The following is a 72089-nucleotide window of genomic DNA, read 5'->3' on the forward strand; positions in this document are numbered from 1 at the left end:
AATGCTTAACTGAGTTGGATGCTAATCTCAAGGTGTTCGCACGTGTCTACGTCCTTGCAGACATGGGCGCATTCCCTAAGGAGCAGCTTGGAGAATACTTGCCATTTTCCCTACCTTGGGAAGAGCAAGAACATCTTAACAAGCACTATGACAAGCTCTTGCATGAACGCATGCGACTCATCTCTAACAAGGAAGCCGACGAACTACACTTAACTGTAACATTCAATGATGTGCTCTACCAACCAAATCTCTTAGAGAGATAGAGCAACTAAAGCGACAATCAGAGGGTCGAAGTCAATTTGAAAAAGGTTGATTTGAAAATCGCATTGCAATGGCCGAACTAGGAGCCCAAATTATGACAGTCTCAGAGGAGTGATTGGCCAAATGGCGGTATCAAAGAGACCCAACCTATGTGGCACCAATGTCCTTTCGAGTGCTAACTGCAATTCGAGGTACGGACTTAGCTGGAACTAGCCAAGAGAACTCTCTGGCTGATAAGGTTCTCACTGAGGAGGAGCTACATGTTGCAAGTAGACTCGGACAAGGTTCCATGCTACTCAATGTTGCAAAATATCTATCGGTATTGAGTAAGCTGCCACAAGTACTAGATGCGTGTGCCACACTTCAGTACAATCCGAAGTTCTACAATTGGCTTTTATCCTTGTGAAGTGACATGAATTCATAAATATGTATATAAATAAACAATGATTTTCGTGTGACCCTGTATAGATAATATCAACACACACAAGCAATGATAGTCAAGTGCAGGGAGAAGAGTTGGGTTTGATAAGCTAAGCTCCTCAGGTCCTCTCACCACACATTGAGAAGTCGTGTGACCATTCCCGCCTCCAGGAGGAGGGCATGCAACCCTCATTATCGCCATAGGAAGCCTTGACCAACATCTTTGATGGTGTAGATGGGGCACCGTCCCTTTCTATATACCTTTTCCCTTTTTCGGTCTATCCTTCCAGGGATGAGCCCTGCTCCACTCCATGAAAACCACTCTGTGCAACTTAGCATAAGCCAAATCTGCTAATAGATGGAGGTAAAACAAACATCATCATGGGGGCCATTCCTCTACAACAAACACTGCATGCCTCACCTCTCCCCTCCTCATCATATGCACTTGATAACCCACTATATAATCCCTTCCATGCAAATAGTTTTATCCTGCCTCAAGGCCTAATCCTTGGTTCGCATTTTGCAGGTCCCCCTATGGTAGCTGACATGGAGCACCCAGTGCAGTTGTCTTGCAAGGACACTATCCGCCGACGAAGGGAGCATGTAGCACAAGCTCCTGCACCAGGACGCTATGTACCTACCCTTAAAAGGTAGGCAAAGAAACGAGGCCCTAAACCACACCACCTAGGACGTTGTCGAAGGGTTTTCGAAAGCAAAGTCGCAACCACAGAGGTTCTTGAGAAATTCCAAGACGGAAGATCAAGCGAAACAAATAATCAAGACGAATATGATGCCATGGTTTAAATGTATTACAATTTTTGGTTCAAGTACAAGTGGCAAGACGGATCAACCAAAAGAATCAATCCTCGCAAGAAAACCACATGAAGTTATAAATTAGAATACAAGAGCATCAGATATGTCATCCAGTCTTCAAGAGAATATCTTCAAAATAGACTCTTCTTCAGCTGAAAGGTCAGCTAGTATGTGTCTTAAGTGTATTACTAAAGTCAGTGCCATTAGAACTCAAAAGTGCATTTGTGATCTGCTCTATGATCACTAAATCCTCGCAAGAAAACCACATGAAGTTATAAATTAGAATACAAGAGCATCAGATATGTCATCCAGTCTTCAAGAGAATATCTTCAAAATAGACTCTTCTTCAGCTGAAAGGTCAGCTAGTATGTGTCTTAAGTGTATTACTAAAGTCAGTGCCATTAGAACTCAAAAGTGCATTTGTGATCTGCTCTATGATCACTAAAGCTTCTTCAAATGGCCTGCCAGGACCATAGAACTGTTTTCATAGATGTCAGTAAGAGGATAACATATATAGCCACCCTGTTTTTTAGATTAATGAAGCACCAGTTTGACCTTGAATCAGTCCATTACGTCCTTTGCTATAATGCCAGGCACGTTTTCAGAGAAGGCAAGAACATTTTCTTTTAAGCCATCGACAATAGCTTGACGCTGTCGAGCAATACCAAGACCAGATAGGTATCTATGTTCTTCCATCACCAACAATAACAAGCTTGAAGCTGGGACAATCAGCCTGTTGACCACAGTTCATAAAGAAATCAAGAGGATGAACCTCCACTCCAATAGTGGGTTCGTATCTCTTTTCAAATTCACCAGTTAGATGCCGTTTTACAAAGGTAGTTTTTCCTTCTTATTTTCATCTTGGATTCTTGTCCGTTGCCTTCGCTCTGTGAATTCGCCCTTTTAAGCACGTTCATGGATGCTTCAGGTGTCCTCCTCCTCGTCACTCTGAACGCAGAGCTCGCCCCCTCCAAGACCAGATGACGATCCTCTCCTTCCCACTAGAATTTTCCTCTTCCGCCTACCTTGCACATCGTATTTGCAAGTCTTCACTCCCTCATAAACCATGTTGATCATCTCGGACTATAGTATCGCTCCTCCCCAGCATTCGATCTTCCTCTCATCAACAAATGTGATCTTCCTCTCATCAACAGATTCGATCTTCCTCTCATCAACAAATGCGATCTTCCTCTCATCAACATATGCGATCTTCCTCTCATCAACAGATTCGATCTTCCTCTCATCAACAGGAATCTAAGCAGGTCCAAAAAAGCCACCTTATGCTTCTCCCCTCTTCTCCTTTTCTTCTTGAGGCTTTGCGAGGCCTTTTTCCACATCATCGTCTCCTCCCAACATAGTTTTCTTGTCTGCTAATTTTGTCAAAGATAAATGCTTTTTCAAATAGTCGGCTAATTTCCCTCTGAATGACCCAATTATGCTTTCCGGAAGACCCTTGAAAAGAAAAGTGGTCAGGTCCACGAGCAGGGGCAGAATTGATCTGAACTGTTTGGGTCTCCATTGTCTCGCTAATCGTGATTGCTTTGTTAATATCTCTTGTGAAAACACAACCCTGCAAAGCAAAATTGTTTGCATTACAGTGGTGGATTCCTTCCTCCACATTGCTGATTCTAATGACTGGAAGCACAGGCTCAAAAGGTTCTTCCCATGCAATCCTCACGTCAGGGCGAACTTTATCAATAAGCAAAGGCCATATCAGGTTTCCATCTCTTTTGTACTCCTAGCAGAATGTAGCACCTTTTTCCTTGGCATCCAAAACCAAACCTTCTATATACTTTGCAGATGACTCACTGACAACTGCAGTCATGTCAGAATCTTCTTCTTTGCACCTACAGTTAGCTTACTCATCTTTGAAACTACCTTCTGAACTAGCACTTCTAAGTTCTGCTACTGGTTCCATAATCAAAACAACTTTCACAGCAGTATAGCGCTGGCCACTGTATGAGAAACCACCCTTTACGATATTTTCTGTTGCAAGATCAAGGTCGGCATCAAACATATCAACATTGTTGAGTTGGGTATAGATTCTTTTTACTGTTTCAAGTGCTGACTTGATATGGCAGGCTCTCAGAACATTCCAAAAGGTAGTACTATCTGGCATATTCCCTTGGCACAGCATCTAGGCATAAAGCAGGATGGCCTCCTCACTTTCCTCTTGCACAGCACAGCCCAATATGAGAGTATTCCATGTAACTACATTTGGATACACTCTCTCCATTTGCATTTGTTCAAAACAGTTCAAAGCTTCAACAGCAAGCCCATACTCAGCATATCGTGAGATCATTGCATTCCACAAGACTATATCCCTTACCCGTTGTCAAACACACAACTTTTTGGTGGATTTCACACCTCGAATGCGTAGCAATACGACATGTAGGCCAAAAACCCCCCAAGCCAAGAGAATGAGAGCTCAAGGGAGCACACAGGGCATGGCAACACCGATCGTGCGGGCCCCCAACAGACACTCGGGCACCAGGTGCTCGAAAGAGGAGAGGGCAGCTTGGGACAAGCAGGAATTTGACACATTTTTTAAAAGCATTCTGGAAATAGTTGCGGCCAGGGACTACACCATCCGGGTCCCAGCCGACATCTTCCCTACCCAACCTCATAGGAGCCCCGCACCACCAGAACCTCAGTCGCCCGACCACCCAGACTCGCCCCGCCTTATACAAATAGAGCAGCCTCATGTTGTATAAAAGGCTTATCAAATGCTACCTGGCCATGAATTTTTGTCTTTAAAGGGTTAAGTGCTAACATGTTTCCCAATTGTACAAACTTTTCATATTTATGTTTAATATATTTCACGTCTTTAGCAAAAGAAAAAGCTAATCAAGAGCAGGTGATAAGTATCTAAATCAACACCATGGAATTCAAATAAGCGATGTCTCCTTGCGTTGCACTAGTTTATTATAGTTGCGGCATGTGCCGTGCATGTACTCTCATGAAGTGACAAGTGGATGCAGGATGACGCATGTCTTTGTGTGAAAGTATTAAATACCCAAGATACCACAAGACCACCAATCCTACGAAGAGCTGCGACAAAGCCACGCTGCCCAAAGTAAAAATCACCCTGCTCGATCACCCACATCGCATGGCCCAAAGCATAGTCATGGGCTACACTCTCTTTCTGGGTCAAGCCCTACATTTGGTTCATGGCATTTGTTACCTCAATTGTACCGACATCGCGTGTCGCAAAGAGGTTTGCAAAATCTCAAGTGTATCTCTCCATCTCAACAACTATTTCTCTAACAATGAGGCTAGGGCACAATCATCATTGTAATATCCATTTCCTAAGCCTTCGAAGCTTGACATTTCCCAACCCATTGAAAGGCTGATAGGCTCAACATATTGCAATGGTTGTACTCACACAAGTCAAAAGAAAAGAAAGAAAGAAAGAAAGAAAGAAAGAAAGAAAGAAAGAAAGTAAAAAGAACAAGAAAAAGAAACAAAAAAGAAAGTGGAAAAGGAAAAAAGAAAAGAAAAGAACAAAAAAGATACGAAGCACCCCACCCACGATCACAGCACAACACCTAGGGGTCCTCAAATTAGGTACGTCCAGTGACCTTGGTCAGTTGGCTCCATCCCTAGTCCCCTAGCCCTTTAGCATCACCCACAAGTGTTCAGGGCACATCAAGGGCAAGACATACCTAGGGAGCTTGTCTCGCCTATGGTTAGACCTGACACCTTGACCCATTTGCATGATTCCCTCTTGCAATCTGCCTTAATACCATTGCAATCAATTGTGGTAAGCACCGCATGAATGGCCATGAAAAGTACACCATCCTCATCAAGCAATTTCAATAGCTCCCAGCTATCGAAAGTGCGGCGTCCCTGTGTTCAATTATGCTACGTTGTGCAGTCACAACGCAAAGGATGTCTCATACACCTTCACGTGTACTTCTTCTCAACATGGACAACTTTGCTTCATCCACACATTGTTGCGAGAAACCAGCCCGCGGTCTTCTAACTACGTAATATCTAAGTATGCACGAGCACTCACATAATATCTGCACCGAAATATATACACATTTTGGGTCCTCAAGTGCAGAACAATACTCTCAGCTTGCTTAGAGTTCGACCTGTCTCCCAAACTAATTGAACTATATCTTGTGCACAATAGAGAAGAGTAGCACTGCCCCTAGGGAGAGACCACCTATGAGAGGTTTTCAATTGCAGGTATTGAAGACTCCAACGAAAGTGTAGCTCGCACTTTATCGACACCCAACTCTGAATTCTTATCCTTTATCATCCTGCAAGCCCACAAAGAATCGTCATGTGCAGAATCCCCAACAAACCAACACTTGTGTTGGTCATCAGTGCAATCCTCAACAAAGAATAGCCCAACCACCAACTCCAACAACCCTTCCACCAGCCACCTAGGCCACCAACGTGCCACCAAGGACCTTCCTCCACACCACCACCAACACTCTCCACGGCAACCACATGGAGTGGAAAAGTTGGGATGGTTTTTTGATTTGGAAGCATGCTTGATTGAAGAGTATGTTATAGACCGAGAGGTTATGAAATGTTATTCCTCATAGATAACCCCTCTTTGGAGGTTGTGATTCAAGAGTATGGCCCAGTCGTTCTCCGGAAGGATCTGGCTCTCCTGATGACCCATTTTGCTACTAGTTTGGATGCTATACAGTTTATGTCGGGAAGCCCCAAACCACCCTTTTTTTTTTTCCAAAGTACAAATATTCCAAGGCTACTTTAGGCATTTTATAACCATGAAAGTTACCTCCCCATAAAATTTTTCTACACAAGGTATCTAACTGTTTTACCCAAGTTACTCGGTTTCCAACACGCAAGGATGTAGATACATGTAGAGTATACAAAGTGATGCAAGACCAACTTCCTCACGGCCATCCCGTTTTGAAAACCCTTCCAACGATCAATCTTGTCACTAAGCTTGTCCATTACCCATTTCCATCTTTGTTTTAAGGTGACCCTAGGAGTTCGAATATTTTACCTTCTTGGATGACTTGGCATCCTTCATGCAATAACCATTGGGGGGGGGGGGGGGGGCAGCTAACATGGACCGAATGCCTATCTTGGCATGATTAATTTTTGAACCTGAGGCCAAAAAAAATTTGTGGAGGCACATCCAAAAGGTTTTAAGTGAGTGCTCTTCATTCTTGACGGTTGCATTTGTGTCGTCAGCAAACAAGTTGAGTAGCATTTGCCTATCTAAGTGTGGGAGTTGGATACCCTAGACATTACCCTAGTTAAGTTGGTCTTCTAGTAGCCATCCAAGTGCATCCGTGGCTATGGCGAATAATGGGGGAGAAAGAGGACATCCTTGTATGATGGACTTTCTTAGGATGTAGGGATTGGTAAGCACTCCAGCATTGCCAAAAAGCACGCTAACATACCTGATGAATCTCCTCCCTATACCCATATTGTGGAGGGACTAGAGGATAAATTGCCACTCAATCCTATCATATGATTTGTCGAAATATAACTTAAGGAAGACGATATCTTGATTGGTACGTTGAGCATGTTCCATGCCCTCCCATAGTCCTATTATTGCATCCAAAATATACCTACCCTTGATGAAACCTTTCTAATCCCATCTGATCCACTGGTCTAAGTGGGTACTTAGCCTTCTAGCTAGCATTTTGGCAAAGATTTTATAGGCCAATGATGACAGATAGGTAATTGGTCTCCAATTAGCTAGATCTTCCTTGGAGTCCTTGTGAATCAGTTTGACTACCCCTTCATTGATGCATATTGGTAGGGAACCTTTAGACATAACCTCCTTCCAAACCCTGATAAGTGGGGAGAGGAGGAACCATTTGAATTCTTGGAAAATTCATTGGGGAGCCCATCAAGGCCTAGATATTTTCCTTTTATGAAAGAGTCTATGGTGTCGCTTAGTTCTATCTCCTTTAGGTCTTCTTCCAACAACCTTGCTATGGCTTCTAGGACTATTGAGTGTCGACATCTAGCTATTTTAGCCCTTGTAGCTATCTTGACCGGATGAGATTGAGAGGGTTGGCTGAATATTCTTGAGAAATAGTCGTAGGTGATCTCAAGATTTTCCTCTAATGAGGTAGCCTTGGATCCATCTTCCTTAATGAGTAGAGGAATTTTGTCTCTCTCCTTCTTGAGTTTGAGAATTTTGAATTGTTCTTTCATGGGGCGATCAATTTTATCCACCCACCAGCCTCGAAAGTACACATGGAGGGATTCGGATTCAACGAGCTCTTCCTGTCAAAGACATCTTTTGGATTCCAACAATTTATCTTGTGCTTCCATCTAACTGTCATCCACTGCTTTTTCTAGCATGATAACCTCTTGGTAGATAAGGTTTCTTTTTTCTTTCCTCTGTTTGATAACTTGGAGTTTGGCATCTCTTAGGCATCTTTGGGTGTCCCTGACCACTGCCTCCCAAGCCATAGTCAGGGCTCGAGGAAGAGTGAAAGTCCCCTTTCATATGGATTCCAAGGTTTTTTAGACTCCAAAACAAGGACTGATCAGCATGGAACCAACTTGCTCGAACGGTGTGCCCCGCTATTGAAAGAGTGAGTTGAACTAGTTTATGGTCTGAGAGGAAGATGATGTGCCATGGCTTAGTATTGGCATCAATAAAGGTCGCCAGTAGTCCTATCGTGACATAGAATCTATCTAATCTGGCTTTCTTGAGATGGGACCCCCATTGATTGTTCGACCAAGTGAATCCATTCTCTGGGTTGGGTTCGATGAGGCTCTGGTATCCTTTGAGGTTGAGCCAGGAGTCTCTCTCCTTGCCTGAGACGATGATTCCCTTACCTTCAAATTGATCCTCTATTTTTTCTACAAAGTTGAAATCTCCTACAAGGGTAATAGGGTAGTCAAGGAGTTTTATCGAGTCCCATATTCTAGGCTTATCCCTATTAATTCCCCATGCATAAACTGAGATGATCGCAAATTCCTCTAAGTCCTTGAGCCTAACACCAACCCAATAGTCCCTTGGATCCAAGAGAATTTCTTGTATGTAAGGTTTTAGTTTAGGACCCACACCAATTACAACTCCTCTTGCCCCCCCTTATGCTTAGTTGAGTGCCATGTAAATTCTTTTTTAATGGTTAGGAGGTTTTGCTCCAACCGTTCTCCAGCTGTTTCGACTTCTTGGAGGCAGATGACGTCTGGGTTGATAGCATTTAGCTGAAGCCAGTTGCGGATTACTGTTGCTTTGGAATTTTTTGAAAGTCCTTCGGAGTTATAAGATATAATCTTAAGGTTATTCATTTCTTACCTCCTTTATTTGGTTTTTTACCTTTGTCTTTTCCTTGAGTGTTCGTAGGGCTACTTGACTCGACTCCTACTTTAGAATGCCGCCGATTTACTACTATTGTTGTTTGCCTCCATCGGAGTGGGTCCCTCTTGCCTATATTGGTATTCTGGGTCCCCTCCTAAGTTTTATCTAACTTGGGGAGTGGCCTCATGCAGTCCTTCCCCACGGTTGGAGGAGGGGAGACTCTCTTCCTCCTCTTCTAAATCTTCTCCTTCCTGCGAGGGCCCACCCTATGGAGGGGGATTTATTTTCGACCCCTTCTTTAAACCATCGACAAAGTTGGCCGTTTCCTTAAAAAATTTTCGTCCATCAATAAACTCCCCATTGTCCAAATCTATTGTCTTAGATACCAGGGGGTTCGTTATGCAATTAGGGTTGCGCTTTGCTCCTGAGTCTTCGAGACTCATAAGAAGTGGGGAATACTTATTGTTAGAGGTAGAAATGGAGGTTTGCTTAACCTTGCCCTTTAATTTGGGGCATTTCAATCTCTTTCTGTACTATCTGATAGCTATCCATTGTGTCCTTATTGCCCCCAGGGACTACTTTCAACTCTATTTTCAAGTTTTTAGCATCATCTTCTTTTGCCCATTCGGGGCAGTCCTCCCTAATGAAATGCCCTTGTTTATGACATTTAAAGTAAGAATTGGGTAGGTTCTTGTATGTAATTTCTTGCTTTCTTATTATCACTCCACTATCATTTTGAATTAGGATGGAGCTACACAATTTTTTGCTTAGGTCTATTTCGACCAACACCTAGGGGTGCCATCTCGGGTTAATGTCAGAATAGGGTTGCTGCCCTAAGATTTTGCCTATGGGGGTGGATATGGACTGGAGAAAAGGGTAGAGATGGTCTAAGAGGTTGGGGAATTTGACCCAAACAGGGACTCGAGGGAGAGAAAAAGGGTTAAACGGGGAGTTCTTAAGCATCCATTATCCAAAGGACATGACGTGGATGGCCATTTGCTGTGTTTCAAAGAGGAAAACAATGTAATTGTTGGGTAGATACCTAGCATGCATCACTCTTATACTAGGGAATGCTAGAGGACTTTTGCTGGTAGACATGGCCCATGACAAATACCATAGATTGCTTTGGCTTGGTATTCTTTAATCCAGTGAGAAATGTTGTTATCAAGAATTTAAACAGAGAATGTACCTTCTTGGCCTGCTTCTTCTTCAAAGTCAATTGGGGAGCGAGGAGGGGGGGAGTCGAGAACACCGGCACAGTGGTAGAAGGTCTAGGTTTTCCCTGAGACTATTTGCTAGAGCTTCCCACAGTGCTACTGTTGACCATTTCGTCTGGAAACTTGTCGACATCGTTGGGGGCTTCCTGCTTGAAGGGATGTAGATGGGCCAAGACCTCTCTTATGGGGCTTTCCCCTTTCGTAGCATGCTGGGGAGATTGCAAACATAACAGAGAGGGATGTGACCTCTATCCACCGGTATTGCTAAATACCTCTGCCATGGTTCCCCCCAATCTCTGATCATTGCTAGGGGTTCTGCCATGGACATCAATAGATGGATAGGGGTTTTCCAATGTCCTGATCATAATGGATGAAATTGGATGTCGCAAATGTGCTGATTGGGAGTAAGGAGGGGGATGTAGATGCTTCAGGATGGGAGGAAATACTGCCTCCATGATGCAGAGGAGATATCCCTAATTAAGGGGGGTGGGGGGGGGGGAAGACCTTGAAGGATGACGAGACTATTAGCATGTGCACTTGTTGCGGCATGATGACTTCCCCCTGAGCCAAGTGTCTCATCCACCAAGAACATGGCGGAGGAGAGTCTCGAGGCCTCCACGTGTCCCTCCAAGAGTGGTAACGGTACCGTTGATGCCAAAACTGGCCTTAACAATTGGTTTGGCACCATGTAATCCAAATTACGTAGGTGGCACTCCACCTCACTTCGAGCTATCTTTCCGCTTCACCTCAATTCAAGCTATAAGCCTTCCTATCGGTATTAGGTGTTGGTGGCTCGTCAATGTATGTTTTCTTAAGACTTAGGAAGTTGCTCTTTATGAGAATGGTCATTACTCTTATCATGATCATTAGGGCCAAAAACGCTTCAAAAAATGCTCTTTTGTTAATCACAGGATTAAGGAAAGGTCCAAAGAGAGTTCGCCACATGTGCAAGAATATGGTATTATTGTCTCCTCTTTTTTAGAGATAGTGGAGTCCATTTTGTGATTCTCTCTTCTTTTTTGGCTAAAATCCCTAAAGTCTGATGTGTTTTGGAGTCCCAAAGACGTTATTTACTTACAAATTTGACAAAATACGTGACAGAGATGTGATGAAATTAATAATGAGTTTTTTGAAAGTCGGGAGATCTTTCAATATTCTTTTTGGCGCCCAATACATACTCATTTGTGTTCTTGGCGCTACTTTTTAGTTCATTCACCCCTCTTTGAGCTTCTTTCTCTGCGCTTTCATTCTTTTCATGGCTTTCTCTAGGCGCCCTTCTTGTTTAATACACTCTTGCACAGTCTATAGCCAAGGAGCAGATGGAAATTGGGAGCCCAAAACCTTTACTGTAAACGATTGGGTTACCATGCTGCCATCTTGCAAGGGCTCTCATAAGGTGAAAAGAAGAAAACTAGATGATATAAAACATCACTGGAAGGGGCGTATCATTGCCTTCAAAATTATGCCCGAAGGGTGGTTTGTCAAGGTGCAACATGTTTACATAGCCAAGGATATGCACTTGCCTCCAAACGAACGTGTTCCCCAACAAACACATTGTAAGTTATTAGTTGAATAACGTATACAATTCTTTTCCATTTAGGCAAGTTCTAACAAACGGTTCGTCATTGCAGATATCTTTCCGTCAGCAAGTATTGAATGGCAACCTATGGAAAGCCTAAGTGGGACTTTCCATGCCATTCATAAGGTATTGGCAGACATTATTTATGCGGATCAAATTGTGTTTTTTTTTAGTGAACGCAAGGTTTTTATGTCAAGAATCGCGTGGTGGAGGGGGTTGCTCAAGATGCTGCGCCGAACACACACAGAATGCACAAGGAGAAGCTCACTCAAGAGACAAGAAGAGAGATGGAGGTATAGTGTTGTCCAAATCCTCTTTCGAAAAGTTTCTACTTAGCCAGGATACCTTCATTCTTTGTAAATTTGCTGTTTTGAAGCAAGCCACGAAGATATGGAGGGGTACAAACCATGATAAACGTATTCTTCTTGAGATCCTTCCAGCTGTCATGGACTTTTGAATATCCTGAGATATTTTGAATTTGAAACTCTGCACCATTACCTTGTCAGGAATCTCCTAGTTTAGAGATGAAAGGCTTGGCAATGGCAAATCTTCGATATTCCCATACCTATCCGCTTTAGAGGGAACCATATACTGTGCATAATATATAAAATGTTGAGATGACAAGCTCAACACATGCGGACATTGATGATGGACCGCCTGGTTAGATGGGTCCACATGTCTACACTTAGTACGTCGGTGGTCATTATGCATCTCACATGGCCACTGACTCATTACTTATTATATTCAAGTCGTTACACCTATTTACAACTGGCATAGTTATAGCGCCAGTCGACTAGTGTGGTCGGTTATGCATTGTTTGACTTAGTAGGTCACTTTCCTTTTATGTTGTATCTTATCTATACTTTGTGTACATTGTAAAGTGTGTGGAAGAAGAAGAAAAAATCAGCAAGAAAACGTTTTGGCCTCCATCTCTCTTCTTGTCTCTTGAGTGAGCTTCTCCTTGTGCATTCTGTGTGTGTTCGGCGTAGCATCTTGAGCAACCCCCTCCACCACGCGATTCTTGACATGGTATCAGAGCCGCGCCATTGAGAGAGGCTGATTTTGAAGGTTGAAGCAAAGGAGAAGAAGCAAGGTTCGAGCAAGCAAGCCACGGGTAAGAAGCTCTCCCATCCTTCAACTCTCTCTTGGATAGTGCCTGTGGAGGCACCGGAAGCAGGGCAGAGCAAAAATCTCAGATTGCAGTGAGATTTGGTGTGCGCGAAGAGCGCTGTGTATTGTGTAGATAAGCCCTTTAGGGCTTACCCGCAGTTATTTTGGGCATTTGAGGCCGTTTCAGGGCCCGTTTTAGAGCCGCAAGGTTGCGGACAACAATTTCAAGGTACGCTATGACTTCGACTGTATTGACCGAATGTGGGTGCGCAGGTTACAGATTTTAGATCTGTAAGTTCAAAGGTGTTAACCAGTGAGTAAACACAAGGTTTATCTGCAAACAGGTAGCAGATTGCATGTACTATTGAGCAGACAGTGAAAAAGACTGTCTGGTGTATTGCTGTGCACTACAGGTCGAGGGTTGCAGAAGATTTGCTTGCTGTTGGTATTAATTTTGTGATAATGGCAGAGAACAGTGGAAGCCCCATCATTGAGAAGCTCGACAAGAACAACTACCCTTCATGGAAGTTCCGTGTCACGAACTTCCTTATTGGAAAAGGCCTCTACGAGTTCGTTTTAGGTGAAGAAAAGGAGCCGGAGATGAGTGATCCTCCAACTGCAGAAGAGAGAAAGGCACGGAAAGAATGGAATGCAAAGGATAAAAAGGTCATGTATTGGTTGTCTGCAGTAATTGACAATAATATGCTGGGACACATTAGAAATGCAGAGAATTCATATGCAGTTTGGACCATACTTGAAAGTATGTTTTCTGTAAATACAAAGGCACGAAAGATTCAACTCAAGCAAGAGTTGAATACATTAAAGAAAGGGAAGATGTCTATCAATGAGTATGCACTGAAGGTAAGAAGCATTGCAGATGCATTGGCAGCGATTGATGCAATGCCCGATGATGATGATTTGGTGTCGTCTACCTTGGGTGGACTTAACAATGAAAAGGCTTGGAAGTCTTTTGTAACTTCCGTATATGTCAGAAAGCCATATCCAGATTTCGATGAATTGGTCTCCCTTATTATCACTGAAGAGATCAACATGCAGAGTGAGACATTTGAAAGAAGTGGTGAACAGGTCCAAGCTTTCTACTCCAGTTCTGGAAGGGGACGTGGCAGGTTCTCTTCAAGAGGCCGTGGTACAGGACGTGGTAGTGACAACCAGCAAAACAGATTGAATCAACAATTTGGCGATATGCAGATTTCAGGAGGTCGTGGTAACTTTAGAGGCAGGGGGAGCTTTAGAGGAAGAGGTGGATGGCAGAACAGAGGTTCTAACAACTCTGGTATTGTGTGCCACTACTGTGGCAAAACAGGTCATATTGCAGCCCAATGTTATGCTAAGAAGGATGATATCCGCAGTGGTAAGTTGCAGCAAGGAAACTATGTATCGTCTTCACGACAGAATGAAGACAAAAATGAACGTTTGTTCGTTATGCAGCATATGCTGAATGCTGTTACAGGAAAGGGAACACATGAAGATGTTTGGTATGTTGATTCAGGTGCATCCAATCATATGACCAGCCATGCAGAATGGTTTGGAGAGATGCAGGATTTGCAGAATGCAGGTTATGTGCAGACGGGTGATGACTCATGCCACCCAATTTCACACATTGGAAAAGTTCCCTTGTCCTTGCATGATGGTAAGACAAAGAGTCTTTCAGATGTATTACATGTGCCATCTATTACAAAGAACTTGGTGTCAGTCGGTCAAATGGTAGAGCAAGGGCTGCAAGTCAGATTTAATGCAAAGGGCTGCTTTGTAGAAGACTTCAATGACAAGTGCAGATTGGTAGCAAAGGGAAGTAGAGTTGGACGTATGTTCACTCTAGATGCTGGAATTCCTACTATGAATGCTGCTATGTATGCCAAAGGAAAAGGTGTTGTTGCAGACATTGAAATTTGGCACAAACGCATTGGATATGCAAATGTACAAAGGCTGAAATTAATGCAGTCCAAAGGGTTGGTTACAGGTTTGCCTACATTTAAAGTTGCAGAATTTCAGAAGGTATGTGAAGCATGTCAGTTTGGTAAGCATGCAAGACAACCCTTTTCACATGACAGAGATGTAAGCAGAAATATCCTTGATGTTGTGCATACAGACATTTGGGGGCCTACACAAAATGTATCTCTTGGAGGTAGTTCATACTTCGTCACATTCATTGATGATTGTTCTAGAAAGTTGTGGGTATATTTTATGAAGGAAAAGAGTGAAGCTTTTGAGCACTTTAGAACTTTCAAGGCTACAATTGAAAGAGAAACAGGCTTGAAAGTAAAGTGCTTGAGGTCAGATGGAGGGGGAGAGTACCTCTCCAATGAGTTCAGTGATTTTCTGAGGTCTCATGGGATAAAGAGACAGTTCACATGCAGGTATACCCCACAGCAAAATGGGGTTGCAGAAAGGAAAAACAGGCATATTGCAGAAGTTGCACGTGCCTTGATGGCTGAAAAGAATATGCCTAAGCATTTTTGGTCTAAGGCTGTTCATACTGCTGTTTATATTATGAACAGAACTCCCACAGCTGCAGTTCATGGTATGACCCCCGAAGAATGTTTTACAGGTAAGAAGCCCGATGTTTCACACTTGAAAGTATTTGGCTGCATTGCATATGTTTATGTGCCAGATGAGTTGCGGAAGAAACTGGATCCAAAGGCTGAAAAGTGTGTCTTTATTGGATACTCTTTAGAGCAGAAAGGGTATCACTGTTACAACCCTGTCACATGTAAGTTCAGAGTGAGTAGGGATGTCATCTTTGATGAAATGAGCAGTTGGTATGCATCTAGTGGTGATGCATTGGATGATGATGATGATCATGACACTCATGTGCAGGCTGAAAAGCAAGAATCACGAAGTCTTAGTGGACCAGAGACATCATCTGGTAGTCCTTGGTCTGGGAGACTAAGGAGTACCTCTACATCTTCAGGTGCATCTAGTAGCACTACAGGTAAAGACAAAGGAAAGAATAAAGTGTCAGAAGGCATTGATGCAGTTCTTGATGGAGACTCCAGTGGCTCAGAGAGCTTGGATGATGAGCTTGGCATTCCTTCAGTGAGGACTCCAGGTGTGCAGAGAGCACGCATTAATGTAAAGACTCCATTGAGTGATCCAGTGGTACGCAGGTCTAGCAGGGTGAGATACTTGTTAAAAGATTTGGTTTTGAAGGTTATGCAGCTCACCATTATGCTTATATGGTGAAACTAGTTGAGGATGTTGAGCCCACATGTTTTGAGGAGGCTGTTGGTCATGCTCATTGGGATGCAGCAATGGATGAGGAGATGGCTGCATTAGAGGCCAATAAGACTTGGGATCTATTATCATTGCCGAAGGGAAAGAAAGCTATTGGATGTAAGTGGGTTTATAAGATTAAGCACAATGCAGATGGTTCTATTAGCAGGTACAAAGCTAGGCTGGTTGCAAAAGGCTATGCCCAGACATATGGCATAGATTATGATGAAACCTTCAGTCCAGTTGCTAGGATGGCAACTGTCAGATGTGTGATTGCTTTGGCAGCAGCCAAAGGTTGGAGGTTGCAGCAAATGGATGTAAAGAATGCCTTCTTGCATGGTGATTTGCAAGAAGAAGTGTATATGGATCAGCCAGCAGGTTATGAAGATTTAGAGCATCCCACGTATGTGTGCAGGTTGAAGAAGGCACTCTATGGGCTCAAGCAAGCACCTAGAGCATGGTCTAACAATATTAGAGAGTATCTTGTCAATATTGGCTTTTATGTTTCTGATGCTGATCACTCACTTTATGTGAGAAAGGGAGATGCAGGTTTGGTCATCATAGTCATCTATGTGGATGACTTGATTATTACAGGTGATAGTGATAGTGGGATTGCTGAAGTCAAGGGCTGTTTGAAGATAAAGTTTGAGATGAAGGATTTAGGTGAGCTAAGGTACTTCCTTGGCATTGAGGTGATCAGATGTGATGATGGTATATGGCTGTCCCAAAGACAGTATGGCTTGGATATGTTATCCAAGTATGGTATGACTGCATGCAAACCACTTTTAGTCCCGTTGGAGCAGAATGTAAAGCTAAGTGCTGATGTTGGGGATGAGATAGAAGACCCTACTATGTTCAGGAGGATAGTGGGGAGTTTGATCTACATGACCATTACAAGGCCAGACTTGAGCTACGTTGTTGGTCTTGTGAGTCAGTTTATGCAAGTACCTAGAAAGCCACATTTGGATGTAGTCAGACGCATATTGAGATATGTCCACATTACATTATGGACTTTTCTATGAGGCAGGTACAGATGTACAGGTATTTGGATACACAGATGCAGATTGGGCTGGTAGTATGTCTGATAGAAGATCTACTAGCGGATACATGTTCTCTCTTGGTAGTGCAGCAGTTGCATGGAGCAGCAAAAAGCAATCTACAGTTGCTTTGTTGAGTACAGAGGCTAAGTATAGAGGTGTTGCTGTTGCAGCATGTGAGGTAGTATGGCTGCAAAAGCTATTGGCTGATTTGGATGTCCAGGTGGAAGGTCCAGTTGTCATTTATTGTGACAACATGAGCAGTATACAGTTGGCTAGGAACCCTGTGTTCCATGCTAGGACAAAACATATTGAGGTACACTACCACTTTGTGAGAGAGAAGGTACTAGCAGGTGAGATTGACTTGGTGTATGTCAGCACACAGGATCAGATAGCTGACATCTTCACGAAGGCATTGGGTACAGAGAAGCTTCAAAAGTTTCGAAGCTTACTTGGAGTTGCAGAGATGCAGTTGAGCTTCAGGGGGAGTGTTGAGATGACAAGCTCAACACATGCGGACATTGATGATGGACCGCCTGGTTAGATGGGTCCACACGTCTACACTTAGCACGTCGGTGGTCATTATGCATCTCACATGGCCACTGACTCATTACTTATTATATTCAGGTCGTTACACCTATTTACAGCTGGCATAGTTATAGCGCCAGTCGACTAGTGTGGTCGGTTATGCATTGTTTGACTTAGTAGGTCACTTTCCTTTTATGTTGTATCTTATCTATACTTTTTGGAAATCTAGAGAGTGCGACCATAAGGGTGATATCTTGAGGTGTAGTGCATGCCCTCAATCCTTGGCTTTGGCTTACAGTATCCCTCACCAAACTCTTGCTTTGGGCTTTGATTACATGAGATACAAACTAAGATTGGGTATTTGGGTTCCCTTGGATTCCGATACAAATTGCACACCATATAAACTTGCGGTGCACGTTTTGCCGCATGAAGAAGTAAAGAAGGTGAATGTTACTTCCAATTGGAGTCTGAAAGATATGAGGGATACCTTGGAATTGCTAGACAATACATCCCCTAGATATAAGTTCAAAGTGGATGGCGTAACAATTGGTAAAAGAGCCGAGCACTCTTTCTCTTGTACGAGTTGTTTGTCTCCCACAATTGTGAGTTTTGAGCCTTGAGAATGAAAACTTTGTAGGAATTTATCTTAATAGACTGTCCATAAGATATTTTTTACTGGGAACTCATAAGTTATCATGAAGCAAGTTGCCTTTCGAATGTATATAAATAAATGTACATTACATTCGATTTATAAGTGAAAAATTTCATTACATCATGAGGTACAAAAATGCCATATAAATGTACAAATCCAAAATAATAAGGCTTGTGTATGCTTATGTTTGCTCTTTTGATTCTTTATCTGCTGCCTTCTTCTTTGTTGGCTTTATGGATTCTTTATCGATTTCTTCAAAGATGTTTTTTCTCACAGGGCCTTTCCATTGTTGAAAGAATTTCACCTTTACAGGTAGTCTCTTTTCTTGGGGTTTAAGAGGGGATGGATCAAATTTCAGAGGAGAAAGTATTGGCATTCCTTTTTTTTAGACTCTGCAGTAGTGGTTCCATTGCCATTGCCTTTGCCCTTGCCCTTGCCCTTGCCATTGCCATTGCCCTTACCAATGCCTTTACCCTTGCAATTGCCCTTTCCCTTGCTTGTGCCCTTGGCCATTGAAGTTTTGGGAGGAAGAGGGGAGTCAGGATCATATGGTGTTTGCTTCTTCAACATCAGGAGAAGAAACATTCACTGCACTGAAATGATTTAACTCCATGGAAGATGTTAGGCCAACACCTGGTGTAGGGGGGATTTCTGTGGCAAAATGCTCCGGGGCCTCTAATGGCTTAGCTTCAGCAATATTTGAAGAGGGCTCCTCCTCAGATTCATCAAATTGTAACTTTCTTCTACCCCCACTGTCCTTCCTATCCACATACACTCTTCTTGCAGTTTGCTTTGTCCTTGCCATACAGAGAAGAAAATAGAAGAGCTGGAAAGACAAAAAGTGATATAGGAAATTTCTCAAAAATATGAACAATGCAACATGCCCAATGCGGCGCGAGAAGGAACAAACAAAACAAACAAATCGTCACATTCGCACCGTATAGAAGACGAGAACAAAAATGCCGATATGGCACGAGATGGAAATTTCGAAGACTATGAAAGGACGCCCTTGCTCCGTGTCAGAGACAAGGACAAGAAGGCCGATATGGTGCGAGATGGAGGTTACGATGACTACGGAAGGTCGTATTCGCTCCGTATCGGAGATGAGGACAAGAAGGCCAATATGGCGCGAGATGGAGGTTACGATGACTACGGAAGGACGTATTCGCTCCGTATCGGTGCACCGACTGAAGACCACTGAAGTAAGGAAATCAGCAAAGAGACGGTAACCGATACGACGCGAGAGAACAGAAACGTAGTAGACGCAACACTTGGATTGCACCGTATTGGCAAGCAAGGTGCGAGAGCTCGAGAAATGTAAAGTGTACACGTAAGCAAAATAACCCCTTATATACCCTCGTCAATCATGACACGTGTCAGACACATGTCTCGCACTGATTGTGCCACGTGTCTGCCTATCGTCCATATGCTACATGTCAACTAACGATCGGTCCACGTATTTGCCACGTGTTTGTTGGCCACGTGTTGGCCAACGGCTAGTGCCACGTCGTGTCGAAGCCCAATGGCTACTGCCACGTGTCGAAGCCCAACGGGTAGTGCCAGGTGGCATTATTATGCACCTACATAAGGGGGTGTCCCTCATCCGCATGGCTTTTTTCACTTTCTTTGTGGATCTCTGTTTCTTCTCCTGATAGGGCGTGAGAGCGAGTGTTTCTCTTTTGGTGCTTTCGTCTGTTCGCGTCGTTTTGGGATTTCTTGTTCTCCAGAGTCTTCCTTCGGCATGCCTCCTAAGCTGATAATGCTTGAGGTCGTGTGATCACTGATTTTGGCTCTGCCTTCTCGCGTCGTTATGGTTGCGGCCCTTTGCTTAAAGTCGCTGGTTTGAATTACTGATATGGCGCGAGTACAAACATCCGTGTTTAGCGTTTGAGTCTTGTCGCGCCGTATCAAGCACAAGTTGGAAACATGTCTGAACCCACAGATTTTCTAGGCTCCAAGGTTTTGCCAGGAATTGGTAAAAGAAGAAGGCTTTCAAAAGGCTCAAGGGCTTCAACATGTGATGAGCCTGTGCATTCTGTTTCTTCTCCATGCTCTGCCACCAGTGTCAGAATGCCAAACACATCTCCAGGGAAGCGAAAGTCGGCAATGAGAGGTCTTGGAGTATCAGAGCTAACTGATGTCACTCCATCAGAGAGGCTTCTTGATTTTATCCTTCAGAATGACATGGATCTCTCTTTCTATGGAGTTATGAAGAATGTCTTTAATCCTGATTGGGACCTTGACAGTGTTTTGAAATCTTGTAAAAAATATATTTTGGAGGACTTTTTGGAGTTTGAAAATCTAGCAGGTCCTTCTATTGAAGTTGGTACAAATGAATATGTCCATGTTCCCATTGGGTCAACAGGAAATGAAAAGTCAGTGTTTACTAAGAAGTGTGGTGCCCACTCTCTGGACAGGTTTTATGCAAGAGACATATTGTGCTCCACTCATTCCAAAAACTGCAAGATGATGACAAAATCTGCTGCTTTTATTGTTTTCACCCTTGTCAAATATCCTCTGAAAGCTAATGAGCAACAGTTGGAAGGAGCAAAGTCTGCTAGCTTTTGCATGTTAGATGATCTAGCAGATGAAAAGGAAATAGAGGAGGTTGTAGATGCAGATTTTGAGGCTTCTATTGCTGAGAATTTGGATGTTGCTCACTTCAAAGCTGAGACTATCATTGAGGAGAGCCAAGGAGATACAAACCCTCCAACTGATGAGAGTTCTCACCATACTGTTCCTTCTCTACCATCTATACCTTTCAAGGAGAAGGAGTATATTTTACTGTCAGATATTCAAAAACTTTTCAATCTCAGGGAAGATTATTGTCTAGCAATTATTGCAGAGGCTTCTGATGCTGCAAATGGGATAATTGACACAGAGAATGAATCAAAGGAAGAGATACTCAAACTTGATAAAGAAACTCTAGACGATAAGTTTATTGATGCTGGTGAGGCCCTCTCTCTTTGTTTTGAAAAGGCCAAAGAAGCTGAGAAAGAGTTGAGTATTACTGATGAGGACTTCGATCGCATTCAAAGCCAACTTGGGATTTCCAATTTTGGAAGAGAGGAGTCTGAATATGTTAAAGAATTGATTAACACCAATGAGACATCATCATCAATAAATTTATGGAATCCAGTTAAATTGGAGTACGATGAAAACCAAGTAGTAAGATAATTTTGAATTTGCTTTTACACATTGGTAGGTTTGCATTTCACGCTCATTCAGTATGGATTTTATTTGCAGTTGGAGATTGCTGATACATATAACTTCTTGGGACGTGGCAAAGGATCGAGAGCTGGTGGTAGTACATTGAAAGACATTGCACTCGGCCACTACTTGGCTAGGACTGACCCTAATTCCTTTTTAGTACTTCATAGTAGTTTCTCAGAGGATGTAGCATGGCCCATACTTTGTATTAAAGCTCTTACAAGGCTTCTAGGTTTCTCAGGATTACAATATAATGCCCACAAAGCAATGTTTTTGGAAAAGACTACAGCAATTAGGATTTTTGGCTATGGTCGAGGTTACTCTGCTTCTAGAGCAGGATACTTTTTGGCGTTCACATCCTATGCCTTGGCTGCAAACCGAACTGATGTAAAATCTATAGCTGGCTACAAGAGAAAAAAATTTCTACGTTATAGAGGAAAGATTCCTGAGGAGGAAGAGAATGTGAGAGTTTTGGAAAGCTAGCTTTGTATATATTCTTTCTTATATATAAAAGTGCGACTGCTCATGTGTCATTGCCGTCTTTTATCTGCATTCTTTGAAGTTGTCATCGAAAAAACCAATTGAATAGCTCCTCCAAAGCATTGCTTTTTGTAATTCCTCCCCCATGCCTTGTGCTTCGAAAATAACTTGTGCGTGCTTGATAGTGGGATTTTTCCATGCCTTGGTTACTATAAGTTGCTAAGGGGCCATGCTCCTCCACAAAGTAAGGCCCATGAATATGAAGAATATGCTGCAATACAAAGTAACACTAATTTTATACCAATTGAAAAACCTGTCAAAATAAATCCATATTAAATAATTATTACTTTACCATATAAAAAGTGATATCTTTTTCTCCCCATGTCTCTTTTATCGCCTGAACAAGATTTGTGATTGATCTTTTGAACTCTTCCGCATATGTATATGTTGTTTTATGTTGCTTGAGGAGTTTCAGAAAAACATCAAGGTATATTCAGACCTCCATTCTAAGAAACGCAAGCCTCGGCGTGCTTGCAACATTTGTTGTAATCTCACATAGCTCTCTCCAACACTCCCAAGCCGCATTCACCTACTTTCCTGAATGGTTTCCTAAGAATAGTCTAGCTTTTGAGCCTCCCATAGAGACATCGGCCAAGATATCTCTTGTTTTTCCTGAAATTATTGGATCCTTTCTCAAGTGAACTTGGCCCCCATGAAATCCCATTTTCGATAGTAATGCCTCGCATTTATCAATACACTCATCTGATAAAGATAATGGCTTAATGGATTATGCGTAGTCAAGATGCAACCTAAGAAGCTTATCGATTATTCTAATCTCTGCATGTAAAGTACAAATATAAATATTCTTAAGAGAGATTGAAAGAATGGGATCCCAGATGTCTTCTATGTTTTTAAATTTACTCAAATCTATAGAGTCTCTATTTGGGGCTCTTCTTACTGCTCGCAAACTACTCCAATCTTTGGATCCAATACTTTCCATGCAATAAATGTAAGGATATTTTGCATTTTCACCATTACATATTCAAAGCATACATTTGATAGTTTTTAAATCAGCACTCATATGCCATTCCACATTAAAATTACCAACCCCATCAACTACCAACATTTCGCCTTCACTTTAAGACTTAATGATATTTGGAATACCTGTACGGTTGAACAACCATTTCAACGTTTGATGATTTTCAATTGGTACCTGGGCTGCACCAATCCACCAAATCTCCATCTCGGATTGGATCTTATGCAATGCAGCTTGGCCCTCACCATTGCCATGGTCCAATGCCATGTTCATGAGGCAAATGCTAATTCTTTCCATCTTTTGTCCCTTTTGAATCTGTGCTTCATCCAACTTCAAGGCAAACTTTAGAACACCATAACTTTCTTCTACTGTGATTTTATACATGTGAACCATTGCAATTTGCACCTTTTTTAGATCAACCCATATATTGTTAAATGCATTGTAATAAAAAATTGCATTTTTTTTGTTTTTCATAGAACATAGACCTTTCGATGTGAATGTAATCTCCAAAAACATGTGGAATCTTGCGATTCATGGCAATTCGTGCAGTCGAAACTGCAAGGGCTCGGGGCAATCCAAATATAGTTACCCTATTGCATTTAAGATTTTTAAACCATAATCCAGAGATAGCACGATAACCATTTCGACTTATACCCACAGTATCACATGTCTCTACAATCTCATTTGCTTTCACCGTGCCTTTTAAGTCCTTCACTAACTCTTTGAGAGTTGGACCTCTCAAATCTACATTTTCGGGTAACTTAAGAATCCTCAAAATATCTTTCTTATTCATGGTTTCCTTCAAAAGTTTGATTCTTTCCTTATTCTCTCGGATATTGATGCCTAATATGTTAGAGACATATTTCTTTGTAAGATTTAGTCTCATTTTCTTTGCTCTCTCACACAAGTTGGTTATATTTTTTAATGGTCTCTTCCTCTCTCTAAATCCTACTGGAGTTTCTCTCAAGCGTGTTAGCTTATCCTGCAATGACTTATTAACATTTTTCAAAATATCAATCTGACTTGTCAACTCTAAAATATTTATTTGTGTAGTTTCTAGTGATTTTTTCATTTCGTGCATTTGAGCTATATATGTGTAAGATCCAGAGTATAACCTCATATAGTAGCCAAGCATCCCATTGTAGCCTTCTCCAACATATCTTATATAGTCATGGACATTGAAAAAAGGAGGTGGTTTACCTGTAGAAGGATCCTTGGGATAAACAAATCTATATGCTTCATTCCTTGTGTTCGCGACCTGTTGGCTTCGATCTCATCTATCAATACTCGATGATGTATACTTCTCCAAGATGTGTAAATCGGATCTAGCTGAACAATTAGCTTGTATTTACGTGTGCTTGCGCTTGTGTTATTTGAAGAGGTATTGCTAGACATTCTAGCAAATGAACTGAGCAAGAATCTCACAGTGATAGGAAGCAAGTGCAACAAAAAGAATGGCAAAAGAGAATAGTGTGTAAAAGGAAAACGCGGGAGTAAACAAATGCGAATTTCGTACAAAAATCTCGAAAATACAAAATCTCTCGAGTTCCAAGACAAAAACGGCCGAAAAGGTGACCCTTGACCTGGATTAAAAGATGAGGGCAATTAATGGCCGACCTCTTCAATGAATCAAATATTCTCTCATTAATCACATCTGGACAACAAAATTTAGAGGTTTTATTCTTCCTAAACCTCAACTAATTAGCAACTTAATCACTTTCTTACAAGGGCCATTTTTGAAGCGTTTTTGGCCCTAATGCCACTCAATTTTGTAGTGATGAATTTTTGTTACATGCATGCATGCATACATGATACAACCATATCATGAATATAATTATTCACGACATCCATGTATTATGTCAAAATATAGAAAGAATCACCTTGAATGATTTACTTTGTATAAACAATGAATAAAATGAATGTTTTATATTTGACTAGTGGATACACGAATGAATGTATATGTTTTTACTACAAGATGAAGCTTGGGTTTAGATTTCCAAGGCACACATCCCAGAGCAAAGGTAGAGACTTCCAGGAAGGTTGATTTTGGACCATGCCACTTGTGAGGAGATGTGATCAATTTGACCTCGCCAAAGGGAGAGGAATTGTGTGTCCCCTTTGCAAAGGGTGACATAGACAAGGTTGTGGTTGGGGCTTGAGACAAGGTCATGGGCACAAGTGGAGATGGCAAGTAGGAGCCGATAGCCAGCACCAGGCCTCTTTAGGTGTGTGGCTCTTGTTGGTATGACCTCCAATTGAGTGGGGATCTTCTCATTAGAAGTGGTGTGGATGAGAAGGGAGCACGCATCATCATCATCATTCAGGTCAAAGTGGTCCTCATCATTATCATAATGATCATCAAGGTCAAAGTGGTCATCATCATCATTATCCCCATCATCACCAAGGTCAAAGTGATCCCTCTCATCATCATCATCATCATTAAGGTCAAGGTGATGCTCACCATTATTATAATGGTAATCACCCTCATCATTGTCAAAATGATCATCATTTGCTTCATCTAATTCTAGATGAACCTGCACGGATTCATAGACCCGGCTGCCCACCATGGCCTGCCATCTCCGAGTCCTGGCCTGATACTCGAGAAGAACCCCGTCTATGAGGTCGTAGTGGCCGTCGCCCACATCGCTACAATTATAGGCGCCGACCCATCGAGAGGCCGCCATGATATCTGCGCTGCAGCCGGAGACCCTATCGCCGTAGCTCCTCATGATGTCGATCCACCTCCTCTCTTTGGGGTCGTAGCGGCTGCAGAACCTGGCCCAGCTGCCCGCCTGCGTCCCCCAATAACCGCGCACCACGACGCAATCGGATCCACCAATCGCAGCCAGCCTCGTGTACCTGCGCAGCCCGGACCATGCCAGCTGGCGTTCACCGTCCACCACCCTCGGCAGAGCCTCCCATTGGCCTTCCTCGATGTCGTAAACCTCCGGCTCCGCCTCATCTGACTCGGCCATGGATGCCGTCGACATATCACTGACAGAGGCCCGACGGCCGCCCACCACGTATATCTTGCTCCCGACGGCCCTGCAGTGGAAGTCATATCTGGCATGCTTCATGGACTTGCATTTCTTCCACTGCCAGTCTCCCCGCCTCAGGTCGAGCATGAATACATCCGCGCGGGCCGATAACCTGCCGCCGGCCTGTATAACGTCTACTGTACTACTACTACTACTGTCGAGGCCGCCGCCATAGCCGCCTATGACAAACACTTTCCCTTGCGTCGCGGCCAGGCCGCAACCCTGCGGGACCGGCAGGGGAGGCAGGCGCCTCCATCGCCGGGTCGTCTCGTCGAAGAAAGAGAGGACACGAGGCGCAGTTCGAGTATAATATTGACGATCTGTATTTTGGTGAATCAAGAGCAGGCAGCTGCCATTGCTGTTGCTGCAGCTTGTGTGGGTCCTTGTCGAAGCAGGATGAGGAGGGCTGTCCAGAGCTTTCTTCCATGGCCTTGAAACTGCTCTCATGATCGGCCTTGCATACCATGGAATGCGAGGCAGCACGTTGCAGAAGACGAGGGCATTGGGCAGGCCTGGCAGAAGCTCATCTTCTGTGCTTATTAATGGCCCAGTACTGATTAGGGTATATTCAAGATCGACCATCAGTCATTTGGAATCTTTCTGGTTATAAAGCTTTTGCTGATTGCCGATGACGATAATTATAAAGGTTTTGCTGCAAAATGATCAAAGAAAGTTAAAGAATCGATGATGAATTTACTGATTGATTGATGATCGGGATTCTAAAGCTTTTGGTTGATCGACGCGGATGAAGGGTGCTGATTGAAGATGCAGAAAATTAGAGGAAATGGCTGATTTGATGGTGAAGATTATAAGGCTTTTGCTGCAAGATGATCAAAAGAAAGGTAACGAATTGATGATGGATTTAATGGATTTGGATGATCAAGAAAGATCATTAATCTCCTTTCTGAGAACCACAGTTGATGGAACTTCGATATTCGATCGTTATGCTGCAGAGCAGAATCACAATGGATGAAATCGATTACAGAGAAATAGAACACTCGGCTTTTATAGCGTGAATTGTCGTGGACTGTATACACTATTGTCTCTGAGCTGGTAACGTTGCCGTGGCTTGATAGATAAGGGTTGGATCAAAGGAAAACATGTCTAAGAGAGGTGAAGGATTAGTGTAATGTCGAAGGCTAGATCGTCATGAATTGTATCACGAATGCGGCAAGGAAAGGCTGTGAGAATATGGGGCACGCAAGCTGAGAATATGCCGCCGCAAGGAAGCCAGAGAGAGAGAGAGAGAGAGAGAGAGAGAGAGAGAGAGAGATTCACAGTGCGGTGATAAGCAGTGATGAAAGAGAGTTATAATCGCTACGTTCTCTGTCAATTTACTTGGGCTTACCCAAAATTGCAAGCTCAGTCAAAGTCCCCCGCGCCCCCAGTAAATGGCCGCTTACCTCGAAATGCAAAAGGCGTCCGATCATCGCCTTAACCTGCATGTGATCACCAGGACTTTTCTCAAGAGTCAATCAATCTCTTCACGGGAGAAATGCTTGGCAAAGTTTTAGCCGCCCCTCGACCCCATACGTCTCGTTATCTTCCCTTCCAAGCAATCTTCAAAGGTCGTGCATTAGAAAGTAAAAGGTTAGAGTTTTGCACAAACCAAACCAACTAGAGCTTAGTAGGTATAGTACCCAAAATCACGTTTATTAAAAGAGAGTCTACGCGCAAAGGTCGAATTATATTAACGTTTGTGGTTGCAAAATCTATGGCTCTAGCCATTGTCTCTAACCATCACCTCCTTGGTTTTGTTTTTTCCCCCTTTCTTGCATGGTTGTTGGATATCCACCCATATGTTTGCAACCAACAACTCCTGTTTTTTTTTTGGACCATTTCTTACATGCTTGTTGGGCATCTTATAAACAAACTGAAGTTACATGTCATTTAAAAAAACACACAATAACATAGTTTGATACATTAAAATATTGAACAGTAATATGAGACAAGAATAAGAGTGACCAAGTTTGGCTTATATTTTTATAAGTATACAAAAAATATAAGAAAATATTAACATCAATTTGAAGCCACCTATCATGCATGTTAGTATGAAATAACCTATGTATTATACTATGTACATGAGTTATATATCTCGTGGGAGGAGATATCATCTCATCTCCCCCCTTCTCATCACCCTCTTCATCATCTTCCTAGTCATGCTTTGCATTACTTCTTACTTGGCTCCCTTCCTCTTTTTTCAATTCATTGTAGGGGAGATGTTGAAAATAAAAACTTAGAACTTACTAAAGTATGTTATTTTGAATACTTACTAAAGTATGTTATTTTGAATGTTTAAAATTTTACTTAGCACACTCTACTAATCGTAATTTCTTGCCATCGCTGCTATGTGATGATGCCCTTCTTATACAAGTGCATCCATATGTTGAGCGTGATAGTGCTTATAAGCCATCTTGTGAAAAGTGGGATTTCGACCCACAGTGTTAAACTGCAAAATAAAAATGCAATCACTAACAACAAAACCAATCACAAATTGAAGTATTAGAAAAAAAAACTAAACTTGAAATTTAGATACTTACAAACTCTAGCTTCCATGCACCGACACCTCCCAATTCAAAATGCGACAATCCAAATCACTCCATTTGGATTCATTACACCTCCCTCTATTGTGGCTTGAAGATCCCATGCTCCACCTTGCTTTGTGCTGCAACCGACTCCTCTTGACCATGTGCAAAAATCAACATAGGTATAGGAACCAAGTGTCCCCTTGTTGCTTTCCACTACTTTAGCTTTAACTAAGGCCCTCTTGTTAGCAAGAATTTTTTTAACCTTTTCTTGGTGCCTAATGGTCCATGAACCTCAAATGCATGGGGTTACAAAACTTCTCATACACAATAGGAATCGCAATCTAAAGCTTATCTGAGACTTGGTTAGAGGAGTGCCTAGAGCAATCTCTATAACATCTATTATCAAAAGCAGAGAGAGCAAGTGATCTAGCAAAGGATGATAATTAGGTCTCTGCAAATAAGGAATGCAAAGCACATGTGAAGGTAGACTCTCCATTTGAACTGGAATGATACTTGACTATAAAGAAACCAAGGATAGGTTGATCCTAATATACTCAGCATCACCCATCTTTGCCTTTATACTTCGATAGCAACAACCAATTTTTGTGAGTGCATAAACATGAAAGTATTGTTTCACATATGTACACCCATATATTGTGAGGGGGGTCACTAAAAGAAAAAGGATTTTTAAATTACGACTTTGACACATTTTTTACATACAGAAGGGTCTCATCTAAAGGGGTTATTCATGGATTGAATAGAAAGAGGGTGTGATTTATTCATGGAAATTTCATAGATAAGGGATTTTTTAAATAGGCATTGAATGCACATGATAGGGAGGGTTTACATATAGTGAACGACTTGAGCCCATATGCATATACACACATGTAAACACACATACACACATATATACATACACAAATACATACATACATACATATAATATAAAAAATAAATAAGTAAATAATAATTTAGAGAGATTTACAACATAATCAAACCATAGATATCCTAACATAGGTTTTCTAGCACACTTATGATCATGTGGATATACATATTAAAAAACACAATGTATACTTGCATTTGAATGTTCTTATAAATGTGAAAATATATGCAACCATTTTAGGGTTAAAGACCCCATGCTCCATCTTCTTTGGGCTTTTATACACTCTTGACCATGTGTGATCATCGATCTTGGCCTAAGTTCCAAGCCTTGCTCTAACCTTCTCTTATTTTCCACTGCCTTGTATTTGACCATGGCTCTCTAGGTAGAGTGCCTTTCAGATCCTTTCTTGAGTCGACTGGTCTATAATCTCATATACATGTGCCTATACGTATGCATTGCATATGCACATATCTATGCATAGCTAATAAATATGTGTTACATGCCTATGCATACATGTATGCATACGTGCATATGTATATGCATCGACTATACACAAGTATATGCTATACATAAGCATACGTAAAGGCTATACACATGCATATATATACATTGCAATACAGTTTACAACTCACTTTTGCAATGCTAATAGTGATGCCCGTAATGCAAATAGTGATGGTGTCCTAAGAAAAAAACAATGTAAAAAATTCGAGCACTGCATTTTAATAGACTAGTTGCAAAAGAGAAAAAAGCGAGAGTAAGAGAGCTCAAATTTGAGAGAGAGAGAGAGCGGGGGGGGGGGGGGGGGGAGCTCATAACGGCCATTGCCACCGTATGCAAAGAAGAAGGAGAGGGGTGAAAGGAGAAAAGGGAGGGAAGCCACAAAGGTGAAGAGAAAGGAGGGAGATGCGAAGGCTTTCATCTTTGAGCCTTTGAGGTAGGTATACTGCCTCTGTTTTCCTTGTTTTTCTATTTCCTTATTTTCTCTTTTTATTTTTGTATGTGGAGAGATGCATTGAGAGAGAGGGAAAAAGAGAGGGAGGGAGTGAAATAGAGAGAAGAAGGGAGGGAGAAGAAGAGAGAAAGGGCTTTATGAAAAATAGAGAGAGGGAATGAGAGAAAGAGAAAGAGGAGGGAAACAAAGAGGGAGAGGGAGGGAGGGGGAGAGACAAATAGAGAGATGGAGAGAGGGAGAGAAACAATGAGGGAGTGAGAGGGGGAGAGAGAAAAAAAGAAAGAGAGAGAGAGGAAGGGAGAGGAAAAATGATGGAGAGACAGAGACTAATACACACACACAGACAGACAGAGAAATAGAGAAACAAAGAGAGGATTAGAGAGGAAGAGAACTAGAGAGAGGGAGAAATGAAATATAGGGATGAGAGAAAATAATGGAGAGAGGGAGGGACAGAGGGAGAAAGTGGGGAAGCGATAAATTGAGAGAGATAAGTACATTGGTTGTTGTAACATAGACAAAATGGACAATGATGATAATCATGACATTCAAGATCAAGGGGCGTATCTCAATCAATGTATCCCGTGCCCTTGCACTAAGTGCATGCTGGTAAATCGACAAAAATGTTACTTATCTATAGACCTTGTACAACACTTCGACGAGTTACAATCAGAAATCATTGACCAAGTAGTCTTAGACTTTGAGTTAATGGTAGAAAAAGTGTATACCAATCATGCTATACATTCAAATTATATTTGAATATCACATACAATAATACTAAATCATCCATGAAAATGTTTGTAGAGAGGTTTCGTTTCATCCCAAGGAATGCACCTATTGCAACTTGTAATAAGAAGAGTTTGAGGGTGTGCAATGGATGGAGTGCCTTAGCTGATAAACCCAATTGGAGGACACGCTGCTAACTAGCCCTTGATAACATAAGATATTAGGGGCGTTTCAGATCTTTCTCCAATCTTATAGCCCGAGATGGAGGCAATGATCGATGCATTACCACCCATGGATAATGAGTCATCTAATCCATTGAGAGAGGAAGCATTCAAACCATTATACAATGGGTGTCAAGTATCTCTCTTAAATATGTTATTTGTGCTCCTAAGTGTACATGCAAAGTACAAATGGAGTGATGCAAGTGTGGCTGAGTTGTTCAGGTACATACTACACTCTTTTATCTTTGACTCCACTATAAGAATGGTTTTTACTTTCTTCAAGGGTCTTCGGGTTTTTTTTTCAAGTTGCAAAAATATCATATATTGCCACCTAGAAACACAATGCCTGAGTCTTATGATGATATGCGACTAGTGTTACAGAAGCTTGGCTTGGACTACAATAACATTCATGCATATGTCAATGATTATATGCTATTTTGAGTATTTTGAGGAGATTACGAGACCATGCAGACATGCCCAAAGTATGATGCTCACAAGTATCAACAAGAAATGAAAGGAAAAACCATCTCTTAAATATTCTCAGACACTTTGCACTTATATCACATATTTATCATATGTTTTACACGTCAGGCATGGCAAGCTTGACAACATGACATGCACAAAATAGATCCATAATGGAATCCAACGAATACCAACAGACTTGCAAGCATGGAGTTACATTGCTTACACACTCACTCCCTCACACTCTCACACTCCCTCTCTCAAGCACAAGCTCAAGAAAGCAAGAAGAACAAGAAGAAGAAGAAGAGGAGAGCCACTTTTGGCCACACACAAGAATGAGCTTCTCATTCACTTTTCAACTTTATATACAAAACCCTAAATACCTTTTGGGCGGTCATCCCCTTATCCCCTTTTTTACATGGCCGACTGTGGCCTAGGCTCTTTTTCCCATTGTCCTCCTATCTTCCTAGCTTCCTTTACACCACTCGTCTACCTTTACAAATTGCATGGGTGTGAGCCCGGCACTCTTAAAATAAATCATGTTGCGCCTTGCGCTTTTTTACAATAGTATAGACTCATACTTTTTTTCCTGCTCCACCTTTCCAAGCTTTGCACAAGAGCTAAGGATACTTCAGCTCAGTCTTGCTATGGATAGTGTGAATCCATTCGGTCTCCACTCAACTTTATACAGTGTGTGACTAGTAGACCTTGTAAACTACAACATCTCACCACCATGGCTCTCTACAAGGAAAGGACACCTAATCCTTAGCTTACTTGTTCATGGGCACTATAAATTCAAAAATGTGAACATCTATCACTGCCCATTAGTTGATAAGCTCAAGATTTTGTGGGAGGAGGGATTGCTATGGAAGACATGAACAAGCATATTAGTAGGTGGTTTGCGTTAATATACGAGCTGTCCTTACTGTCAAGAATTGCATGGTGGGGGACTTGCTTGAGCTATTGCACCAAACACACACCATATACACAAGAGGAAGCTCAGTCAAGAACATAAGAAGAGAGATTGTAATATCTCCCCCCCTTGTGCCCCCTCGATGCCCCCCACGTGCATAAGAACACCCCCTTCTTATTTTTTAAAAATTAACTTAAATTTTTTTACTCTCCCTCTCTCTCCCCTCTGACAGCATGTTGGGGAGAGAGAGAGAGAGAGGGAGTAAAGAGAAGGGGGGGCATGCAGCCCCCCAATTGGAAGGGGTGGCGGCCCTGAATAGCCATCTCCCCCCCCCATAAACCACCTCCTCCCCCACCATATAAGGGGAAGCCCCCCCCTTCTCCCTAGTGGTCTTTGACAGCAGCCCCCCCCCCCCCCCCCCCCCCCCCCCCCCCCCCCTCGTTGTCTATGGCAGCCCCCCCTCCCCCCCATTATTGACATTATTATCATCTTGGTCTTCCTCCCCATTCTCAGCTCGACGCCATCCAGAATTTTCTCCCAGCCAAGTGCCAATTTCGTAAATGATTTTTTGGTGCTCTGTCTCATCTCACATGTCGTCTTATACACCTATGGCTTGCAGGTTGCTTTGCATGAGCCTTGGAGATAAAGGCCTCGTAGATGATGTTAATCTAATTCACAATCGCAAAAGATAGGATGCAAGTGTCGAGAGGGATGAATTGGTTCTCTCAGTCTCCCACACTCGAGAGTTACATTAGCTTTTGGCTAACATCTCTAATCACGCTAGAGTCTGTCTCTAGACGAACACTAAGCACAACACACAGACGTTAGCCTTGAAAGATGGCCTTCGCCGATCCTCACATTGGCTTCCGGGGCGTTGGATGCGATCATGTTTGAGATTCTAATGTGAATTAAAAATATAATCATGTGTGAAAAATCGTTTGCAACTAGTTGTAAAACATGCTACGACATGTTACACTAGCTAAAACATGGGGCATGTGTATATGTTTTGAACTATGTGGCATCCGATGCTGCCATCATTATTAAAAAGTACATCTAAATTGTTCTAATTTCAATTTAGTCGATGTATTGAAGCCTCCTACGAGAGACTCGGGTGAAGGACACAATTTGTTGTGAAGGGAATTCCCTTGTGGGAGGGAAGGACTGCTAGTTGCAGGGAATTTCAGCACACCCTCCACCTGCCCTAGCCCCGATTGCGATGGCCTCAAAGCACCACACGAGAGGAGCACACGCAGGAGTAAGAGGAGCGCATGTAGGAATCCCCACCTGGAGCGCGAAAGCCGATGATACCCCTCCTGCGAAAGTTCAGGTTCCATCAAATTCACCCTTTTTTTTCCACATGATATGGGTGCACTAAGTATAAATTCGCATAGGGTAGTTTTAATCACATTGAAAATTTACTATAATTGAACGCTTTGTTTTACAAAGATCATAGGAATGTTCGGGAAAGTTTTAGATCGCATCACAAGGTACTTATATTTCCCGCAGCATCATGATGAAAGGCTGTTGCATTCATGAATATATGGTTCATGTGTTAAAAGATACACTCATGCAATAATGTCCTAGTCGCATTGCGCACATAGGTTAAATATATATTGCGATACTCACATGCATTGGAAGGTTTGCATTGGGTAACTTACATTGGCAAGAATCGAGTCATGTTGTACACAATGCATTTGTGCAAAAAAAAAAACCCTTGTGAAGACCGTAAATAGGTTGATTCATAGGAGGATTAAAGAATAGGGAGTTGCTATGGAGAGGAATAAAAGGGTTAGATTTTTGCATAAGCAACTGCATTCTATTTCGTGAGACTTGCATGGGAAAGAAAAATGTTATGTTTTTATTTCAATATCATTGTAACTGTACATGGCATAACCTGCATGCGTAAAGAACTTGCATGCATAAGTAAATGTATAAAAAGGAAAAGAGTTATAATTTATTTAATGAAAAGCATAGAGGATGCAATACGCATGAAGTGATAGCTACAATCAATATGAAAAGATAGACGCTTGCAGAGTTAATCCAATGATCTCGCACTTCGATCATTCTATGTTGCGAGTAATGAAAGGGTACCAGGCCTTAGGACATGAATACTAGTAATATCGACAAAAGGGATGTAATGCCTCAAGGTAGGCACTTCTACCTATCTCGAGCAACTAGTCTACAGGGTCAGATGCTATTGCAACTAAACCATAAGATGCTACTACTACATCTTAGGCCAAGGGAGGCGAGACCTAATTACAAACTAGATTTGTTAAGAAGTTGAGTTGGTTCCCTACTACAACTCTCTCTCTTGGGGACTGATTTGTCAAACTTAGAGAAATTGTGACTTTCCAAGAAGCAAGTCGACCAACTGAGGACGATGGGGTTGTTCATGATCTATTTTACAAGGAGACCTAAGGTAAGGACAATTGGGGTTGGTAGGGTACAAACCCTAACCCAAAGAAAAAGGAGAAACAAGCAACCTAGCTTGCCAAGCCCTTGGAATCTCTCCAAGTCGCGAATGATCCAGGATCGAATGCTAGGAGCATTCGGGAAGAAGGAATCACACCTTAGCAGTTGGTTGTGCGAATGACCATTGAAATGATCGTGATTGTACACTTAGGTACATTGCTTGAACTTCTTTGCTCAAGGAACTAATTCAAGGAAAAACACTTAATTCTTTAGGTTAATAGCCTGGAGGGAGAGGCAGGTTCAGTTACCTTTGACTGCCTGCTTGGCCCTATCTAAGGGGGTTGATAGCCATGCCGGGAACATGGACCGAACCTGCCGCGAGAGGTCTCTCCATGGGTGCTGCTTGGAGCGGGAGGATGCTTGGGTGCCAGGGGAGGCTCTGGCCGTAAATTCCTTGCCTTCGGATCCCGCATAAGAGGCCGACGTGACTCGAGATGGGATCTTGAGGCCCGTGTATTAGTCTACAAGCGGAACTTGGAGCAGCAATCCTGTTGATTGCTGGGATAGCTTTCGGGCAAGATACTTGATGTATTTTCAAGACTATGATAAATAAAGGCCAAATATTTGGAAAAGGAACTTGCTTGATATTGTTTTTTTTAATGTCAATGCCTAAGTTGCATGAAGGAACCTATGTTTAAATTGATTAATTAAGGAAGCTGCTTTTGCATGTCAAACATAATGTGGCAGGTAATTAGATAACTAAGCAACTCGAGGAAAGTGCGGTGGACGTGACTTGGGTTCATCCTACAGAAGGGTGGTCCTGGTTAGCTGGGAAGTTTTCTCAAAAGATGTGAAAACGATACTGAGAAGACCTAGAGTCAGTAGAGCTAGAATCCCGGTTTATGTTGTTTTAAGGGAGCGGAATGGGACTATGCCTTATGGGCAGAGAGGTTGAGCTTCGCATCCCTCTCATTTCCCATTCTCCATGAACCAAGTGCAGCATAAGTCCACTTCGATGCTATTGTTCCCACGCAAAGTGGTTCATCTAGAGCTCGACGCTAGCTACTCCCTAGAGACTTGGCTGATAGGAAAGAAACCTTAACTCCAAGTCGGTCCTAAGTGGGAACGACCGGATACTTCTGCTTCGGGGCAGACTCGGGAAGACCTAGATCGCAAATCCCGTGACATTCCTTGCGAGTGCCAGGTGGCGCTTTCTAGATTCTCTTCTCGATGGACTGCTAAGACGTGTCCCACAAGTGGACAAGCGGACACATCATAGTTGGTATCAGAGCGAACCAACGAGATCTAAAGATTACATGGGAATGTATGGTAAGATGTTAACATAAAGAATCTTATTGTTCAGACGCAACCCCAAGTGCAGGTTCCAAATCCGAATCCTGCACTAAGTCTTGCTGTGGCTGAAGAGAAGAAATTCATTCTCAAACAAATTAAGCCACCTAAGTTTGATGGCAAGGAAAGGAATTTTCAAGCCAACACCGAGATCTGGATTGAGTCCATGGAGGACTATTTTGAGGCAGTAGGAACTACACCTACTAACCAAGCCATGCTCGCCAAACTTAAGCTTACAGGCGAAACGAGACTTTGGTGGAAACAGTGGTGCAGAGACCAAGTGATCTCGGAGGGGACAGTCACTTGGGATAAGATTAAGGAAGCTGTGCGAGAGAGGTATCTACCACCTGCCTACTGTACACAAAAGATGAATGAATTCTATGACTTGAAGCAGCTAGGATTATCCCTTGAAGCATATTATTCGAAGTTTGTTTCACTCCTAAAGTATGCACCCCCAATGGATATGACACAAAAAGTGTCAAAATTCTGTATTGGGTTGAATACACCCATAAACACTCGATTGGAATCAATGCGCCCAACGGACCTACAAGATGCACTCATTCGAGCTGCTTCAATAATATAGGAGATGCAAACGAAACCAAGGAACAATAGGATTTGGCCTTACAAAGATCAGAATAAGGGCATGGCTAAGGCTCAAACTAAGAGAGCACAGGGTTAGAATCAGGGTCAAAGAAAGAAAGTTACAATCAATGCTATCAACAACTTTGTTCCAACACAAAGAAATGATCTCAACCCACGTTGTTTCCATTGCAAGGAGCTCGGACACTTCAAGAGGGGGTGTCCCAAGCTTGGCAGAGGGCATCGCCAAGGGCAATTCCAAGGTCAAAATAGAGCCACTCATGGCCAAGGAACCACCGTTATGCTAGAGGGAGAACCTCCAGTGTCTCCAAAAAGGAGCTGGACAATGAACAAGATCCATCCATGGATGCTGACATTGAGAGGGCAACGGTTCACACCACTCTTCACAAGAAGGGTCCAAATCGCCAATTCTCGGTGATTCAAACTCCATTAGAATATCAAGGTAAAAGCTTCAAAACCTTGATTGAGTGTGGCAGTACACATTCCTTCATTTCACCAATTTGTGCAAAAAGATTAGAGATAGCCACAATAGATGCACCTACTTTACTTGTGGAATTAGCAAATGGTCGTGAGATCACTTATACTAGGCAAACTGCTAAGGTGAAATTCCTATTGGGTGGGAAGCCAACTTCTGTGAGATTCAGGGTAATGAACCTAGGTGTCCACTAATGCTTACTCGGAATGGATTGGCTAATATCCAATGATACCCACATCCACTGTGGGAAGGGCCAAGTTTCCTTCCGAAATTCTGAAGGGGAACTAGTCACGACTCAAGGTGAGGCTGGTAAGCCAAAAATACAGTTGGCAAAAGCAACACAAATAATAAAAGGTGTTCAAAAGGGTCCACCTGTCTATCTGATTAAACTGAATAAGCTAGATCAGAATCAGGAATCTGGAGAAGAACCTTCATGGTTAAAGGAATATGCATACGTATTCCGTGAAGATCTGACAAAACTTCCTCCCCAAAGGGAAGTCGACCACGAAATCAAACTTGTGCCAGGAGCTGCACCGGTCACAAAGAGGCCATATAAAATGTCCATCCCGAAAGCTATCAAACTGAAAGAGAAACTCAAGCAACTGTTAGATCAAGGCTACATCCGTCCTAGCAGTTCTCCATGGGGAGCTCCAGTGTTGTTCCAAAAGAAGAAAGATGGAACGCTTTGCCTATGCATTGACTACAAAGGGTTGAATCAAGCAACCATAAAAAACAAATATCCCATTCCAAGAATAGATGAATTACTTGACCGTCTTCAAGGGGCAAAGATCTTCTCAAAGATAGATCTCAGATCTGGATATTATCAGATAAGGATCAAAGAAGAAGATATCCCAAAGACTGCATTCAGTACAAGGTATGGACATTTCGAATTTCTAGTGATGTCATTTGGGTTGACGAATGCTCCTGCTACCTTCAACAGGTTAATGCAGGATACCTTTAGGCCCTATCTTGATGACTTCGTACTTGTCTTTTTTGACGATATCCTAGTCTACTCAAAATAGGGAAAGGATCATGAACCCCATCTTCGCATTGTTCTTGAAACAATGAGAGCACACAAGCTTTATTCCAAGAAGAAGAAGTGCGCATTTTTCAAGCGACAGATTGAATATTTGGGATTCATTGTATCGGCAGAAGGAATTTCAGTAGATCCAGCTAAGGTTAGAGACTTTTTGGAATGGCCAACACCAACTTCTGTCAAAGAAATATGTAGTTTTCTTGGATGGACAGGGTGGTACAGAATTTTCATCAAAGATTATGCTTTGATTGCAGCCCCTCTGACTGATCTACTAAAGAAGCAAGTAGCAATTGTATGGTCACCTACTGAACAGACCAGCTTTGACAAACTAAAGCAAAGCTTAGTATCAGCACCCATCCTGAAACTTCCTAATCTTAGTAAGGATTTTGAAGTGGTAACTGATGCTAGCGCATTTGCTTTAGGATGTGTACTTATGCAAGAAGGTCATCCCGTAGTATATTCTTCAAGAAAATTGAAGAGACATGAAAGGAATTATGCTAACCACGACATGGAGCTATTGGTTGTCACCCATACTCTCAAACTTTGGAGACATTACTTGCTAGGTAACAAATTTTCATTAGTAACGGACCACAAGAGTCTTAAATGGATTTTCACCCAGAATGAGCTCAATATGAGGCAACGTCGATGGATCAAAGTGCTGGAAGAATATGATTTTGAAATCAAATATAGGCCTGCAAAAGAGAATGTGGTTGCCGATGCACTCAGTTGCAAGGCATTTCTAAATTCTCTCATTTTGCAAGATCCATCAACAGCAAGATCTCTAGCCACAAAGGTATCAATGCCAAACAACCCGATTCTTGAGCTAGCAAAAGAAGAGGCATGTCATGACCCAGTCTATCAAAAAATGCTAAGGGAGATCCCCATCAAGGATCAAGACCCGAAGCTAAAGATGAAGTATCAAGAATTCTCCATCAATAGTGGGCTTGTCTACTTTAGGACGAGATTATGTATCCCTGCAAGCCAAACTCTCAAGCAAAAGATACTGTGGGAAGCCCATGACTCCCCTTTCTCAGGGCATTCTGGTTATGCCAAGACCCTTAATACAGTCAGAAAGAGCTATTATTGGGAAAGGATCAAGGGAGACGTACTCAAATATGTCACGGAATGTTTGTCTTGTCAACACATTAAGGAAGAACATGTCAAAATGCCTGGGAAATTGCAACCACTTGATATTACACAAATGAAATGGGAGTTCATTATTATGGACTTTATTGTTGGCTTACCCCAAGTTCAGGGAGGATATAACTCTATTATAGTTGTAGTAGATATGCTCACCAAGGTCGCACATCTCATCCTGTCAAGACGAACTATAAAGCCTTAGACATCGCAAGATTATTCATCAAGGAAATATTCAAGCTTCATGGGTTACCCAAAAGAATCATTAGTGATCGTGACTCTCTTTTCACATCACACTTCTGGAGGGCTATCTTTGAGGCTATTGGAATCCAACTCTGTTTCAGTACAGCTTACCATCCCCAAACTGATGGTCAAACAGAACGAGTCAATCAAGTCATTGAAGATATGCTTATTAGGGCATACTGTTGTCGCGAACCCAAAAAGTGGATTCAATACTTACGCACTGGTGGAGTTTGCCTATAATGCTTATTACCAGCAGAGTATTCAGATGACCCCTTTCCAAGCATTGTATGGGCATGATTGTTGTACCCCTTTTAACTTCTCAGATCCAACCTTGAGGGTAGAAGCTTCAAGGCAGATGCTGGAAGACATGGATGATCAAATCAAATCAATAAGATAAGACATTCAAGCTGCCAACACTACAAGATATAGGTCTTATACCGATGTTAAAAGTGACGAAAATGTAAATAACAAAATTTCCCCCCGTCGTTGCAAAAAGCGTCGTTATTGGCGACGCCATAGAACAACCAGTATTAGCATCGTTATTGGCGTCGGTATCAGCGTCGCTGATATCGACGCCAATAACAACACTGATACCGATAGTTTGCGACGATAATAACGACACCAATAACGATGCGAGCAGTAAAATTTACGACGCTAATAGTGACAGTAACAGGGAAAAACATTGTTTTGTGGCAGGACAGCAAGCTGCCCTGCCACATATAGCACTATGCGCTTTATTTGAGCCATACAAAATAGTTTCTGCACTGTGTACAATGCTCATGCAAATAAAAATAAAGTATACTGAAATCATAACACTAATACATGAAATAAATACATAATCGCATAATAAAAGTGATTGGTACAATCATGACAAGATATCACTTATACATAGAAAATGTCTACACAAATCAGGTGACCAAAAAAGAAAGGTGTGTGAGCTCCAGGGATCCAAGGGCAAGATACATATCCTCGCCATCCGAAAGCTCATCCCGCTGCAAAGGAGCATCGAACGGACTCAACAAAAAAAGAAACAACAACACATCAGTCCATCATACAATAATGCATTCTAGTTAAACATGGTAACTACGGACAAGAAAGATGAGTGACTTACAGGGCCGCCGCGTCTATACAATCGGTCGATCAATAAAGTGAGACCGTGCCTCTCTGCATATCGAGTCTCAAGGCTGGTCAGATTGCGATTTGTAATGGAGTGTTGCAAAGAAAACAAAATACTAACTGTTAGAAACATGACTGTCAGTACAAAGGATATTGCAAAAGATAAATAAGCAAAACAAAAGAAAAACTTACAAAGTCCTCCAAATATATCCTGTGGTTGCCACTCCCAAGATGATGGACCACTTCGACCTCGAGTCGTGCCCTCACTGCCTCGCGCTGCTAACTCCAACGTCCTAGAGAATCTGTAGCCTCCTCCCTCAGTCGGCACCAGTCATCTGCGTCTAACCACTCGGGCTTTGCAGACCTACTCTTGAGTGCCTTGCATGCCTTCGATCGTCTGTGTGACATATATGTACATACGCAATCCATTATCCAGCCCGTAGAAAATCTATCTACTGAGGTTGGAACAAGAAACTCCTCATGCAAGGATGCTACTATGTAGTCCTTGCTCCCCTTCGGTATGTTCTTCCAATGATCTAAGACGTTGTGCCGAAAAACTTGTTGGCACAACTCTCTCATGCGAGCCATCACCCTCCTCCCCTTATCATTCATGATGATGGCTCCTGGCCTATCATCGACTAGATATGCATATCCCCCTAGGGTATGCCTAAGATGGGTCCTCTCCCATCTGCATCCACGCTCCTGGGCATATCTAGGAAACCCCTGTGCATCCGGTGTATCGACCGGGGTAATATCTGTCGGAGTGGAACCCATAGGGATGCCACCTGTAGATGGCTGAGCAAAAGCTGGAGTAAGTGAAGTAGACGTCCCCATAGGTGTGACAAATCCTGGAGGTGATGCAACTCCAGTTGAACGACGAGACGGAGACACCGCATTCGTGCCTCCACAGCATCCACCTAAGCGTGAGCCATGCTCCTTGGAACTGCCACGAGAGCGAGGAGTCGCACTTGTATCCCGTGCCGACCGCGGGCTCACTGCCTCCATATCTCTGCAGCATCCCCTTGACCCTGAAGCACTCCCTCCCTCTGGCCCAAGTCTGGAGCATCGACCTCGTTTGCTCGAAGCTGAAGCATCCCATCGCGCTGAAGTAGATCTAGCAGAGCGGCCTGACGATGTCCGAGATAGCTCCTGGTCTGCCACGTCTCTAAATCTTGCGATCTGGTCTGAAGACATGCACGTGAAGATATCCTGCAACTCCTCATCACTCATCCCTCGATTCATCCTGAAAATGTCACCTACACAGACAAAAAATGATGTTAGAATAATCAATTTAAATCATACAAAGCATAGCAATATAAATCCTAAAAAAAAGATCTCACTTAAAATGCATATCTTATGTACCCTTATAAGCGATTGGTCAACAAATTGAGTAAGTGGATGCTCCAAGTATGAAGTATCCTATGGTTCCATGTCAATCTCCTGACATAACTCCGCATACACTGGAAGGTCGATAGACATGTCACCACAAAAGGATGAGTCCACCTCATTCTCAAAGAATTCTTGGACTCTTGTATTTTCATCATTGTTAGTCGATGCTGGCTCCAAGATTTCGGTGGCCTCCACCCCTTGCAATATCCCCTCTATTTGCATATTGTCTTCATCTATGCTCGGAACATCGCTTTGATCATATACTCTCGCACTTCGGGGAGTTGAAGGTATAACATACCACCATCGAAGTTGTTGTGGGTTTGGATAGAAGATTACCTATTCACAAACATGTACAAGAGAGTTTAAACTATTGTGACATGTACCATGTCGTAATACAATTAAGAAACAAATGAGTCCATGCACCTGTTCACAATGGGCCGGCAACACAAAGGTGTCGCGCAAATCCATCCATTTTTTCTCAAAATCTATTTCGAGAAATCCAAATGGACCTCGTCGAACTGTTGCTTGAGCTCCTCCAAGTACCACTTTGAACCACTGCACATCGAATAGGATCATGGAGAAGCTACGATAATCCACCATAATAATACTTTGCAAGTTCCCAAAATATTCCATCTCATCTACAATCCTGTTTGGATCTTTTGCTCGTCATCGGCTCTCTTGCTCGAACCTTGCCATGATACCACAGTCCATTGTGGAGCTCATTTTGTCAATACGCTCCACACGAAAATGTCGTCCGTGTAACCACGCTGCACTATATATTTTGTACAGTACATTGAAACACTCAAATTAGATGTCGCATATAAAATATAGATACGAAAAATCCTAAACTCCTCATCACCTTTGGACTACATCCCCTCGAGAATTCCCACTCCTCCATCGAGACCTCTACCCCTTCGCGAGACACTGTGGTCAAAGCTCCATGCAACCATCGCGTTGACATGAACCGCAACATCTCCTCCATGCCCTCGGGATATCGAATCAATCGATGACGCATACTATATCGCAATTTAGATCACGCTTTCTCTCGATCTTGCCTAGCGATCTGGTACTTGGCGAGCCACATCTCCATAGAGGCATGGTGCAACATATAAAAGTGATTCACCTTCTCCTCCATTGTAGCATCCATTCTTTTTTCTACCCCATTTCCAACCACTATATCTCCAGTCAGTCTATCATCATCCTTCAGTGACCATAGCATTTTGTTGTTTGGATCCATCGTTGGTAGCCATTGTGAAATATACACTAGCGCCTCAGACACCAACCAACCTTCAACCATGCTACCTTCTGGCTGAGCTCATTGTCACACAAAGCCTTTCAGGGTTTTCATGAAGCGCTCCAAGAAGAATATCCATCGTGTATGGACAGGTCCAGCAATTTTCACTTCATCTACAAGATGCATAAGAAGGTGGATTTATATCGTGAGCATGCTGGAGGACGTCTTAATCTCCTTCTATGAGATCCATTGCACAAACGTCGACAACCTATAAATGGCCCCACGTATTTCTAGAGTAAGACATCCTGCGATCGCAATCGGTAGTACAAACTACCACAAATGAGAAAGCATTATGAATAACGGCTACACTCCAAATAGCAAAATGCGCACGCCAATTACAATCCATTCGTAGTATAAACCTGACATATCTTATGCCAGTCATAGGATCTTAGCCCTAATAATTGGTCGTCTTTAGAAAATGCAGACCTGAGAGAATGCATCATACCTGTTGGAGTGCGGATAGACTTGACTACTTGCTTCACAATGCGCTCTTCTTTAGTGGACAAAACCCAAGGATTGCGAGGTAGCTGCACGCGACCATCAGCACTCGACTGTGGCCAAAGCACCTCCATCTTACCTATCTCCTTCAAATCCATTCATGCCCTTATAGTGTCTCTCTTTCCTATGATGTGGTTCCATAGCAAGTTGCCCACATTCTTGAAAATATGGATGGGATCCAACAAGTGGTTAACCTGTAAGTGGGTCCAATATGGCAACTCGTAGAAAATTGAGAACCGCCACATTCCGTTTGGATGTGACTCCACGTGGACCATTTTCAGCTCGTATCAGCTTGCGGCGTTCATAGGTGTTGGAGGTCGTCCAAGAAAACCTTCCCTGACACTACAAGGAAACGCATGTATAGCGACAGCGTGTAGCGACACAGGAATAGTGGCATCGCTATTTGCGTCGCTATTAGCATTGCATTTGCAATGTAAATAGTGACATCCCACAGGAAAAAAAAAGAGGGCTGAAACCCGAGCACGTTTCGCGCATTTTGAGACATTTCGAGAGGGAGAGCGAGAGAGAGAGCAACCGTTTTGCATAGAGGGTGAGAGAGGGAGAGGAAAAAGACTTTTCGCCGCCGCCGCCGCTGTTCATGAAGGAGAGGAGGAGCCGCCGCCGTTCGCGAAGGAGAGGAGGAGCCGCCGCCGTGAAGAGGAGCCGCCAAACCCTCACCAAAACTTTACGATGAGTCCATTCTCTCTCTCTTTTACTTGTTTAGGGTTTAATTTGTGTATATTGAGAGAGGGAGAGGAAATGAGAGAGAAAGAGAGGGAGAGGGAGAGGGAGGGAGAGAAAGATAAAGAGAGGGGGAGAGAAAGAGAAAGAGAGGGAGGGGGAGGGGGAGGGGGAGGAAATGAGAGAGGGAGAGGGAGGGAGAGAAAGAGAAAGAGAAAGAGAAAGAGAAAGAGAGGGAGAGGGAGAGGGAGAGGGAGAGGGAGAGGGAGGGAGAGTGCATTCTCTCTCTCTTTTAATTTTTAAAATATAATTTGTATATATATATTGAGAGAGGGAGAGGAAATGAGAGAGAAAGACAGGGAGAGGGAGAGGGAGGGAGAGAGAGGGAGGGAGAGAGAGAGAGAAAGAGAGGGAGATGGAGAGGGAGGAAATGGAAGAGGGAGGGGATGAAATGAGAGAACGAGAGGGAGGGAGAGTGTATTCTCTCTCTTTTTTATTTATTTTTTGTATAATTTGTGTATAATGAGAGAGGGAGAGGAAATGAGAGAGAAGGAGAGGGAGAGGGAGGAAATGAGAGAGGGACAGGGAGGGAGAGAGAGATAGAAAGAGAGGGAAATTAAAGAGAGGGAGAGGGAGGAAATGGGAGAGGGAGGGGGAGGAAATGAGAGAGGGAGAGGAAAGAAGAGAGAGAGAAAGAGAGGGAGAGGGAGAGGGGAAGAAAATGGGAAAGGAAGAGGGAGGGAGAGGGAGGGAGAGAAAATGAGAGAGGGAGAGAGAGAGCGAGAGGGAGGGAGAGGGAGAGGAGGGGAGACGAAAATATAATAGAGAAATGAGAGGGAGAGGATAGAGAAAAAATGAGAGAATGAGAGGAGAGAGAAAAAGGAAATGAGAGAGGGAGAGGAGAGAGAAAAAGAGAGAATTAGAGGAGAGAGAAAAAGAGATAAGATGTTAAACATAATAGGAAAAGAGAGAAAGAGAGGGTGTGGGTGAGGGCGAGGGCGAGGGAGGGAGAGGAAATGAGAGAGGGAGAGAAAGAGAGAAAAGGAAATGAGAGAGAGAGAGGAGAGAGAAAATGAGAGAAAGATCATTATTTCTAATGGAAAAAGAGAGAAAGAGAGGGTCAGGGTAAGGGAGGGAGAGGAAATGAGAGAGGGAGAGGAGAGAGAAAAAGAGAAAAAAATCATTAAATCTAATAGAGAAAGAGAGAAAGAGAGGGTCAAGGTGAGGGAGGGAGAGGAAATGAGAGAGGAAGAGAAAGAGAGAAAGGTAAATGAGAGAGGGAGAGGAGAGAGAAAAAATGAGAGAGAGAGAGAGGAGAGAGAAAAATCATTAAACCTAATAGGGAAAGAGAGAAAGAGAGGGTCAGGGGGAGGGAGGGAGAGGAAATGAGAGAGAGAGAGAGAAAGGGAAATGAGAGAGAGGGAGAGGAGAGAGAAAAAGAAATGAGAGAGAGAGAGGAGAGAGAAAAAGAGAAAAATCATTAAGCCTAATAGGGAAACAGAGAAAGAGAGGGTAAGGGTGAGGGAGGGAGAGGAAATGAGAGAGGGGGAGAAAGAGAGAAAGGAAAATGAAAGAAGGAGAGGAGAGAGAAAAAATGAGAGGGAGAGGAGAGAGAAAAAGAGAAAAAAATCATTGAACCTAATAGAGAAAGAGAGAAAGAGAGAAAGAGAGGATAAGGGTGAGAGAAGGAGAGGCAATGTGAGAGAGGGAGAGAAAGAGAGAAAGGAAAATGAGAGATAGAGAGGAGAGAGAAAAATCATTAAACCTAATAGGGAAACAGAGAAAGAGAGGGTCAGGGTGAGGGAGGGAGAGGAAATAAGAGAGGGAGAGAAAGAGAGAAAAGTAAATAGGACCTTACAATAAGCTCATCCAAGGCTCATAGAGGTTAGGCCGATCCTCAACAAACCTAAGGGATATATGGCTAGAGAGCCCTAGCATACTTGTGCCTCCTAGCATAATGTTCTTCTTGCAAAGAGACCTCTCATACATGGGGCTTGTCCTAGCCTCCACCACGCAAATATACAATGAAGGCAATCAGCCTATCAATATGAAAAACATTCATTTTTCATAACGTAATCCCAAAAATAACTTTGGATATTCCATAAAAATCAATCTCTTCTTAAAAAGACAAATATAGAAAACTAAAACAGCATCATTCATATATATGCTTCGCAAAACTAAAACAGCATCACCACAAGATCTCTTAGGAAACTCGTCTTCAACTATCAATTTTAATTTATAAATATAATATAAAATCACTTTGCAAGGAAGGACACTCTCTTATCATTAACCCTCTTTCTTCCTTAAAATAGTATTAAGAACAAATTTATGCTCTAACCCTCATATATTTGAGCATAATAACTGTTTTAAGGGTTATTCCATGAGTAGTAGTAGTATATATGTAACCATCAAGCTAGAGATCATGCTTTGGTATCTGTGGAGATCCCAATCTCATGCCCTTATAGAGATTGTAGTGTGCAATAGTATGGAGAGAAGATGGGTGAGTTGTAAATGGTAAAGAAGAATTCTATTGATGATGGAGAGAAGATGAGGTGAACCGCCAATCCTATTCTTCGTGAGTGCAACCTACCCATAGTCATGGTCGTCGTGGTCATGGTCGTGGTCGTGATTGTGGTTGTGATCGTGGTCGTGGTCATGGTCATGGTCGTGGTCGTGGTCGTGGTCGTGGTCATAGTCGTGGTTGTGATCGTTGTAGTCATAGTCGTGGTCGTGGTCATGGTCGTAGTCGTAGTCATATTCGTAGTCGTGGTCATGGTCGTGGTCATGGTCATAGTTGTAGTCATGGTCGTGGTCATCGTAGTCGTGGTCATGGTCGTGGGTCATGGTTGTAGTCGTCGTAGTTGTAGTCGTGGTTGTGATCATGGTCGTGGCGGTGGTCGTAGTCGTAGTCGTAGTCGTGGTCGTAGTTATGGTCATAGTCGTAGTCGTAGTCATAGTCGTGGTGGTGGTGGTGGTCGTAGTCGTAGCCGTGGTCGGTGTCATGGTCGTAGTCATGGTCGTGGTCGTCATAGTCGTAGTCATGGTTGTGGTCATAGTCCTAGTCGTATTCGTGGTCGTGGTCATGGTGCTTGTGGTCGTGGTCATGGTCATGATCGTAGTCGTAGTCGTAATCATGGTCGTGGTCATCCTAGACTTGGTCATGGTCGTGGATCGTGGTTGTGGTCGTCGTAGTCGTAGTCATCGTTGTGGTCGTAGTCGTGGTGATAGTCATCGTCGTAGTCGTAGTGGTGGTGGTGGTGCTAGTCGTAGCCGTGGTCATGGTCGTGGTCATGGTCGTGGTCGTGGTCGTTGGTCATAGTCATAGTCGTGGTCGTAGAAAAAGAGAGAGATGGAAGGAGAGGATAACAATTTTAGAAAAAAAAAGAATGATAACAAAAACAAATTGTTTATTGTAATGTGGACAAAATGAAAAATGATGAAGGTCCTATTGTTCAAGATCGCGAGGCGTATCTTAATCAGCGTGTCCCATGTTCTTACTCTCAATGCAAGCTGGCAATTAGACGAAAACGTCGATTGTCTATAGAACACGTACGACGATTTGGCGAGCTTCAATCTAAGATAATTGATTAGGCGATTGCGGATTTTCAGCAAACGGTAAGAAAAGTTAATATCAATCATGCATTGTACTCACAAGCTAATTGAATACCATATACAATAAGATTGGGTCTCGTTGGCAAATTTTCTATCCAGGGAGGTGATGTCTTGTCCCAAGGAGGAGTGCATCCTTTGCGGCCAATTAGAAGAGTTCGTGGGCGTGCAATGAATGGAGTGCATGAGCCAATCCACCACTTGCAAGGCCAATCTATACCATCAATGCCAGAGGAGACATGCAACCTTCCAGACCTACTTACAAACTTGGAGCCTGAGATGAGGGCAATGATCGATACATTGATTCCCATTGATGTCGAGACTTCTGATCCGCTTAGAGAGGAAGCATCCATACCATTATATGATGGGTGCCGAGTATCTCGCCTGAAGACGCTGCTTGCACTCTTAAGTGTGCAAGCAAAATACGGGTGGAGTGATACGAGTGTGACCGAGTTGTTCAGGTACCTTATACATACACTTCGTTGATTTTTTTTTCGGCACTGTTATTAAAAACATTTATGCTTTTTCAAGGTTTTTATGATTTTTTAAGGTTATTAAAATATCATATATTACAACCTGAAAATACTATGCCTGAGTCTCGTGATGATGCACAACATGTTTTATGAAAGCTTGGCATGGACTACAATAACATCCATGCATGTATCAACAATTGCATACTGTTTCGAGAAGAATATGAGACTATGGAGACATGTCCAAAGTGTGGTGCTCACAGGTATCGACAAGACTTGCAAGGGCAAACCATCCCTCAAAAAGTTCTCATACACTTTTCGCTTATCCCCCACATAAACCACATGTTTCGTACGTCCGGCATGGCAAGCTTGACAATGTGGTATGCGCAGAATAGGTCCACGGATGGAGTTCAACGAATATCAGCGGATTCACGCGCATGGAGCCACATTGACTCTACCTTCCCAGGATTTGCCCAAGAGCCAAGGAATCTTTGGCTCGGTCTTGCAATGGACGGCGTAAACCCATTCGGTCTGCGCTCAACTTCTTATAGTGTGTGGCCTATAGTCCTTGTCACCTACAATATTCCTCCATGGATTTCTATGAATAAAGGACATCTCATCCTTAGCTTACTTGTCCCCGGTCGCTACAAAGTTAAAAATATGGACGTGTATCTTTGTCCATTAGTCGATGAGCTTAAGATTTTGTGGGAGGAGGGGGTCACCGTGCAAGATATGAGCAAGCGCGATGATTGGCAGTCAGCCAATATTCGAGCCATTCTCATGTGGATGATGCATGACTTTCCAAGATTCGGAGAGTGCTCAGGTGAACAGGCCTATGTTCTCATTGGTAATATCTATATTTTATCTCGTTCAAGCAAGTATTCACTAGGTTGTGGTGTTGGAACAGGTCTGGTTACCTCAGGTTATCATGCATGTTCATTGTGCGGGCCACAGTTAGACTCCCGAAGGTCACGAACCATGAAGAAGATGGTATATCAAGGACACACTGCTTTCATGCAAGAGGATCATGAACTCAGGGAAGGTTTCCTTGGATGACCTTCAATACATATGAACGTCGCAAGCTGGTACGAGCTGAAAATGGTCCATGCGGAATCACATTCAAATGGAATGCGACGGTTCTCAATTTTCTATGAGTTGCCATATTGGACCCACTTACAAGTCAACCACTTGTTGGATTCCATGCATATTTTCAAGAATATGGGCAGCTTGCTATGGGACCACATCACAGGAAAGAGAGACTATAGGGGCACGAATGGATTTGAAGGAGGTAGGTAAGATGGAGGCGCTTTGGCCGCCACAGTCAAGAGCTGATAGTCGTGTGCAGCTACCTCGCGCTCCTTGGGTTTTGTCCAATAAAGAAGAGCGCATTGTGAAGCAAGTAGTCAAGTCTATCCGCACTCCAACGAGTATGATGCGTTCTCTCAGGTTTGCATTTTCTAAAGATGACCAATTATCAGGGCTAAAATCCCATGACTGGCATAAGATATGTCTGATTTGTACTACGAATGGATTGTAATTGGTATGCGTATTTTGCTATTTGGAGTGTGTCCATTATTCATAATGCTTTCTCATTTGTGGCAGTTTATACTACCGATCGTGATCACAGGATGTCTTACTCCAGAAATACGCAGGGCCATTTACAATTTGTCGACTTTGGTGCAATGGATCTCATAGAAGGAGATTAAGACATCCTCTATCGAATCCACGAGGCGGGGAGCAGTGGAGACGGTCTGTCTCTTTGAGAAATACCTGCCCACCAGCATGCTCACGATACAAATCCACCTTCTTGTGCATCTTGTAGATGAAGTGGAGATTGCTAGACCTGTCCATACGCGATGGATATTCTTCTTGGAGCACTTCATGAAAAACCTGAAAGGCTTTGTGCGACAACGAGCTAGACTCATCCTTTTGTGGTGACATGTCTATCGACCTTCCAGTGTATGCGGAGTTGTGTCAGGATATTTACATGGGACCATAGGATACTTCATACTTGAAGCATCCACTTACTCAATTCGTTGACCAATCGCTTAAAGGGTACATAAGATATACATTTTAAGTGAGATCTTTTTTTTAAAGGATTTATATTACTGTGCTTTGTATGCTTTAAATTGATTATTCTAAAATCATTTTTTGTCTGTGTAGGTGGCATTTTTAGGATGAGTCGAGGAATGAGCAATGAGAAGTTACACGATACCTTCACATGCATGTCTCCAGACCAGATCGCGAGATTCAGAGATATGGCAGACCAGGAATTGTCTCGGTCTTCGTCAAGGCGCTCTGCTAGATCTACTTCTGCGCGATTGGATGCTTCAGCTTCAAGCAGACAAGCTCAATCACTACAATAGAAACGAGGCATAGACGTGCATGTTAGACGTGCAAAGTCGGGCGCGTCTATCAGAGCGTCTATAAGTGTGTGTAAATGTGCGTGTAAATAGACGCAAATTTTGCGTCTATATATCCACGCAAATAGATGCTAATATAGATGCGCTAGTAGATGCACAATTATTTAACCACCTAAAATTAGCAATTCACATAATTAAAAAACCAAAGTTAATAATTATTTAACCACTTGAAATTGATTCTGAGCATGCACATGTCCGCATGATAAAAACCATAGAATTAAGAATACACATTGAATCATTGAATTAAAAAAATAGAGTTAATAATTACTTTTTCATTGCTCTCTAATGAATGGCAGTTCCTCCAGTTGACAAGCTTGATATAAGTAATTAGCGGCAAGCGACAGAAACCTTACAATTACTAGTAAGCATTGCAATATGTATCTCGTAATTTCTCTACGTACTTGAAGATGATAAAAGATACTTCCTTTTTATTATGGAAAATTCAATTTAACTTTAAAATTGACTATTGATTCTTGAGTATGCACATGTGCGCATGATAAAAAGCATAGAATTAGGAATACACATTGAATAAATAAGAAAATTAAGTATGTTACTGTCAAGATTGTGGGAGAGAAGGAAGGAGTCTCACTTGTAGATTTCTTGCTTGCACAATGGGGAAATACACACAAGGGTGGAGGCTGAAAACAGTTTTCCTCTTCTTAGTTGTGTAAGCCAAAAGAACTCTCATACAAAGAAATAGAAGAACCCTATATATGGGTCTCAAACCAAAGACAACTAACTAAGGTGGCATACTAACTGAGCCACGAACTAGAGTAGATAAGGATAGCTGTCGTCTAGCTATTATTCATGGGCGGTGTACCAACCGCATCTGCAACTGATACGTAGGTGACATAAATGCACAACGGTCACCTTGGCATATCACGAGTGGAGCTCGATATCTCAACACTCCCCCTCGAGCTCAATCCCAATTCTTGCACACCAAGCAGGTCTCTGAACTTGCGCAGCTCCTCTGCGCCCAATGCCTTCGTGAATATGTCAGCTACCTAATCCTCTGTGCTGACATAAACTAGATCAATAAGACCTAGTAAAACCCTCTCTCGCACATAGTGATAATGCACCTCAATGTGCTTTGTTCTAGCATGATAGACTGGGTTATTTGCCAAGTGTATACTACTCATGTTGTCACAATAAATGACAATTGGCCCATCTGTAGGCTCATGCATATCATAAAGTAGTTTATGCAACCAAGCTACCTCACATGCAGCCATTGCTGCACCCCTGTACTCAACCTCTGTGCTCGACAAGGCAACTGTAGGCTGTGTCTTACTGCTCCAAGTGACTGCAGCACTCCCAAAAGAGAATACATATCCACTGGTAGATCGTCTATCAGAAATGCTACCAGCCCAATCAGCATCAGTGTATCCATGCAACTGTATCTGAACCCCAGTCTCATAAAATAGTCCATACTGCAATGTGGACTTCACATACCTGAGTATGCGTCTAGCCGCATCCAAATGCGATTTCCTTGGAGCCTGCATAAACTAACTTACCAATCCAACAGCATAGCTCAAATCTGGCCTGGTAATAGTCATATAAATCAAGCTTCCTACTATGCGTCTGTACATAGTAGGGTCTTCCAGAAGCTCACCTACATCTGCGCTCAGCTTCACATTCTGCTCCAAAGGAACTAAAATAGGCTTACAGCCTGTCATCCCATATTTGGACAGCATGTCCAATCCATACTGCCTCTAAAGACCATCCCTTTGATGCAGCCATAGCAATGACTGCTCTTACGGTTGCCATCCTTGCAACCGGACTGAATGTTTCTTCATAGTCAATGCCATATGTTTGTGCATACCCCTTGACTACTAATCTTGCCTTGTATCTGTTCACAGAACCATTTGCATTGTGCTTCACCTTATAAACCCACTTATAGCCAATTGCATTCTTACCTTTAGGCAAAGGTACCAATTCCCATGTAGCATTTGCTTCCAAGGCATCCATTTCTTCATCCATGGCTTTCTCCCATTTTTCTTTTCCCATGGCTTGCTCAAAAGAAGTGGGTTCTGGTTCCTGTATCACTTTGACTATATATGCATAGTGAATGGCTGTAAATCCATCATATTTCAGCCTATCCAAAGGATACCTAGCTCTCGTAGACCTGCGCAAAGTAGGTTCACTCCCAGGTGCTCTCAAAACATCCCTGGTCTTCCTTACTCCAGGTGTAACAATAGAAGGAATACCCAACTCATCATCAATGCTCTGTTCTGAGCCACTGGATTCACCATCCACATAAGAGTGACCTGCATTCACATCAACCTTTTCTTTTCCTTTTCATGATACTTGCATACCACTATCTGCATTGCTTTGAGAAGATTCTCCTGATCTCAATCTGCCTGTCCATGGCGAAGAATGCACGCTCCAGGTCCACTAATATTTTGTGACTGCTACTGTGAATTCTGTGCAGCATTACCATTTTGTGTATCTACATCATCAATCACATTTACTGGTTTATACCAGCTACTCATCTCATAAAAAACAACATCTCTGCTCACTATAAACTTACGAGTAGAAGGGTTATAGCATCTATACCCTTTTTGCTGCAGAGAGTAACCAATCATTAGGGGAGTTTTGAGGTCTCGAAAATGCCCTGTAAGAGATCCTAGAGAGAGAAAACAATTTACGAAATAAAATCATTTTATAGAATTTTTAAAAGGTTTATATTTTGGTAAGTTAAATATCAAAATTCATTAATAAATCATTGTCATGATATTCTCGTGGTCACATCAAACCTAGAAATCTAGGTCGCCATAAAGTTGGCAAGGTTGTCATAATGAAGATCTTACCTCTCCTCATTAAAGTGAAAAGTAATATTCAATTTGAATTTTGGTGGATACTCGATTGCCTCCCTCCATCGTTTCTCCATTGTTTTTCTCTTCTTTTTTTCTTCTCCTTATTAGTCTCTTCTTTGTTTTCGTTCTTGCTTCTAATCATATCCTTAGCTATGGATCAATCACCCAATGATCTCTGTAACTCAGCTATGGATCAATCATCTAATGATCTCTGTAGCTCTCATAAAAGACCTCTCTATCATCTTCATATTGAGTTGGACAGTGAGTATGAACCGATAAGAAAGAGAACAAAATCTATCACGGTTACAGAGTCTATGAAACATATACTGAGGTTTGAAGGAAAGAAGAATATTGATCTTTGGTTAGATGGAAAGCTATATCCCAAAGATCCTAGCAGAAATAGCACTCCTCCTTTCTATAATAGCTCGTCATTAATGAGGTTTATTGGTGATGGCTACAATGGATTTTTAGGTTATACACTTAATCTTGTTGTAGAAAAGGATATCCTTGGACTAGAGAATCATCTTTTGATGAAACACAATATAGAGTTGTTGCAGAAGCTAGAGGATTGTCAACAAAAAATTCATTCATTGGAAAAGCGTATCAAAGCTTATCAACAAAAGCAAACTTTATTAGGCCTTTGAAATCGACAAAGAGCTCTTAAAAATATTGAGAATCTCAAACGAGGAGGAGGAGGCTGTGGTAAAAGAATCCAAGCAGCAAGGTATATTTTTTTTCACTTGAAAAATCTTAAATATGGCTTTATTTAAACTACTTGCATTGATTTGTGATGTTAATTTTGCTTAGATCTCTTCTACAACCAAATGCAAGTGAAAGAGATTCTTTAAAAGCAGCTCAGTTTTATTATCATCTTCTTCCTTCAGTGGTTTCAAAGGATATTTTGGAGAAGAAGAAATTTAAAAAGGCAAAGAAACAATGCTTGGAGTCATTTGTGAAGGATCATTCTTTGGATTCTGAGTTAGTACAGAAGACACTGGATAGTATTGGTATCAGTCGAGATTCTTATATGCAACTTTTCCAACTTTTACAATCAAATATGAAGCAAGGACAGGTACACAATTGCATACTTTCGAAACCATTTGTGGTTAGGACTATCAGACAGAGAGTTAATAACAAAGTGATGGAGATTCTAGGTGAGCCTTTTCATATCAAGGCTAGCTTCAAGGGCAAGAAAAAGGAGGTTACATTCAATGAATTTAACAATATTTTCCTTGACTTGCCCACCCTACAATTCTTAATGATCAAATTTTATGACTTGTCAGTAGCTGAGGCACAGGGAGTGGCTAGATTTGTGATTAAACTTGATGAAAGTGAGATTCTGAAATGTAAAAAATTGGAGAGAATCTCTATCACCTTGATGAATAGAGCACTTTTGTCAAGTCATTGCAATCACTCAACATCATTTAGTGTTCAATCTGAATATAACATCTGGTGGCTAGGAGCATTTGAGGTAGATACTGAGAATTTTGATATACTATATTGGGTTTTTCATCAAACATCAATACCTAATGTTATTCAAAGGCAACAAGCAGGAGAAGAGCTATTTGTTGAAGGATTAGGGAACTACAGGATTGAGTGGCACATAGCTGGTGACCTAAAGACACTCAAATGTATGTATAATGTATCAAAGGGAGCTAACTCGAGATCTCCTTGCTTATACTGCATGTCACCAGCTGTAGAGTTAAACTCAAGCAATTGGAATAGAGCTCCCTCTAGGCACAATAAGGATCCACATTTTAAACCAGTCTTGGACATTCCTTTAGCAAATGCCCATATTTGTACACTTCATGCACTTTGCAGGATAATCGAAAAGCTTGTTCATCTCTATATAGGATTTGCATGGAAGTTGAAGCCATTATCAACTAGAACAAATGCTATAACAAAGGTTGAAAAAGTTCTCTGCAATTGGTTTGCATGGTGGCAATGTTGTTATTGAACCAGATCTTCAAAAGTCTAAGGATGGTAATTGTGTCCCAAAAAAACCATCTATTGGTGGAGTGAAGGCTAGAAGGTTTCTAGGCTTTCATGGGAGACTTGGCAAGATAAACTCGAGAAATGGTGGCTCAACTATTAAATTTAATCAGTGGAAATCCCTACATAATGTAGTTAAGGATCACACTGATAATGGACAAGCTCAAAATAGAAAAGCTAAAGTTTGGGAAACACTAGACAAAGTGTTTTTTTATTGTGATAAGACTGAATGGAATGACGATGATCTCAAAGACTTTAAAAACCAATTGAACCTTTTCAAAAAGGCGATGACAGAAGCTTGGGGTGATCAACACTTTACTCACTATATGGTAAGAAGTTTGTATATGTTTGTTTCTTCATTGTCGAACTCATATAATGTTTTTTAATAACTTTCCTTATTTGTTGACTATGCAGCATATTCTATACAATCATGCTCCATACTTTATTAAACAATATGGATCTCTATCTATCTGGTCAACCCAAGGTATGGAAAAATCACATTATCAAGCAAGAACAAAATATTTCAGACATACAAGACATGGAGGTGGAAGATACAAAGCCAACAGTTTATTAGAGGTCTTTCAATGGTTCTATCGACAAATTTGGCATAAATTCAAGCTTAAAGATACAACCACATCAAGCAATACATCATCTTTAGCAAGGACTATACAAATTGTTACCCAAAGAAGAAAAGATAGATATTTAAATTCTTGCGCAAAGCAAAGATTTACAGAATGGTTACAAACCAAACAAAGAGTTGGGAAAAGATGGGTTTCAAGAAACCCTTAATCTTTGGCATCTTCTAGTCTGATTGTGTTGCAGAAGAGTCCTTAGTTTCAGGCACCTCAACAGGGCCTTCAGTGGAGTCTTTGGTTTCAGGTAGCTCGACAGGGCCTCTAGAGGAATCTTTTGTTTCATCCCACTCAATAAGACCTCTGTATTTCAAAAACTCTTGTTTCCGATAGCCTGGAAGAAGCTTCAAATTCTTACTATCTCCTACATAAGAGAGCAAATAGGAGCCAAGAACTCCAAAATATCCAGCTCTAGATCCACTGTATCTAGGCATAAAGCCAAAAACTCTTATGGCTTCTTCCTTCTCCACCAAAATGATCTTGTCCAAACCTCTGCTGAAAACTTGAGATCCAATAACCTTTGAGATAGCTCTCAAAGCCATCATTGGTAGACTTGGAGAGCTTGACAATCTACTATGATATATTACAATTGTTTGATTGTTTAAGTTTCCAATATAATGGCCATGGCTTTGATTTTTTCCAAGCTTCATTGGCCTAGAGCCCTTGGCCCTTCCAAGAAAGTTGTCCAGATCTTCAATCTCAATCTATAGAACAAACCACAACAGTACAAGATATAAGATATTTATCTATAATGCATAATAAAGTCTAACATAAACTCAATGGGTAACTTCGAATTATATTTCATACCTTAGGGTGTTCATCTTCTTCAAGAAGACTATCATCATAAAGATTTATTGAACTCTTGGGCTTCTCATCTGATGGAGACTTCAATCTCTCTTCATACCCTACATCATCAATATGAAGTTTCTTCTGGACCTGCAAGAACTCTTCTTCTGTAGGTAGCCCCCCCTTTTCGTATTCTATGATCTGATTAATACATGTATGTAAGGCTATAGAGCTATCTTGGAAATTCTCTCCCTCAACATCAAGACTTGCTAGTGGTTCTTGTTCATAACCTATAAAATTCATGTCATTTTTGCCCCAACCTGCAAGGATTGCTAAGCAATAATCTTCTCTAAGATCAAAAAGATGTTGAATATCATTTAGCAACACATATCTCTTCTTGTTGATAAGATAAGTGGGAAATATTGGAACACAGGCAAGAGGACCTTCTTCATTAACCTGTGCACTTGGCTCAATCTCCTTTTCTTCCACCATTGTGATATTGTCACTCTTGAATAAACCTACATCAAAACCTTGGACAAGTTGATTCTCAACATCTTCTTGGAACATCTCCTCCTTCTCTTCGACCTCCTTATCCATACTTGCAATATCCTCTAGCTTTCTCTGTTGGTCTATATCTGGAGAAGAATTTTCCATGTACTGAAGATACACAATAAATCCAACGTCCTTGTGGATTAGAAGGCATTGGTGTTGGTACCTGTGGAAAGGGCAACATGTCTCTTTCTTTCTGAATTCCTCATCAATGAGGTTGAACCTGCCGAGCAAAGTTGACCTGGATGTATTGGTGGCTCCCATGACATCACTATAATGAACAAATCCATTGACTTCCAAACCTTGCACATGTCTATCATAAAAACATCTGTACTCCTTAAGTTTATCATCAAGAGCCTCCAATAACTCCTTCAAATCAAAAGGAACATTGAAAATTTCCCTGATATAGCAAAACTTGGAAGAATTTCCAGTGATGTGTAAAAAATCAAAGAGCCTATCATCAGATGTCTCAATTATCTCCTCCTCATCCATTCCTTCCAGAGATAGCTTCCTCTTTGTCATTTTGACCAGAAAAATATTTATCCCTGAAAAAAAAAAGCAGAAAAGAACCAATATCCAATAAAACAAGATGATATCATGGAAAGAGGCCCCAACATTGATTTTCCAAGACAAAAAAATCAAAATAGGAGAATTTTTTTAGTTGACCGGTGAAACGCGAAAATTCAAGTGTGAAAGGCAAATGCCTATGAAGGAATCGCGTTTCATCGGACACTAGCTTGAAGACAAAAATTATTCTAAAATGTGGCTGGTGAAACGCGATACTAAGCAAAATATCATCAACAGAGACATTTTCTCGTGTTTTACTTGTCAAAAATTGCAAATGAAGAAAAGAAACATGAACAATAAATAAATTCTATGGAAACACACAAATTGATGATATAATCATTTTTGGAAAAGCTATGCTGCTTTTGAAAGATAGAAAGCACATAACATCTTTAATTGTTTAAGTGTTATAAAACATTCTTTCTATATTAATCAAATTTATTTTGTTAAAATGCTTGTAATAAAAAAAATTGTTACCTATCAAAGATTGTTGAACTGCTCTCCACACAGGATGCAAGGACCTTGAAGGGAAGTCGAGATGAAATTTTGGCAGAGAAGAAGACAATGTCGGAGAAATGGGTTTGAAATGCTTTTATATCGACCGTTAAGCATGTGGTGATAGTTCCAACGAAAAAGTTTGTGTAATAATGGAAAAATACGTGTACACGTGTCTGACTTAACACAGCGTAATAAACTCCTCAGAAGACGTGCGCATTCTCTTTTTCCAAAAATACGTTACACGTGTGTTAAATAACCCTTTTCCAAGTAAATAAAAAATTCCGACAAGCGAGAGTACGTCACACGTGTGTTATTAACACTTTGCGAAGAACGTTGAGTCCATGCAAATTCACCACCTTCAGCTTTCATCGCATTTCATCGCTACTCCATCTTTGTTTTTGGTGTTCCTTCCAGTCTCCAAGCATTTCCTTCCAATCTCCAAGCATTTCACTGCTTCTCCAACAAAGCAAACCTTCAAGCATATTGTCATCTTTAGGCTGAGATTGTGAAGAACAAGCTAAAAAGAAGGTATGGTTTCTGCATCTTGCTTTTCAATAACAAGCTCCATTCAATGCATTGTTTTAATATTTTTCCTTAATCCTTTATGTTATTATTAGCTCATGACCACTACAAAAGAATTTTTTCCACAGTAAAAGCATTCCTTAATATTGTGGATATTTAAGGAAATCTTACTGTGATCTGCATGAGCTATCTGAAATCCATGCTGCTGTTAATAATTACTTATCTGAGCATTCCATGCTCTCGGTGCCTGCTTCTTTCCTTCCTATGGATATTTTAAGTAATCTTAAAAGATTTCCTTGGATCAAAGCTCTTTTTTCTTGGTTTTGTCAATTTTTATGCTATTCATGAGCTGTCCGGTGAAACGCGAAAATAAGGTACTTCAAGCAGGTTTCCTGGCTTAAATTCGCGTTTCACTGGACACAATGGACAACAAGTCCGGTGAAACGCGAAAAGAAGCAGCTGCAAGGAGGCACCTTACTTGACACTCGCGTTTCACATTGTCAATTTTTATGCTATTCATGAGCTGTCCGGTGAAACGCGAAAATAAGGTACTTCAAGCAGGTTTCTTGGCTTAAATTCGCGTTTCACTGGACACAATGGACAACAAGTCCGGTGAAACGTGAAAAGAAGCAGCTGCAAGGAGGTGCCTTGCTTGACACTCACGTTTCACTAGACAGCTCGAGAAAAATTCAGCTGATACGAGAAAACGCCATGCAGCATAGATAACTCTTGTCTGGGACTCGCGTTTTGCTTTACATGCTGGAGAAGAAGTAACATATGTTTTTTTGGCAGATGGCTAGGACTAAGTCAACAGCAAGAAAAGAGAAGATTGATCCGAGGGATTTAGCATCAAAGATTCATCAGTCTTCAAAGCCTCAGAAGCTCTCTAGAAAGTCAAAGCCAAGGAGAAGGTTTTCTCAAAATGTCAGGTGTCTAAGGGAGATTAGGAAGGCAGTAAATGCTCTTGACAATGCAATTCCAAAGTTATCTTTTCAGAGGCTTGTCAGGGAAATTTGTGACATATATAGTTTGGATAGTTTTGGATGGACAAGAACAGCTCTTAATTGTATACAAGAAGCCACAGATGATTTTCTAATTGAGTTTTTCCAAGATGCCTACATTTGTGCTGCTTATGCTCATAGGCTCACACTCATGGACAAGGACATGGTAATTCTTAGGAGGCTAAGATATAGATTTTCAAAGGTTCTGAGCCAATTCCCCTCACTGATATGAAGACATTTAATATCCTTAATGTGCCCCCAGCTAGAAGAAAGAAAGATGATTCTGGTGTCAGGGTTGAGGATGTCACCCATGAGAAGGATACAAGGCAACATGAAAAAGAGGAGAAGGCTAAAGAGGAACAAGCAGATAAATGGAGAGAGTATAGGAAGCAAAGGGTTGAAGAAAGGGAAATAGAGCAACTAGAGTCCTTTGAAAATGAGCTAGCCACCCTTCTTGAAGCAACTAATCCAAAAGGATTCAGTGTGTTTTGTTTCTTACCTGGTGACTTAGGCAAAAGAACTGAGGTTCTCTCCTTTGATGCTGGATGTGTTCAGATTCTTAAGGATAAAAGAAGAGAAGTAAATGACAGTCTTATTCTTGCTGGCCTAAGGTATGTCCATCCATAATTACTTATACTTTTTGATATTTTTTTAGCAATAAGATTTTTCTTGTTTATACTCACTATTTCTATGCCTTTTCTAGGTGTATAATACATGAGTTTCCTTTGGATATACAACAAAAAATTGAGGTTTTTGATCCATCTATCTCATTCTTTATGAGGAATGAGCTTGATGCAAGTTTTATTGAGCACTGGCTCAATTTGATTGACTTCGATACTTTGGAGCTGCTTATAATTCCATATAATGAAAAGTAAGTGATTCAATATTCTATTAGAGTTTTTGAGATTTTATCCTACTAATTTGTTGAGATATGATTGCTTTTAGTTCTCATTGGAGCTTGATTGCAATAGACCTTATGGATAAGCAATGCTTTTTAATCAACTCTATGAAAGGAAGCCATGGAAATGCTAAATTGTAAGTTATATTATCCAAGGGCTCCTTGATATTTCAATTCTTTTTTTTGTAAGTACTCTAAATTTCAACATATTTTATATACAGAGGTGCCAAAAGATTAATTGAAGAGCTAGAGAAAAGACCCCCTATGCCATCTGATTTGCTTGCAACAATGCAATATAGACAAGTTGCGATAAGTTATTCATTAAAATAATTGAAACATGAGTTTATTCTATGAACTACCATTCGTCCTCTTTATAGTTTTACTTTGTGTTGGTGGTTGCAGTGTCCCCATCAGGATGATAGCCATTCTCGTGGCTGGAGGGTGATTGCAAATGCTAGAAGAATGGTTAACTTTGTTTATCTTAATGATGATAAACATGTAAAGGTAATATGAAAGATGCTAAACTTTAAGATAGATATTAATTGCAAATAGTCCATTGATGATAAAAATATAGTCTATTGTAAGAACAATAATGAACTAAAACTCTTTTTTCTATAAATGTGTGACAGTTTTCGAAGGATTGCTATACATCTGAGCATATTTGGTACATCAGAGCAAAGCTCTTGAAGTATATGATGGTCAATTGTATACAACCAACAACAGAGATTGGTGGGGATTTGCACCATGAAGGAGATGCGGTGCCTATAACCACGGAAGGCAAATCCACAGCTTCAACACCTTCTATACCCAAGACATCAAAGAAAGGCAAAAGGACTCCTAGAAAGGATAGTTCTCCAAAAAAGAAATAGCTTTGCAATATCGCCTTGTAGGCCTTCATATATAGAAATTTGCCCTTCAGCCCTTGTATATCTCATAGAGATGGCAGATAGACATCTGCTATAAAATTTGTACATGTATTTTATATTGATAGTAAAGATATCTTTTCTTGAATGTCATTGCAGTGTATTTTATTTTCTCTCCTTTTCGATATCTGCAAAAAATAAATTACAAATGTTTGTTAGTTAGAAAGTGAGATCTTGATATACATCTAAGTAGATATAATATGATGTGAAAACTTACTCGTTTCTTGTCAAGTTGGAATACAAAGGAGCATGGTAGTTCAATGTCTCATATAATTTTTCCTTCTGTCCTTGTATCCCATCCTTCATCAACAAATTGTATGATATGATCATATGTTAGTCTCTTCACTGAAAGCATGGTTTTTGTTATTCTTATCTCCATATTAGAGAAGAAATCAATAAATATATTAATAGGCATAAATAAAGTAACTTTGCTTAGCCTACTTGAGATATTAGATTTTAGTGCTTTCTGGATCTCAGAAAATATCTTACATCTATAGCCCTCACTAGTAGCTGGACTTGGCAAAGACCACTCAAAGCTTGAAAAATCTGGCAAAGGAAGGAGTTTTATTGATCCCCATTGGCAACACCGCATAGAAATAACATAAGAATGGTCATAAAAGAATATTCCATTCTCTGCAAGCTCTGTCTTCTTTCTACCTCTATACATTTCTTCTCCAATTGAACCATGTATAACATCAATAACATCAATAATAGATTCCACTGGTTGCCATTCCTCAAGATTAGAGGGATAGACATCTACAAGACAAACAAATATTATAATGGAAAAACCTAAACCATGTTTAAGAAAGGAAAAACTTTAAGAATCAAATTCTTACAATTTGGTCTATGCATTGGAAGCTTTGAAGATCCAGGTTTCAAACACAGCTCTCTATGCATGAACACATGTTGCACTAGTACCTCTTTGATACTATTCTTATTTGCTCCAAGCTTAAAATCTCGGATTCCGCCCTTCCAAGCAGAGATAAACGAGCTCTCATGTCTTTGCATTTTTCCACGTTTTGCTTGTTGCATGGTGATCCAACTACCTTTGCTAATGATAGTAGGAATCCATCTTCCATCAGTTTGGAATGAGTTAAACACTGATATGGATGTGATTTGGGAGCTTGGACGCCTTGTTGAAGGTCGAATTTCTGTATCCATGGTAGAAGAGAGAGATACACACACACACACACACACACACATACACACACACACACACACACACACAGAGGACTAGGCTATCATAACGGAGGGAAAAACAATAGAGGAATAAAAGAAAGGAGGGAAAAAACTGAGCGCCATGCTTTTCACCAATTTGAATTTCGATTACATCACTCATTATCATTAATCTAGAAACATCATTAAATAAAAGTAGCCGAGACTCTATGCCATTAATGCAAAATATGTCACAATCACGAATATAAGAGACTAAAAATACATAATAAAAATACAAATTCGTAATATTATCATATTTATATATTTTTGTAAAATGATTTTTTATTTTTTTTGAATTAGAAGTTCCGTTACGGAGGCTTTGCTCTTATTGGTCTAGAGCACTCTCTCTCCACATCCTAAAAGGCATTTTCGAGACCTCAAAACTCCCCTAATGAAAGATGCACTTCTCAGCTTTTGGATCCAACTTGGATCTCAACTCATCTGGCACATGTACATAGGCAATGCAGCCAAAAATTTTCAAATGAGAAATATCTGGTTTCCTACCAGTATACCTCTCCTCTGGAGTCATTCCATGTATTGCTGTAGTGGGAGTCCTGTTCATTATGTAGACTGCTGTAGCAACTGCTTTAGCCCAATAAAAATCTGGCAGGTCTTTTTCATTGAGCATGGCACGAGATACCTCTCCAATATGCCAGTTTTTTCTTTCTGCAATTCCATTTTGCTGTGGGGTATGACTGCATGAATATTGCTGCTTTATGCCATGCTCCTGCAAGAACCTTGCAAACTCATTTGAGAGGTACTCTCCCCCTCCATCTGACCTTAGGCATTTTATTTGCAGGCCTGTTTCTTTTTCAACCATAGCTTTAAGAGTTTTGAAATACCCAAAAACTTCACTTTTCTTTTTCATAAAATACACCCAAACTTTTCTGCTATAGTCATCAATAAAAGTGACAAAATAATGACAGCCTCCAAGAGATGCAGCCTTAGTAGTCCACACATCAGAGTGGATTAATTCCAATGGCTTCTTACTTTCTTGAACATGTCTAGGAAATGGTTTCTGTGCCTGTTTTCCAAACTGACAGGCTTCACATACCTTATGCATTTCTGCAACCTTGAATTTGGGCAATCCTGCAACAATATTTTGGGCCTGCATTGATTTAAGTCGCTGTACATTAACATGACCAATGCGTTTATGCCAGATATCAATATATGCAACTACACCGGTCCCATGTGCAAACATTGCTGCACTCAATTCAGACATGTCTGCATCCAACGTAAACATTCTGCCCTTCTTCTTCCCTTTTTCTATCAAGCGACCTTTATTTTTCATATCCTCAACAAAGCATCCATGAGGATTAAATCTGACTTGCAAGCCCTGCTCAACCATTTGACCAACAGAAACCAGATTCTTGGTGATATTCGGGACATGAAATACATCGGACAGGTATTTCTTTTTCCCATCCTTCATAGACAAAGGAATTTTTTCAATCTGCACAATAGGATGTGCAGTATCATCACCAGTCTCCACAAATCCTGGTTTTTCCATTTTCCTTACATCCTCCATCCATTCTGCATGACCTGTCATGTGGTTTGATGCACCTGAGTCAACATACCATACATTGTTGCTTTCTTCTGCACTTGTCACAGAATTGTTCATGTGCTACACCATGAACAAATGTTCATTTCTATCATCACCCTGTCTACTAGAAGATGCATAATTCCCTTGTTGCAGTTTTCCATTCATGATGTCATTCTGCTTTTTATAGCAGTCTTTAGCCATATGACCCATTTTGCCACAGTAGTAGCATTCAACATTACTGTTTGCATTTTGGCCTCTTTGCCATCCACCACGACCTCTTTGGCTCCCCCTGCCTCTAGAGTTACCACGTCCTCCTCCATAGGACTGGTTTTCTTGAGTTTGCTGCATATTCTGATTTCTGCCACGGCCTCCAAATCGGCCTCCTCTACCTCTGCCTCTACCTCTTCCAGCATTTGAGTAGAAGACAGTTTCTGTTGAAGTTCCTCCTGAAGAAGATGCACCACCATTTCTCTGCTCCTCAGAAATTAGAAGAGCAATCAACTCCTCAAAATCAGAAAATCTTTCACGAACTGAAATAGATGTCCGAAACTGTGCATAATCCTTTCCTAGACCATTCAAGGTCACAGAAACTAAATCATCATCTTCCACTGGCGACCCAATGGAAGCAAGTGCATCTGCAATCTTCTTCACCTTCATGTGGTAGTCATTGATGCTCATATTTTCTCTTTGCACATTATGCAACTCTTGCTTGAGCTGCATTTTCCTGGCTTGAGTATTTGTGCTGTACATTTTTGACAAAGTATCCCATGCCTCCTTTGGCGTACTTGCATCCTGAATATGCACAATCATAGAGTCTGAAATACTGATAGACAGCCAGTACATAACTTTCCTAGCTCTCTCATGCCATGCTTTGAATGCCTGCATTTGCTGTTGATTGGGAACATCAGGAAGAACTGGTTCTTCTTCATTTCCTGCAACAAATTCCCAATATCCTTTTCCCATAAGGAAATTCGTCATTCTAAACTTCCATGCTTGGAAGTTGTTCTTATCAAGCTTTTCAGTTACAATCTGTGAAAGAGAATCAGACGCCATTACAGAATACTGTAAAAAATTCTGTCGCTGCAGAGAACACAGCTTCAGCCTCACAAGGGCAAATCTGCAAAACTGACGAAAGTGGTATTTAACCACACTGTCACTTCCTAGTGATGATTTTGCATCAACAGGCAACAAGGATGATTCTGTAACTCCCAATGTCTCTGCGCATAGGCATATGATGCAATTTCTACAGTAACTTTTCACCGACCTGTAGAACAGTGGCTGCACAGCATAAAACTGAGCCTTTTCTTGAGTGCGTGCAGAAAACTTCCGCCTCCAAAACAGGCCCCGAAATGGCCTCAAATAAAAAAAACAAGGTCGCCAAGGGCTAAAGCCCTTATCCTGAAATATATACTGCCCTCTTGCTTCACCGCGAAGGGCGTCTCAACCTGAGACAGTGCACTCTTGCAATTTCCGGCTGTGCTACCTGCAGAGATCTACTCCCAAAACAGAAAATGAAAGCAACACTGCTCCTCTTACCAGAACACCGCGAGCTTGGCTTGCTTTCTTGAGCTCCTTACCACGAACAAGGCTCTGATACCATGTCAAGATTGTGGGAGAGAAGGAAGGAGTCTCACTTGTAGCTTTCTTGCTTGCACAATGGGGGAATACACACAAGGGTGGAGGCTGAAAACAGTTTTTCTCTTCTTAGTTGTGTAAGCCAAAAGAACTCTCATACAAAGAAATAGAAGAACCCTATATATGGATCTCAAACCAAAGACAACTAACTAAGGTGGCATACTAACTGAGCCACGAACTAGAGTAGATAAGGATAGCTGTCGTCTAGCTATTATTCATGGGCGGTGTACCAACCGCATCTGCAACTGACACGTAGGAGCTCGATATCTCAACAGTTACAGTGAATGATCTATCTCATCTTTAATGAGATTAGCCCTTGCTAAACTATCTACTTCTAGGTCTATGTTACCAAGAGGTAACGAAACAAATAAGTCTATCCCAGTATCACATGTGTTGCTATATTGCTCAATAACTTCATCAATATCATCGACAATCACATTATTGTCTTCTTCTGCGTTTCCTTGAACATCCTCGCGAGGTTCATCTTGTAATATATCACGCATATCATCCATTATGGTGTCATCATGCACATCATCATTAATTGTTGGATTGTCATCTACTATCTCCATGTCGGTAATATTACCATATATTGGTTTTGAACGATTAGATATAGGGATGACATACCACCATCGGTTATTGTTTACCATTGGATGATAGACAACCTGTATTTGAAAAACAAAAGCAAAAAACTTAAGTACTTATTATATTGTATATATGTATCACATGTATACATATAAAAAATTTAGCCTTTGCATATATGCATGCTCGCATTGTTGAGATAGTACTAATGTGTCATTCTTGTTTTGGTGAAATTTTGTAGAGTCAATGATTACAAAACCACTTGGATGACGTCTGATTGTGCAATGCTCACCATTTGTTACCACTTATTTAAACCACTTCACATCCAGTACATAAATAAAGAATCGTCTGAAGTCAAGCTTCAGAATATCTTGGATCAAGTCACAATAACCTTCCATGGTACCATTGGCATCCTCGAAGTGAGCAAGGACACCACAATCTTGGGTATTTCTCTTTTCATCTATACGTTGAGTTCAAAGATGTTTACCCTCACACCAAAGTGAATTGAATAATGTGCACTAGTAGTAAAAGATAAAAGATCAAACACGTCAATTATTTAAATAAAATAAAACTTATAGAAACAAATTAATTGATAGTATGTCTCACCTTTGATAAGCAACCTCGTGCGTATTCCCACTCTTCTTGAGATATATTAATTTCCTCCTCTTTTTCCATTCTCTCCATTTCCTCATGTAACCAATATATATCAATATGACGTGGGAGCACATTTAGATGATCTAGAAATGAGACATTACGTCCATATCTAGTGCGAAATTCTTGTCTTTCGCTTTTTCTTCTTGCCCTTGCTTCATTATATAGTGTCATCCATTTGCTCATTACATCACTATTGAGCACACAAAAACTATTTAACTTACGAAGTTATTCTTTTGTTAGCACTTTACTCATTCCTTTTCCTTGAGGTACTATAGAGGTCATCCTCAAGTCTTCATCATCTTTCCATAGTCGTGGTTGAGAGGGATCCACTTCAGCAAGATATTCAGAGATATAAACAAGGGATGATTGCACTAACCAACCCTTAGCCATGCTTCCCTTAGGCCGTGCTTTTTGCCTCACAAAATCTTTCAAGGTTTTCATGAAGCGCTCAAGAAAAAACATCCACCTTACATGAACTGTCCCACAAAGTGCGATCTCATCAATCAAATGTATGAGTATATGTAATTGAGTAGTCAAAATGGATCAAGGAAAAATTTCCTCCACCAAACAAACCACCTCAACAGATAATACTCAAGCATCTTGCAATGTGTTTGGATCAATTTCCTTCGAGCTCACGTATCTATCAAGATGTATTTGAGAATTGTTTATTTTTGTGTAGAAATTCAAAGATATATAATGAAAAAATACAATGTATACACACCTCACAAGCTCTTCCATCTTGTAAATGATATCACGTACATCTTTGGATATAGAATGGGATATGCTAGTAGGAAGTACGAACTGAATGTAAATAATATTCATAGATCAAATGATTAGTTGAGGAAAAAGTCATCATATATAGGTGCGACTCCTCGCTCTTGTGGCCCTTCCAAGGAGCATGGCTTAGGTTAAGGTGGATGTTGTGGAGGCATGGAGGCAGTGTCTCCATCTGGTCGTTCAGCTGGAGTTGTGTCACCTTAAGGATTTGCCACACCTATGGGGACATCTACTCCAGTTACTCCGGCTTTTGCTCAGCCGTCAGCAAGTGGCATCCCTATGAGTGCCACTCCGAGAGATATTACCCCGATTGGTACACCAGATGCACAGGGGTCTCCTGGATATGCCAAGGAGCGTGGACGCAGATGGGAGAGGACCCATCTTAGGCAGACTCCAAGGGGATATGGATATCTAGTCGATGATAGGTCAAGAGCCATCATCATGAATGATGAGGGGAGGAGGGTGATGGCTCGCATGAGAGAGTTGTGCCAACAAGTTTTTTCCAACGTCTTAGATTATTGGAAGAACATACCGAAGGGGAGCAAGGACTACATAGTAGCATGCTTGCATGAGGAGTTTCTGGTTCCAGCCTCAGTAGATAGATTTTCTACAGGCTAGATGATGGATTGCATGCGTGCATATATATCACACAGACGATCCGACGCACGCAAGGCAATCAAGAGTGGGGTTGCAAAGCCCGAGTGGTTAGATGTGGACGACTGGTGTCGACTGAGGGAGGAGGCTACAGATTCTCCAGGACATTGGAGTCAGCAGCGCGAGGTGGTGAGGGCACGACTCGAGGCCAGAGTGGTCCATCATCTTGGAAGTGGCAGCCACATGACATATTTGGAGGACTTTGTAAGTTTTTCTTTTGTTTTGCTTGTTTTTTTTTTGCAATATCCTTTGTACTGACAATCATGTTTCTAATAGTTAGCATTTTGTTTTCTTTGCAGCACTCCATTACAAATCACAATCTAACTGGCCTTGAGACTCGATATGCAGAGAGGCACGGTCTCACTTCATTGATCGACCGATTGTATAGATGTAGCGGCCCTGTAAGTCACTTATCTTTCTTGTCCGTAGTTACCATGTTAAATTAGAATACATTATTGTATGATGGACTATTGTGTTGTTTCTTTTTTTGCAGAGTCCGTTAGATGCTCCTTTGCAGTGGGACGAGCTTTCGGAGGGTGAGGATATGTAGCTCGCCCTTGGATCCCTGGAGCTCACACACCTTTATTTTTGGATCGCCTGATCTATGTAGACATTTTCTATGTATTAGTGATATCTTGTCATGATTGTACCAATCGCTTATTATGCGATCATGTATTTATTTCATGTATCAGTGTTATGATTTCAGTATATTTTGTTTTTGTTTACAAGCGCATTGTACACAGTGTAGAAACTATTTTGTATGGCTCTAATAAAGCACACAGTGCTATATGTGGCAGGGCAGCTTGCTTCCCTGCCACAATTTTTTTTTTCCCTTGTTACCGTCGCTATTAGCATGGCAAATTTTATTGCTCGTATCGTTATTGGCGTCATTATTTTCATCGTAAACCGCCGCTATGCGACGCTGATACCGACGCCAACACCGATGCTGATAGCAACGTTGATATCAACTATTCTATGGCGTTGCCAATAATGACGCTTTTCGCGATGACGGGGGCAAATTTTGTTATTTGCATTTTTGTCGCTTTTAAAGTCGGTATAAGGCCTATATCTTGTAGTGTGAGTTCATGATCCTCTGGCAAGAAAGCAGTGTGCCCTTGATATACCATCTTCTTCATGGTTCGTGACCTTCGGGAGTCTAATTGTGGCTCACACAATGGATATGCATGATAACCTGAGGTAACCAAACTTGTTCCAACACAATGACCTAGTGAATACAAGCTTGAACAAGATAAAATATAGATATTACTAACGAGAATGGAGGCCTATTCACCTAATCACTCTTTGAATCCCCGAAAGTCATGCATCGTCCACATGAGAATGGCTCGAATATTAGCAGACCGCCGACCATCGCGCTTGCTCATATCTTGCACGGTGACCCCCTCCTCCCACAAAATCTTAAGCTCATCGACTAATGGACGAAGATACACATCCATATTTTTGACTTTCTAGCGGCCGGGGACAAGTAAGCTAAGGATGAGATGTCATTTCTTTGTAGAAAGCCATGGAGGGATATTGTAGTTGACAAGGACTATAGGCCACACATTGTAAGAAGTTGTTGAGTGTTGAAATGACTTGTTTTTTGGCTGTTGAGAGTTATTTTGAGAGATTGTAGTGAGGATATGATGTATTATTGATAGAGAGAGAGAGAGAGAGCGTAAGAGATAGCCAATTCTACAAAAACAGAGTGATTGTATATGAGAGATTGAGAGAGAAGACTATGAAGATATTGAAGATGAATACTATGTGATGTATTTCCATTCAAAGATGGTGTATTCCTTTGCTTTCTTTGTTCTATTGATGGATTTTATGAAGATGTTGAAGAATATGGTTGATTCTATCAAATCCGTGGGAGATCTACATGATGCTATATGAAGATTTGTTGTGCCTGGTGTTCTTTTTTTCATTGTGATCATATGAAGCATAATAAACAAGCTTGTTGATGTTACAAGATAGAATTTCCTGCAAGAGAATTCCCCTTTCCTTGGTGTTCCTCTTGGGGCTCCATGTTTTTGGTGCGCAGCCGGGGAAACTTGCCATCAACAAGCACCAGAAGAGGCTGAAAATGAAGGAAATGGCATTGCCAAGAAGAGAAGAATTCAATGGATGTTTGTAAAGTTCCTTCTTCCACTAAAGAGTTGGAATTTCTCATAATCAAAGCCACTTTCCACAAGAAGTTCATCCCACAATGGCGGAAACACATCACCATCATGATGCATGCTCTATGTGGTGGACAGTTTCCTCTTCCTGTTGAAGCAGTAGAAACTTGCATCTTGGTGGCAAACTGTTTGGGAATAAACTGAAGAGCAGAAACAGAGAGAATGAGCACCCATGGAAGATTTGGTATTCATTGAGAAGTTTCCAGACAACATCAAGTGGGAGATTGTGAAGAAGCTTCAGGAGTCTTGGTCTGTAGAGGTTCACAAAGACAAGAAGGAAAAGAGTTGGAATTTGTTTGTGGATGCTCAACATCAAGATACATGGGATGCTTGGTGCACTGATAATCTTTTGTTTGTTCAATTAGCAACCCACTGGAAGTTGGTAGACC

At 41.5% G+C, this 72089-nt stretch overlaps 1 protein-coding gene across 1 annotated transcript; it reads right to left on the reverse strand.

The window, feature by feature from the left end:
• Positions 1-24757: 24757 nt before the first annotated feature.
• Positions 24758-27031, reverse strand: LOC148011227 (uncharacterized). The gene has a single exon (XM_087670493.1). It carries the CDS (start codon positions 26456-26458, stop codon positions 24827-24829), a length of 1632 nt encoding a protein of 543 aa, XP_087526619.1. The 5' UTR covers positions 26459-27031; the 3' UTR covers positions 24758-24826.
• Positions 27032-72089: the final 45058 nt, after the last annotated feature.

The sequence above is a fragment of the Lygodium microphyllum genome, chromosome 28, assembly GCF_053477565.2.
Source record: "Lygodium microphyllum isolate KBCC chromosome 28, Lygodium_microphyllum_v1.1.10, whole genome shotgun sequence".
Lineage (NCBI taxonomy): Eukaryota > Viridiplantae > Streptophyta > Polypodiopsida > Schizaeales > Lygodiaceae > Lygodium > Lygodium microphyllum.

What these genes read in the sequence shown, in the direction of transcription:
- LOC148011227 (XM_087670493.1), bottom strand. Translation starts at nt 26,458, where the DNA reads ATGGTCGATCTTGAATATACCCTAATCAGTACTGGGCCATTAATAAGC.